The following is a 72,089-nucleotide window of genomic DNA, read 5'->3' as shown; positions in this document are numbered from 1 at the left end:
GTTATCTTGACCGTAAACACATGAAGGAAAGGTGATCAGCCCTCCGGTTCAGGTACCAGTCTAGGGTAATAATTAATAAATATTTCAGTGAAAAAAACACATATATTTTATTTGACCCCCCTGGGAATTGAACCTGGGACCTCCAGAACGGTAGTCGAGCGCGTCGACCTCTTTTCATTTCAGAACCATATAATTACTTCGAAGAAAAACTTACTTTTTCAATTCAAAAACGGTGTTTTAAAAAAGTCAATAATGTAAAATTTTACTTGGATTTAAAATTTAGTTGCGACTTAACGAATACCCTCTACCTCCTTCCCTAAACATATATACAATAGTAACATAAGTATTTTTTTTCAGATTGACAACAAAATGGCGTCACTCACGAGCACACAAAATGGCGTCCCTAACGGAAGTCACAGCCTTCACAACCTACCCCTGAACAGGACTGACATCCAGAAGTTTTATTCGGGGAAAAACGTTTTCATAACTGGAGGAACGGGATTCCTTGGAAAGCGTGAGAATTCATATACATACTCATAAGTATCACACTGAATAAATATCACATGGTATCACGAAAATTCATATCACAAGGTATCACAAAAATAAATATCACAAGGTATCACACAAAATAAATATAACAAGGTATCGCGCAAAATAAATATAACAAAGAATCACACAGAATAAACATCACGTGCTAAAATACAAAATATTACAAAGAATAAATATCAAAATTTATCACGAAAATAAATAACAGGGGATTACTAAATTTATATCACAAGGTTTGGCACAAAATAAATATCGCAATGTATTACAAAAAATAAATATCACAAAGTATCATACAATACATCGCCGCGTATCACTCAGAAAAAATATCGCAATTTATCACATAAAATAACACAGAATATAAATAACAAGGTATTGCACAAAATAAATATCACAAGGTATTGCATAAAATAAAAATCAAAAGGTATCACACAAAATAAATATCACAAGGAATCACAATCAAAGTTACTGCCGAATAAATTAATGAAATGAGTTAACGATTTTAAACACATCAAACAAATCCTAACACATACCTTTTTTATACAAAATAACTTTTAAAGTTGTACAAATAGCTTCCATTATCCATAAAAAAAATATATAAAAAATGATGAATCAATTAACGACATCTATGCTTCACTAGGCTTCTATGCCTCCGTAGTGTAATGGTCAGCACGCTCGGCTACCGTTCTGGAGGTCCCGGGTTCGATTCCCAAGGGGGGTAAAATAAATATAAGTGATTTTTTCACTGTCATATTTATTCAATATTACCCTGGACTGGTACCTGAAGCGGAGGGCTGATCACCTTTCCTTCATGTGTAAACCATCAAGATAACACTGTGTTTATATGACGCAGTGCCCTATGCACCATTGGGGTGCGGATAAGGGTCTTATTATTATTATTATTATGCTTCACTTTCGTACACAAGGTTTGGGTTGGTACCAAGACTCCGTTGTGCACTGCCGACAGCTTGTTATCGTTAAATGGCCCCCTGACTCAAGTCCTGTTTGTTGTCCCGCAGTACTCTTGGAGAAGCTGCTGTGGTCGTGTCCCGATATTGGGGACATATACCTGCTGGTTCGAGACAAAAAGGGTAAAGATCTACACTCCAGAGTAGAAGATCTCATGGACTCTATGGTAATATTTATATATAAACAAAATACCTAACAGATTTTATTAAATACATGTAGGGCCGACTCTCACAATGTGACAGTCGGTAAAGCAGATCGCGCAAATCTACCACCAGACGACGCGCATGCGTCGCATTGAAAAATCAAAAGACTTAAGATAAAAATATATTGTATTCTGTGAACTGTCATAATAACGTGATAATATTCTTCTTTGTAATTAAAATGGGTGTATAATAATAAAATAAACAATGTGTTGCTTTTTAATTAAAGTGACAGTAAAAGTTTATTCTGAATTAATCTTTACAATATTTTTCTATCTATCTGATTCTGACAGTTCACAATATAATATTTTTCTATCTGATGTCTTTTGTTTATTCAGTGCGACGCATGCGACATCTGGTGGTAGATTTGTACTATATGAAGGTACTTAATAAAATATATAGGTAGGTACCTGGGTATTTTATTACATATATATATATATATATATATATATATATATATATATATATATATATATATATATATATATATATATATATATATATATATATATATATATATATATATATATATATATATATATATATATATATATATATATATATATATATATATATATATATATATATATATATATATACTATATGTTTTGTACTGGCATTTCTCGGTGCAGTGCCCTATGCACCATTGGGGTGCGTATAAGGGTTTAAATAATATTTGATGTGCTTTTTTCAGGCCTTTTCCCGAGTGAAGCGGGACGTACCAGGGTATATGAACAAGATAAGACCCATAGGCGGAGATTGCGTCCAGCCATTGCTGGGCATCTCCCAGCAGGACCGGTCCATACTCATCAACGAGGTAATATGAAAGAGTATTTTAATAGAAATAATCCAGTCTGGCCGCTTGGACAGAGAATGAATTACTGAAGAATGATGTGTTATGGCGAGGAATGAAGAGATTCCTTTCTTGGGAAGAACCAAGTGATAGACCATGATCTGAGAGGTATATTATTTAGGTATGATATTTAGGTTGCATATTTAAACAGTCCACCTCCGTAGTGTAATGGTCAGCATGCTCGCCTACCGTTCTGGAGGTCCCGGGTTCGATTCCCAAGGAGGGTTTAATAAATACAAGTGATTTTTTCACTCTAATATTTATTCAATATTACACTGGACTGGTACCTGAAGTGGGGGGCTGATCACCTTTCCTTCATGTGTAAACGATCGAGATAACACTGCGTTTATATGAAGCAGTGCCCTATACACCATTGGGGTGCGGTAAGGGATTTATTATTATTATTGAAACAGTAATGTCATAAAATTATCTATTTCATGACATTACTGTTTATTACTGTCTAAGCCAATATCATGAACATTATTTTAATATGTTTTTTTTTCATTTTAAATATGTATACCTCTAAAAAAATAAATTATACTTAAATCTGTTTGCGATAAATTCAGCTGGTTATATTATTTTTTGACATCTCGCCAAAGATGAAGAAGAACATGGAAGTCTGGGCATTTACGGGGCTGACGACCGTCATGGGCTGGTGTAAGTCATCACTTTACACATGTGTTACATTCACCAATTCTACCCATTATTGACGACCACACTACTCAAATTCTTGGAAGTTCTATATATATATGAACCAATTTAGAAACCTTGTTCTTGAATCACTAGAACTTCACTAGAGACATCTATTGGTGAGATATAAAGAAGCTTTTTATTAATTATAATTATTTTTTGTAAATGCCCAGACTTCCATATTCTTCTTCATCTTTGATGAGATGTCAAAAAATAATATGATAAAAAAATTATAAATATATATATATAAAAAAAAAAAATATATATATATATATATATATATATATATATATATATATATATATATATATATATATATATATATATTTATATATACAATATATATATATATATATATATATATATATATATATATATATATATATATATATATATATATATATATATATATATACCGAGCGAATAAGGGAACTTCCATTGTCTGCATCACACATCATGAAGGGACCTCCCCGACCACTGATGACAATTCTTAGGCAGTTCTCGTCTGAATTTCGGGACACGAACCTTCACCTCTTATTTTTTTTTTTTTAATAATTTATTTCGCAGGTGAATGTCGTCTTCCACGTGGCCGCCTCGGTACGCTTCCACGAGCCGCTACCCTTTGCGTTGGCCGTCAACGTTAGGGCGACCAAAGACGTTCTAGAACTAACCAAGCAGATGAAAAACTTGAAGGTGAAAGAAACTTGAAAGTCATTTATTTAAACTTCATGTACAGAAAATAAGGCTTATCGCTAAAAAGCAATATCTTCCGACCAACCAAAAACAGACTAGCGATATTGATCAAAACGTTTGGTACCATGTATAGCCGTTTGCAATCAGAGGGTAGATAGTACTTGACAGCTTTAAATATAATCGATTATCAAATCGCCGTCTAAAAAAAACTTCTAAAAATTAATATACCACCAATGGTTACATATAGTGAGAGTGAGATGATCTTTAGAAAAAGACTAAAAACACATTTGTTTGCTAAATCATTTCCACCATAATATTTTCCCCAATTCATTCACAGTGAAGCGCCCTTGAGGTATAATTTTACGAAAATGGCGCTATATAAGCTATCCAAATTTATCATTATTATTATACATATTTATAGGTCCGCCTATTTCGTCCGCCTCCGTAGTGTAATGGTCAGCACGCTCGGCTACCGTTCTGGAGGTCCCGGGTTCGATTCCCAAGGGGGGTAAAATAAATATAAGTGATTTTTTCACTGTCATATTTATTCAATATTACCCTGGACTGGTACCTGAAGCGGAGGGCTGATCACCTTTCCTTCATGTGTAAAACGATCAAGATAACACTGCGTTTATATGACGCAGTGCCCTATGCACCATTGGGGTGCGGATAAGGGTTTTATTATTATTATTATTATTTATAGGTTTTAATGTGAAATAAAATATTTTTTCAGGCGTTTGTACACGTGTCGACCGCGTTCTCGCATTGCTATACCAACACGCTGGAAGAGAGGTTCTACGATATGCCCATGGACCCCATGAAGCTCATGAACTTCGTGGATTCGACGGACCCCGACATCGTCGAGGGCATCACCAAGCAGTGAGTGCAGCAGCAATCCATTGTAGCTATCAAAAGATAAATTGAAGTATTTACTTATTTTTGACATACCATCAAAGATGAAGAAGAATATGGAAGTCTGTGCATTTACGGGGCTGACGACCGTCATAGGCTGGTTTAAGTAATCACTCCAATTATAGGAGCTATTAAGTTAGATTCGGACCTCACATACAAATATAAGAATTTTTGCTTAGTATATAAGCTTATTCGTCTCACCAATAGACGACACTAGTGAAAATTCTAGTGATTCTTGTACAATGCTTACAAATTGGACCATATATTTAGAACTTTCAAGAATTTGAGTAGCGTGGTTGCCAATCATGGCCAGAATTGGTGAATGTTACACGTGTGTAAAGTGATCACTAAAACCAGCCTAGTATTACAATACTACTTTGTAATAAGAGACTTTGTATTTATAATTCACCTGTCCGGGGTATGGACGTAAATGAACGTCGAAGTCCATCTGTCAGTTTGTATGATGTAACTTGTATAGCAATGACATCTGTGGATATTTGTGTGTAATTTTGTCATAAATGAAAAATATTTCGAAAATGTGTTTTTGTTTTATATTTTAACGTAATTTCTGTCTTCATAGTACATCGATTTGATGGAAAAAAGAACTCTTTTTCGTGTAAAAAGAACCCTTTTCCCAGGTCGGAAAGTCGGAATTCAATTTTTGTACTGCCAGAAAGGTTAACAATACGTTCATGTGAAATACATGAATACCAATAAAATAGTAATAGAAGAATCCATTTTAATCAACAAGTAAAAATATAAAACTTACGTTATCGTATCGTTACGTAATAAATATGATAATCAAATTCGTGAAAAATCACAGTCCATTTGTATTTGTACATAGTTTCATTTGTAAATTGTCCAATTTGCCAGATTCGTGATGCTGGCGTATTACCTAAGATAATGCATTAGCATAAATGATTATAAAAGCAAAGAAAACATCAATTAAAATCATCGTATCTACAGCCCGAACCTGCTCGTCGCTTACATACAGGATACCCGAAAAGTCGGGTCCATAGTTCATTTATCTGCGTAAATCATATCGCTCACTCCTTTCAACAACGTCATACATAAAAAAAGACTTGATTTTTCAGGAGAACGTTTTTAAATTTAAAAAAATGTTAAAATGTATTAAAAATAAATATCAAGCCTCTTATTGAACTTTTTACTGTGCAACAGGTCTTTTTAGGTAAAACCTGAAGATTTTTTCTCCATTTGAAAAATATTTGAATATTAAAAAAAAAAAATTAAACGATACCTTTTCTTCAAAATGCATAAACAACACTTTCTGCCCTGTAGCGGGTAATTATGAAGTTAAAAATATGCCGGTTTTGCTGGGATATAATGCATTTTTAGGGCATTCCGAAAACACGCGCAACTGAAAATTGGCGATTTTTGATATATGATGTTGTTGAAAGGAGTGAGCGATATGTGTCCTATGGATTTCGCTTTCGCAGGTGTTCAGCCAATTAATACTGTTTATGGCACTTACTTAATTAGTATGAAATTAAGTCGGGATAGAAGAAATAAACGACACATCCGGGAAAACGATTATTCGAGGAACGATAGATAGAGGTTTCACTGTATTGAAAATGTAACTTTTTGGTGGCCTTGCAGTGCCCGAGAGTTGACACACACCGTGTAGCCAGGCCCGCGACCTCTGACCTCTGACCCGGAGCGATTTGGGAACAAATTGTACGCGAATAATGCCAGTGTGTCTGATTGTGTTACATCGGCCAAAAACTGGACATGTTGGCCGAGTAGCTAGCGACCTCACGGGCGATTTCCACATACCCGCTCAGATTAATAATTGTTTTTATTAGAATGAGTTGCTTTCAAAATATATTTTAGGTAATCCTATTAAGAAATCTCGTCATAAAATTATGTAAAGAAATTATACTTACAAAACAAACAAAAAAACAAGTTTATCGTATTATTTTTTGGCATCTCAACTAGATGAAGAAGAATATGAAAGTCTGGGCATTTACAGGGCTTACGTAATATATATATATATATATATATATATATATATATATATATATATATATATATATATATATATATATATATATATATATATATAAATGTAATAAAATACCTAGGTACCTACCTATACATTTTATTAAGTACTTACAAATACTACCTACATAAAACAGTTCTACCACCAGATGTCGCATGCGTCGCGCTGAATAAAACAAAAGACATCAGATAGAAAAAATATAATATTCTGAACTGTCAGAATCAGATAGATAGATAGAAAAATATTATAAAGATAAATTAAGAATAAACTTTAATTACAAATCAACACATTGTTTATTTTATTATTATACACCCACTTTACATAATATTTACACCCAATTTACGAAGGAAAATATTACCACGTTATATATATATATATATATATATATATATATATATATATATATATATATATATATATATATATATATATATATATATATATATATATTAAAGTCATTCAAAATAATTGAAAATATGTAATTAACTGAATTAGTAAAGTATACGCGAAAAAAATCATAATTGTTTTCATGAAAAAATACGACGTTACTTTTGCATCAACCTAATATAAATCAGTTTATTAATTTTACGGACTTTATACTCAAAAACTAATTTCTTTGTCCATTTTCCAATATTACACAATAGATATAATAATTCTAAAATGGTTGAAATAGAGTGGAATAGATCGGCCCGCCCTGGTGTAATGATTTCATCACTCACCAGATTCTCACCTGGCTGACATTTTGACATTTATAAACCCAAATTAGCGCTAAAGTGCGCTAAGTGCCATAAACAGTATTAATTGGCTGAACACCTGCGAAAGCGAAATCCATAGGTCACATATCGCTCACTCCTTTCAACAACGTCATAAATCAAAAATCGTTAATTCTCAGTTGTGCATGTTTTTAGAATGCCCTGAAAATGTACTTAACCCAGCAAAAGCGGCATATTTTTAACTTAATATTTACCCACTACAGGGCAGAAAATGTTGTTTTTGCATTTCGAAGAAAGGTATTGTTTTATTATTTTAATATATACTAAATATTTTTCAAATGGAGAAAAACCTTCAGGTTTTACCTAAAAAGATCTGTTGCACAGTAAAAAGTTCAATAAGTGGCTTGATATTTATTTTTAATACATTTTATTATATTACGTTACATTAACAACAAAAAAATTTTGTTAAAAAAAAAGCCAATTTATCAATTCCACATTTATTGTAGAAATTATTTTTTTGAATACTAAATATTTTTCAAATGGAGAAAAAACCTTCAGGTTTTACCTAAAAATATCTGTTGCGCAGTAAAAAGTTCAATAAGTGGATTGATTTTCATTTTTAATACATTTTATTATATTGTAAAACATTAAAAACGATCTCCTGAAAAATCTTTTTTTTATATATGACGTTGTTGAAAGGAGTGAGCGATATCAAAACTTGATACTTGATTGCCATTCCGTTTGTAATCAGCAGGAGTTTTCGCACTTGCTCTATCGTCGAAATCACCAAACTATTCAGTAATTAAAAGACAGTAATTTTTTATATCTCCAAAACTGTTTAATTCATTCCACAAAGACATTAATTACGTAAATTTGTTTCAATTTAAAATTTTGCTTAAATTATTTATTAAAAAAAATAGAGACCTACCTAATAAGTACCTTCTTCTTTTGAACGTATAACTCATATACAAATATGAGGGGAGGGGGGGTGGTAGGATGGACCATAGACGTCAACAAATAGAGCCGCCAATAATTTAGCAATGTTAATAATAATAATAAAACCCTTATCCGCACCCGAATAGTGCATAGGGCACTGCTTCATATAAACGCAGTGTTATCTCGATCGTTTTACACACGAAGGAAAGGCGATCAGCCCTCCGTTTCAGGTACCAGTCCAGGGTAATATGAATAAATATTACAGTAAAAAAATCATTTATATTTATTTGACCCTCCCTGGGAATCGAACCCGGGACCTCCAGAACGGTAGCTGAGCGTGCTGACCATTACACTACGGAGGCGGACAATGTTACCAATGTTAGAATAACTATCGCTTCTGTGACGTCATTCATTGCCAACTTACAAAAATAACGTTTTTTCGAAGGCGAATTTTACCAAAAGAAAATGATGAATGACAATATTAACTATATCGGCTGCTATAAATACTTCACGAGTCGAATATAATCCTTTATAGGTTGAGTATGTCAATTAGATTTTCCTTCCGTCTGACAAAGATCCATTATCCGTTCAATATAAAGGGTTTCGGTGCTATAATCAATTCAAATGTAGGCAATATTTGTAATAACCCGGTCAACAATCAATAAACCCGCAACGCGGACATACTTAAAATGTTGTGAATGACTTTATTGTTGATATGGAAATGAAAATTATTTTCCAGATTGATCGGCAAATGGCCCAACACGTATACGTTCACAAAAGCGCTAGCAGAGGAATACCTGAGGAATTGTGGAGCAGGCCTACCCATTGGGATCTACAGACCTTCGATCGGTAAATATATCGCTCACTCCTTTCAAGAACGTCATAAATAAAAAAACTTGATTTTTGAAATATAATACAATGTATTAAATAAAAATCAAGCCACTTATTGAACTTTTTACTATGGAACAGATTTTTTAGGTAAAATCTGATCGTTTTTTCTCCGTTGGAAAAATATTTAGTATGTTTAAAAAAAAATATTTAAACAATACCTTTTCTTCAAAATGCAAAAACAACACTTTCTGTCCTGTAGCGGGTAAATATTAATTTAAAAATATGCCTCTTTTGCTGGGATATAGTACATTTTCTGGGTATTCCGAAAACATGCACAACTGAAAATTGACGATTTTTCCAAATGCTTGTTCACAAATCTGGATTATGTATTTTTATATATAAATATATATTTATATATATATATATATATATATATATATATATATATATATATATATATATATATATATATATATATATATATATATATATATATATATATATATATATATATATATATATATATATATATATATATATATATATATATATATATATATATATATATATATATATATATATATATATATATATATATATATATATATATATATATATATATATATATATATATATATATATATAATACTAAATGGAGTGTAACCCAACCGGAAATATTTCGTAGTCATATAGGAGAAAGTGACCAAGTCACTTTCACTTTTGCTGGGATATAGTACATTTTCTGGGTATTCCGAAAACATGCACAACTGAAAATTGACGATTTTTGATTTATGACGTTCTTGAAAGGAGTGAGTAATATAGTAAAAAAAACACCTAAAATTTTATTTTACAATTTATATTTTTCAAAAATTACTAATTGCATATTGAATAAAAAAATATTCTTCATTAACTTGTCAAGAGTTAGTTGTATTTTACTATTTTTTTCTATTCTTCATAGAGAGTTCTGAAAAGAAAGACTTGGCACGATCAGATCAATCAGAACCTAATACAAGAGAAAGTGACCAAGTGCATTGTTTAACAAAAATGTGATCATTGACTATTTGCTATCTTACTAGCTTAATATTACCCTGAAAAAATCCCAAATGATTTTAAACTTGAAAGTATAATATATTGACTTGGTAAAAATGACTAACTGCATTGATGTTTATTTTGTTGCCAAGCAAAAGTGACTTAAATGGCCCTCCTGAACATTTTACGTTTTGGTAGTTGGTCACTTTCTCCTGTACGACTACGATTTATTTGTATTAATGTATATTTTTTTTACAACATTTTGAGTGTGTCCAAATGCTTGTTCACAAATCTGGATTATGTATTTTTTTTTATACAAATATATGTAATAAAATACCTAGGTACCTACTACCTATACATTTTATTAAGTACCTACATATAGTAAAAATCTACCACCAGATGTCGCATGCGTCGCACTGAATAAACAAAAGACATCAGATAGAAAAATATTATATTGTGTACTGTCAGAATCAGATAGATAGAAAAATATTGTAAAGATTAATTAAGAATAAACTTTTATTTTCGTTACTTTAATTACAAAGCAACACATCGTTTATTTTATTATTATACACCCACTTTACATATTGTTTACACCCAATTTACAAAGAAAAATATTACCACGTTTTGTATATTTTTTTAGTTGTGTCATCATTTGAAGAGCCCCTGCCGCGATGGGTGGACACCGTGTATGGAGTGAGCGGATTTATAACTGCCTGCGGCAGTGGACTACTCAGGTTCCAACTCCAAATTATTATCATTTTGCAATGTATACTATGCCTGCATTGCTCCTATTCTTGTATTATTCGAGACGCCCTTACACCCATTAAAAGTCACTGTTTGGTGTGCTTTATGGGCAGGTGGAATCATTGGCCCATATTTTTTTAAAGACGATGTCAGCCAGAATGTTACGGTCAATGGAGAGCGCTACAGAACCACGATACCTGACTTCTTCGTACCTGAATTGAATGGCATCGATGTGACAGAGCTGTGATTTCAACAAAATGGCGCAACATGCCACACGGCGGGTGCCACCATCAATTTACTGCGGGAAATTTGAATTTGTGTACCTCTAAAAAAATACCCTATATAAACTCTGGGTTCCACAAAGAATCAACATAACGGGAGGCTAATCCCTCTCAAAAACAGGCCACAAGGCCTACACGAAGAAGAATATTACTACTTATTTTTTACAAAAATGTTAGTTATATTAATATATAACCACTCGCCGAGATTTTCATGTCTACCCGTCTCTTCGTCAGGACAATCACTACCACAGCATGCAAACAATACTACCATTCACTACCATAACACTATTTACACACTTAAAACTACACAAAACTTAAAACTACACATGCGATTTTTGGTCGACCCGAAGACCAACATGCACTAATGGTTGCAGGACAAACATGCGTTAAGAGCGGAGGTCAAACATGCACTAGGGTTAAAAATTATTATTGAACCAGCTTATATACTCATGGGTTGAAAGTAGTGGGCGGGGTTTGAATTGGATATTGACGAATCTTGCTTAACCGATGTTGAATCAAATAATGGACTATAAGTAAAATTGGACTATAATAAGATTATTGTGATCATGTCGCTCACTCTTTTCAAGAACGTCATAAATCAAAAAATTTGATTTTTCATGAGAACGTTTTTAAAGTTTAAAAATATAATACAATGTATTAAAAATAAATATCAAGCCACTTACTGAATTTTTTTTACTGTGCAACAGATCTTTTTAGGTAAAACCTGAAGGTTTTTTCTCCATTTGAAAAATATTTAGTTTATTTAAAAAAAGTAATTAAAAAACACCTTTTCTTCAAAATGCAAAAACAACACTTTCTGCCCTGTAGCGGGTAAATATTAGGTTAAAAATATGCCGCATTTGCTGAGATATAGTACATTTTCTGGACATTCCGAAAACATCCACAACTGAAAATAGACGATTTTTTATTTATGACGTTCTTGAAAGGAGTTAGCGATGTGTGACATTTTGTATGTTTTCAGGGTTGCCAGAGCTTCGAGGGAAGGCATTGCCAACGTGGTTCCAGTAGACATGTGTGTCAATGGCCTCATAGCGGCGGCATGGGATGTGGCTGACAGATTCAAGGAAGGGTGAGTGTCTAGATGTTTCCTCAAGTGGGTCCCTGAACCGCAATCTTGTTCCATCGAGTCCATAGCTACAGATAGACATGCTACTAAGAAAGTATGCTCTCTAGCTGTATATATTCTTACAGTAAATGCAATTTATTCAACATGAATAAGGTTTACACCGGGGGTTCCCAAAGTGTGCGCCGTATAAAGTAAAAAGGGGCGCCGTGAGTCGACCCTCTGTCACTATCCGAAACCACAAATATTCTCGGGTACCTATAAAGCAACAATTTCTATTTTGAGCGCTTGCATCTTTCTATCCAACTAATATTATTGAAGGTACCTATTTCTTTCGACTATAATATATATATATATATATATATATATATATATATATATATATATATATATATATATATATATATATATATATATATATATATATATATATATATATATATATATATATATATATATATATATATATATATATATATATATATATATATATATATATATATATATATATATATATATATATATATATATATATATATATATATATATATATATATATATATATATATATATATATATATATATATATATATATATATATATATATATATATATATATATATATATATATATATATATATATATATATATATATAGTCCATATATATCCATTCCAAATAGTTGACTCAAGTAGGGCGCCGTGACAAAATACTAAACTTGTAAGTGCGCCGCGGGATGAAAAAGATTGGGAACCCCTGGTTTAAACTGTGATTTTTTTTATTCCATTTGGAACTTGTGACTTGGACTGAGCGGATACCCGGAACGCAGGTGTACGAGGTGATGCACGAAAGGATGAGTGGTAGAGGCGAAGAATGTTTTCTATTCTCCCCTGGTACGAGTATTTTAATCTCCACTGCTACCCGGAGCGCAGGAGTACGACGATGTGCACGAATGTGGAAGACGGTGGTGTGACGTTCTATTCTCTCCGCCTACCTCTACGGTAGAGTGACCTGGACTGAGCGGATACCCGGAGCGCAGGTGTACGAGGAGATGCACGAATGGATATTTAATGTTTTCTAAAATCCCCTGGTACGAGTATTTTATTCTCTACTGCTCGGCTGTCCAAACTCAAAACACAGTTAGGGACATTTTTTTGTAGCACGTTTTTTTGCATATTTGGACTGAGTAGATGCTACTTAGTCCAAAAATGCAAAAAAAAACTACTACAAAAAAATCCCTTACTGTGTTTTAAGTTTGGACAGCCGTGCTACCCGGAGCGCAGTAGCACGAGGAGATGCACGAATGTGGAAGACGGTGGTGTGACGTTCTATTCTCCCAACCTACCCCTGCATTAAAGTACTCTGGACTGGTACCCGAAATGGAGGTGTACGAAGAAACGCATAAATGTGGAAGACAGTGGTGTGACGTTCTATTCTCTCCGCCTACCGCTACGGTAGAGTGACTGAGCGGATACCCGGAGCGCAGGTGTACGAGGAGATGCACGAATGGATGTTTAATGTTTTCTATAGTCTATTCTGGTACGAGTATTTCATTCTCCACTGCTACCCGGAGCGCAGGAGCACGAGGAGGTGCTGACCGTCACCCTCTGCTTGCAGCGAGCCCAGCTTCGCGGGCCTGCCGCCGCCGGACATCCGCATCTACAACTACGTGGTGGGCGACGCGCGCATCACGTGGGGCGAGCTGTACGACCTGACCTGCGAGTACGGGATCGCCAACCCGCCCACGCGCGCGCTCTGGTACCGCGTGCTGCTCATCCAGGAGAACGCTGCCGTGCACCGCCTGGCCAAGTTCTTCCTGCACTACATCCCCGGCCTGCTGGTGGACTCCGCCTACATCTGCACGGGCAAGGCTCCGCAGTAAGGGCTACTACAACTTATTTCATCCCTTTTGTGTCCTCTTCCCTTCTGTCTTATTCCTCGTCACTTTTTTTGTCCGCCTCCGTAGTGTAATGGTCAGCGCGCTCGGCTACCGTTCCGGAGGTCCCGGGTTCAATTCCCAGGGGGGGGTCTAATAAATATAAGTGAATTTTTCACTCTAATATTTATTCAATATTACCCTGGACTGGTACCTGAAGCGGAGGGCTGATCATCTTTCCTTCGTGTTTTAACGATCAAGATAACACTGCGTTTATATGATGCAGTGCCCTATGCACCATTGGGGTGCGGATAAGGGTTCGAATGAATGAGGGTTGTGACCCTTGTGGAAGGTATGACTATTTCTTTAATATTTTCCGCAGATACTTTGTGGTACATTTTATAATATCTTTATAACATTGATTACCTTTGTTTTCACCACTTTTTTTAGTAATACAATTCAACCTACCGGTTTCAACAATACATTGTCATCATCAGGGTTTATTTTAAATCAAAAACATTCAAATACTCTCACCAAAAACTTCCACGCACTCCGTAAAAATCCTAAAAAGGATTTTATGGTACCGGTTCGCTAGAACCGGTACGAACCGGCTGAATCCCACCCAACTGAAAATATTTAAAGAAAGACAGAGATAGCCCGTCAGGAACTTATGTAAAGAAGATTTAGATTTAAATTTTAGGTAGGTACTTGTGTAAAGAAGGTTTAGAGGTAGGTACTTATATAAATCGCGCCATCATTGATGGCAGTATTTAAATATGGTTCCGGCACAAATATTCGCGGGAAGTCTCTCGATCCTATAAAGCGAGTGTTTTTGCCTAGAATTTTCACTCATGAATTACATGAAATTATAGTAACTTTAAACATAAAGAGTAAATCCACTCACGAGTAGGCATAGGCTATGAAACTTATAAAGTCGAAGCCTGAGCAGGGACATGATAAACGGTGTTGCATAAGCCGTAGCTAGATTTTAGAGTCACTTGGACGTTAGGTAATTCAAAAAAAACTCTCGATCCTATCGTATTCATGCGAACAATCTTTTTTTTAACCTTATTAAAAGCAAACGGAGAAATAGTATTGAAGACGACAATCTGGAAACGTGCTAAAAATAACGACATATCGCTCACTCCTTTCAAGAATGTCATAAATCATAAATCGTCAATTTTCAACTGTGTATGTTTTCGGAATGCCCAGAAAATGTACTATATCCCAGCAAAAGCGGCATATTTTAAACTTAATATTTACCCGCTACAGGGCAGAAAGTGTTGTTTTTGCATTTTGAAGAAAATGTATTTTTTAATTATTTTTTTAAATATACTAAATATTTTTCAAATGGAGAAATACCCTTCAAGTTTTACCTTAAAAGATCTGCTACACAGCAAAAAGTTTAATAAGTGGCTTGATATTTATTTTTCATACATTGTATTATATTTTAAAACTTTAAAAACGTTCCCCTGAAAAATCAAGTTTTTTGATTTATGACGTTCTTGAAAGGAGTGAGCGATATAAACCTGACTCGATCAAACATTCAAAGGAGATGCAAGGACATTATTCGCGAGTGGTAGTGTTTTTATGGATCTTACTTTCAAAAGGTTTGAATAAATGAATACATGAATAAATTCCTTATTATGTTTCAAATCTTATTGAGTGTTCCCGTAATTTAATAAACGTCTCAAATTATAATAAAGGTATGCTAGAATTTCATACAAAGTTGGTGACAAAAGTGTATAATGTGTGCAAGGAAAGTGATTTATTGATGAATGTTAGCAAATCCAAAATCATGGTTTTTGAAAGAGATGAATGTAGATCTGAGTGTGAAATATTGGTAAATGGGGAGATTTTGGAACAGGTAGATGATTTCATATATTTGGGTAGTATGTTTTCTAGGGATGGAAAGATTGATAAAGACATAGAAAGGAGAGTGAATGCTGGGAACAGAGTGAATGGTGCACTAAAATCAGTTTCAGCAAATAAAAATCTATCGGCGGAAGCTAAACTGGCAGTACACAATGGAGTTCTGGTTCCAACCCTTATGTATGGAAGCGAAGCATGGAGTTGGCAAAAGAAGGATGAAAGCAGACTGAATGCAGTCGAAATGCGATCCCTCAGACGAATGTGTGGCAAAACGATGTTTGATAGATGTTCGAATGATGAAATAAGGAAAGAATGTAAGGCTGAGATAAGCATTATCGATAAAATTAAGAAAGGTGTGTTGAGATGGTTTGGACATGTGGAGCGTACGAGTGAAGAAAGAACGGTTAAACAAATTTATGAGGCGAATGTAGTTGGAAAAAGAAGCAGAGGACGACCGAGGAAAACTTGGCACAATCCGGTATGTCAAATACTTGAAAGCGGCCGGGTCAGGAGTCGTAATAATCGTCGGGTATGTATGAGGAGATGCATGAACGTAGAAGAGGCAAAGAATGTTTGCAAGGACAGAGTGGTGTGGCGTTCGATTCTCTCTGCCTACCCCTGCGGGGAAGCGGCGTGATGGTTAGTTAGTTAGTTAGTTAGAATTTCATACAGATTTGGCACTCAAGAAAATTTAACGTCGTTGTAATTCTTATTCGAATTTTTAGGTAAAACGTTTGCAGGCCGCTGATATGGCTGATATCGCTGCCGAATTAATATATACTTCATTAAAACCTAGTAGAATTATCTTTTAACCAAGGGATATTGTGATGACTTACCAAATATGCACAATGGTGTCGTCAGCTCCGCCGTTCGCCCAGAAAAACACAACTAAAACATTCACAAAATGTCACATTTTATCACAGAAAAAAAGTAAAGATTAATAAATTAAACATTTGATTGAATCTAGTACGCGTAACGCGTAAATATTAAATGTTTTTAACGGAAATATTAATAGTTTTCTACTGTTTCACAATTTTAAACCGATATTCGACAGAGACCGAAACTGACAATTTTCAATTAGAGACACGCGTTGACTGTCATGCGAAGCTTTTACGTGAATCTGTAAAATCGATAATCTCAATAAACTGTAATATCATAGATACCATAGTGTTTATTCATCATTTCAATAGATGTCTCTATATACTCAGTACTTTAGAAAAGAAATTCTATTTCGTAATAGGAATTATTTGCAAATAGGTAAGTGTATTTTTACATGAGATATTTTATATCTGCCTCCGTAGTGTAATGGTCAGCACGCTCGGCTACCGATCTGGAGGTCCCGGATTCGATTCCCAAGGGGGGTAAAATAAATTTAAGTGATTTTTTCACTGTAATATTTATTTAATATTACCCTAGACTGGTACCTTAAGCGGAGGGCTGATCACCTTTCCTTCATGTGTAAAACGATCAAGATAACACAGCGTTTATATGACGCAGTGCCCTATGCACCATTGGGGTGCGGATAAGGGTTTTATTATTATTATTATTATTATTATTTTATATATCAAAAGTATTATTAACTCTGTGGTATGGCAAATTATATGAAAGAAAATTGCTTATGACATGCAATCAAATACGACATGGCCGAATACTGCGACAGATTTACCCGCTATCATTTTCTATAACTCTAAAAATATATTTCTAAATTATAAAAAACAAATTATATGACCATTTCTTTGAAAAAAGTCATTACTGAATTCTGTTTTTGGATCTGATAATTTTAATCTAATCCCACCAATAAGTCCATGAAAATATTTACGTGTTGCAAATTTCTAGCATTTTATTTATCGCTCACTCCATTCAAGAACGTCATAAATCAAAAAACTTGTTTTTTCAGGAGAACGTTTTTAAAGTTTAAAAATATAATACAATGTGTTAAAAATAAATATCGAGCCACTTATTGAACTTTTTACTGTGCAACAGATCCTTTTAGGTAAAACCTGAAGGTTTTTTTTTCAATTTGAAAAATATTTAGTATATATTTAAAAAAATAATTAAACAATACCTTTTCTTCAAAATGCAAAAACAACACTTTCTGCCCTGTAGCGGGTAAATATTAAGCTAAAAATATGCTGCTTTTGCTGGGATATAGTACATTTTCTGGGCATTCCGAAAACATGCACAACTGAAAATTGACGACTTTTGATTTATGACGTTCTTGAAAGGAGTGAGCGATATATTAAATTATTTTACTTTTGATCCGGTGTTTCTCGCTCGATTTTGGCAGCCAAAGACATCCACATCCTTTTTCATCAATTAAGATGTCATGAGACATTTCTGCTGTCCAAAAACACAGCAAGGGACATTTTTTGTAGTAGGTTTTTTTTTGCATTTATGGACTAAGTAGACTCTACTTGTCAAAAAAATGTCCCGTACTGTGTTTTAAATTTGGACAGCCGATGTGCTGAGATATCAAAAATATAATAATAATAATAATAAAACCCTTATCCGCACCCCAATGGTGCATAGGGCACTGCGTCATATAAACGCAGTGTTATCTTGATCATTAACACATGAAGGAAAGGTGATCAGCCCTCCGCTTCAGGTACCAGTCCAGGGTAATATAGAATAAATATGACAGTGAAAAAATCACTTTTATTTATTTTACCCCCCTTGGGAATCGAACCCGGAACCTCCAGAACGGTAGCCGAGCGTGCTGACCATTACACTACGGAGGCGGACGAAATCAAAAATTGAAAAAGTAATTTGACATGTTAAAATTCTTGCTTGTTCTCAGACTCATGAAGGGGTATAGAAAGATTGACATGCTGGAGGATGTGACAGTGTTCTTCTCCATGCAGAACTGGAACTTCACCTACAAGAACATCCCCAAGCTGCTCAGCAAGATGTCTCCCGATGACCGCAAACTCTTCTTCTGCGATATGAGTCAAATGCCGTGGATGGAATATGTAAAGTATGTACATCAACAATTTTCATTGCAACATTTTGAGTGTGTCCAAATACTTGTTCACAAAATCTGGATTATCTCCAATTACAGGTGTTATTTTCATATTATTTTTTGACATCTCATCAAAGATGAAGAAGAATATGAATGTCTGGGCATTTACGGTTTTGAACAAGGTTTCCAAATTGGTTCATATATATATATATATATATATATATATATATATATATATATATATATATATATATATATATATATATATATATATATATATATATATATATATATATATATATATATATATATATATATATATATATATATATATATATATATATATATATATATATATATACATATATATATATATATACTTATATATATATATATATATATATATATATATATATATATATATATATATATATATATATATATAGAACTTCCATGAATTTGAGTGATGTGGTTGTTGATCATTTTTATTTTTATTATTTAAGCTTATACTTTTTTTGTCTAGAATTCGAGTAGTGTGGTTGTCAATAATGGGTAGAATTGGTGGATTTTACATGTGTGTAAAAAAAAAATAATATGAAAATAACTCCTGTAATTGGAGATAATCCAGATTTTGTGAACAAGTATTTGGACACACGCAAATGTTGTAAATAAATAAATAAATTGTCAAATTATAAGCTTAATAATAAAAATGAAAATGGTATTTTCTGGCGTTTCTCATGTGTGTGATTATAATCCAGGATTCGGATCTCACATACTAATATAGAAGTTTCTGCTTAATAAAAAGCTTCTTTACATCTCACCAATAGATGTCTCTAGTGAAGTTCTAGTGATTCATGAACAAGGTTTCTAAATTGGTTCATATATATAGAACTTCCAAGAATTTGAGTAGTGTGGTTGTCAATAATGGGTAGAATTGGTGAATGTTACACGTGTGTAAAGTGATCACTTAAACCAGCCTATGACGGTCGTCAGCCCCGTAAATGCCCAGACTTCCATATTCTTCTTCATCTTTGATGAGATGTTACAAAATAATAATTTTCATTACCATTGATTCTTCTTCTTTTCCCTTTATTAACAGCCATAGCCGAATTTTTACATAGTATATTACATGTTGTATACTTAATGATTATATAATGTTTTCTCTTTTTAAGTATATTTTTGCTTCAAAAAGTACCTACTTATTTAAATAAGGACGAACATATAAAACAAGAAATTATGCATTAGCCTGTAATGATTATCGCTTTATAGTAAGGAAGGGACTAACTAACTAACTAACTAACCATCACGCCGCTTCCCTGCAGGGGTAGGCGGAGAGAATCGAACGCCACATTCTCTGTCTTTGCAAACATTCTTTGCCTCTTCTACATTCATGCATCTCCTCATACATACCCGACGATTATTACGACTCCTGACCCGGCCGCTTTCAAGTATTTGACATACCTGATTGCGCCAAGTTTTCCTCGGTCGTCCTCAGCTTCTTTTACCAACTACATTTGCCCCATAAATTTGTTTAACCGTTCTTTCTTCACTCATACGCTCCACATGTCCAAACCATCTCAACACACCTTTCTTAATTTTATCGATAATGTTTATCTCAGCCTTACATTCTTTCCTTATTTCATCATTCGAACATCTATCAAACATCGTTTTGCCACACATTCGTCTGAGGGATCGCATTTCGACTGCATTCAGTCTGCTTTCATCCTTCTTTTGCCAACTCCATGCTTCGCTTCCATACATAAGGGTTGGAACCAGAACTCCATACATAAGGGTTGGAACAGAAATATTGAAATGATTATCGCTTTATAGTTAGGAAGGGACGACATCGATATATAGGTTTCACATATCGATATGGTCCGCAAAATCATTGCCGAGGTTTTGCATTCGGTGTATAGGAGTATATCATCCAGACACTGTCTTAATCTTTTTCTTCTTCAATGTGGAGCATGTGAAATCCGTAAACTGTCTCCAGGCTTTTCTGTCGGCTGCCAGCTCCCTCGCATCCTCCCAAGTCAGATCCGCGTCCCGAAGTTCAAAACGAGAACTGCCGACAAATTGTCAGCAGTGGTCGGGGACCACTGCTGACAATTTGTCGGCAAGAGGCAAGCTTGATGGCGGCTCTCAGGAGGCTTAAGGAGTACATGGCCAAGCCAACAGAATCGCCTTTTCTTGACAACAGTTGTATCCAAGATATGCTGCGTCCTACGCCTCATCTTTTAGTACATACTACATACTCTAGGGAAGCACCTGTAGCTTCTGAAACTAGTCGTTAGAAATAAATATAATACTCAAGTGGTAAAAACAAATGTTCTCATTTACGATTTGACAATATTTTTTATTTCCTAATGCTTGGGAAGCAATGAAAATATTTCAAATAAGCAATAATTATATGGAATATATAGAATCAAGATAGAATCAGAAATGTCAGGATCAAAGAAATATGCGAGATGGAAGATGTCGTTAGGTGAGGAAGCCAACGAAGGAGACAATGGTATGCGCATGTGAGGAGAATGGAACCATCCAGACTCCCCCACATCGCACTGTACGGCCAACCCCATGGTAGATGACTACCGGGCAGACCACCAAAGAGATGGGCCGATAGCTGGGAATCGACATCGCAGGAGGCTAATCCCTCTTAAAAACAGGCCGCAAGGCCTATAATAAGAATTAGAAGAAGATGAATAATTATATTAAATTAATAACAAAGCAATTGTTATCATTGCAAATGTTAAGTGACAATGTCAAGCAGCATGCTGTGCGTATGTATGTCACCTAGTATGTACCTTACACTAATATTCTCTTTTGTATTTGATTCCTTGAATTCATTTTGATACTGTAAATTATTTTCAGAACTTATTTTCTTGGTGTGAGGAGGTATCTACTTAAAGAAGACGATTCCACCATTCCAGCTGCAAAGAAGAAATACTTCAAGTGAGTATATACATCGCTCACTCCTTTCAACAACGTCATATCGCTCACTCCTTTCAAGAACGTCATAAATCAAAAATTGTCAATTTTCAGTTGTGCATATTTTCGGAATGTCCAGAAAATGTACTATATTCCAGCAAAAGCAGCATAATTTTAACTTAATATTTACCCGCTACAGGGCAGAAAGTGTAGTTTTTGCATTTTAAAGAAAAGGTATTGTTTAATAATTCTTTTAAATAAACTGAATATTTTTCAAATGGAGAAGAAACCTTCAGGTTTTACTTTAAAAGATCTGTTGCACAGTAAAAAGTTCAGAAAGTTGCTTGATATTTATTTTGAATACATTGTATTATATTTTTAAACTTAAAAAACGTTCTCCTGAAAAATCAAGTTTTTTGATTTATGACGTTCTTGAAAGGAGTGAGCGATATATCAAAAATCGTAAATTTTCAGTTGTGCATGTTTTCGGAATGCCCAGAAAATGTACGTTATCCCAGCGAATTATAAAATGATACTTTTTGCCAAAACATGGATCAATTAATACAATTTTGCGGCTTTTCGGATAATGAATATCTCGGTAAAGGCTTTCCTGGATAGAGCAAAATTTGTGATCGTATATGATATGTCCCCCTCCGTAGTGTAATGGTCAGCATGCTCGGCTACCGTTCTGGAGGTCCCGGGTTCGATTCCCAGGGGGGTTTAATAAATATCAGTGATTTTTTCACTCTAATATTTATTCAACATTACCCTGGACTGGTACCTGAAGCGGAGGGCTGATCACCTTTCCTTCATGTGTAAACGATCGAGATAACACTGCATTTATATGAAGCAGTGCCCTATGCACCATCGGGGTGCGGTAAGGGTTTTATTTATTTTATTTTTATATGATATAGGCCAGTTATAAGAATGCTTTGCGCCGTGTTACGCCAAACAGCCGCAACTTGAGTTACGGCTAGTTGCCTTTACACATTAGTATAAACATCCACTATCATTTTTAAGATATTTAAACTGAATATGCTTTAAATCATTGTACATAATAGGCAAAGATAATTTTCTAAGGCAGAAATAATAAAACAAAATGAACTCCCCCTTCCCGGTATTTTGTACCTAGTACACATTGCTGCTAATAACCATTTTATCTCTATAAATATAGTAAATGCAAGCCTACGATTTTAGGTATTCCTCCATAGCATATTTACGCATGGATTAAAAAAATAATATTGATAATAATAATCAGAATTTATCGGGTACATCCGAGGTATTTTGTGAATACCAGAAACAAATTCGCGTACAAACAGCGCGTGAAGAATGTACGGGAACCGCGACACTATATTCGCATCTCACTCTTGCAAACTTGCACTGTGCAAGCGTGAGGAGCTCAAAGCTCAATGTTCTCTGGCTAGCTAGCGGGTTGGGTTAGGTTAGGTTAGATTGGTAGCTCTTGAGCTTTCGACAAGAGTATACCTATGCTTATTCCGTGAGCGTTGCCAGATGGTTTTATGATGCTTTCAGCACATAAATCTAAATTTTTATAATTTTTACTTCATTTGTAATAATTTGAGGGGATTAGCTATGAATGTCCATATTTTTACGATTTAAAATTGCTAATTTTTTATTGTTGTTTTTTTCCGCCTCCGTAGTGTAATGGTCAGCATGCTCGCCTACCGTTCTGGAGGTCCCGGGTTCGATTCCCAGGGGGATTTAATAAATACAAGTGATTTTTTCACTCTAATATTTATTCAATATTACACTGGACTGGTACCTGACATGGAGGGCTGATCACCTTTCCTTCATGTGTAATCGATCGAGATAACACTGCGTTTATATGAAGCAGTGCCCTATGCACCATTGGGGTGCGGTAAGGGATTTATATATATATAATTTTTTATTGTGTAGTGACTACCCAACACCGGGACGCGCGGTTTATTTTAGCACCGGAAGGGAAAGGTTAATTAATACCAGAATATTGTACATGCTCTACCAGAATCTAATAAAATGTAATTTTGCAGGTTATATTTGCTTCATCGGGTATTCCAGTTGGTGATGTTCCTGCTAACTCTAAATGGAATCCACAAATCGGTGAAACTTTATAAAAGACTACGGGCTAACTAGAATATATTATTTTTATTTTAAATGTCTTTTTAATGTATTTTTGTTAATATTATTTTTTGACATCTCAATAAAGATACAGAAGAATATGGAAGTCTGGGCATTTACGGGGCTTACGACCATCATAGGCTGGTTTAAGTGATCACTTTACACACGTGTAACATTCACCAATTCCTCCCATGATTGACAACCACACTACTCAAATTCTTGGAACTTCTATTATATATATTGTTCAAATTCAAAACAAAGTGCTTAATTTCAAGCCCCGTAAATGCCCAGACTTCCATATTCTTATTCATCTATGTTGAGATGTCAAAAAATAACTCCAAATTTGAGATAATCCAGATTTGTGAACAAGTATTTTTACACACTCAAAATGTTGTATTTTTTCATTATACATATCGCTCACTCCTTTCAAGAACGTCATAAATAAAAAATTGACATTTTTCAGTTGTACTGAAAAATGTGAATTTTTTCGGACTGCCTAGAAAATGTACTATATCCCAGCAAAAGCGGCATTTTTTAAACTTAATATTTACCCGCTACAGGGCAGAAAGTGTGGTTTTTTGCATTTTGAAGAAGAGATTTGTTTGATTTTTTTTTAAATATACTAAATATGTTTCAAATGGAGAAAAACATTCAGGTTTTACCTGAAAGGATCTGTTGCACAGTAAAAAGTTCAATTAGTGGCTTGATATTTATTTTTAATACATTTTTTTAAATTTAAAAACTATCTCCTGAAATTCAAGTTTTTTTTTATATATGACGTTGTTGAAAGGAGTAAGTAATGTGTAAAGTGAAGTTTTTTTATAGATTTACAATATTTTCCACCTCCGTAGTGTAATGGTCAGCACCCTTGGCTACCATTCTGGAGGTCCCGGGTTCGATTCCCAAGGGGGGTAAAATAAATATAAGTGATTTTTTCACTGTCATATTTATTCAATATTACCCTGGACTGGTACCTGAAACGGAGGGCTGATCACCTTTCCTTCATGTGTAAACAATCAAGATAACACTGCGTTTATATGACGTAGTGCCCTATGCACCATTGGGGTGCGGATAAGGGTTTTATTATTTTTATTTTACTAACCAAATTTTTGTTCACAATTTCTGTTTTTGTTTCAGTTAGGAATTAGTATATGAAGATTTTTTTATTCAAATCTCAAACAAAGAAGAATATAGAAGTCTGGTTTGGGTTTTTGTATTTAAATGTTATATTTTTACAATAATTGATTCGGCATTCACTTTGTGGTAACATCAAATCATTTTTAATATAAGTTTAACTTGGTAAATACCACTATTTCTTAAAATCCATTCAGACACGTGTTTCGTTCCATCATTTTCGTTGCATTCCGCATCATTTTCAAACACCGTATGATGCGGAATGCATTAAAACACGTGTCACCATAGATTTTAAGAAATAGTAAAATTTAAGTTAAAAATTATATTTTTTGTTTGTTATTGACTGTTGTTTTCTTCAAATAAATAAATATTGAAATAGATATTCAACATATCGCTGGTTTGATGCCAAAGGGACACAATGCAAAAAAAATTAAACTCTTTATTTCAAAAATGGTATCTAAAAATAATTATGTCGTGGCGGGGACGACAACGAAGGCGATACTGGAATGAACATATAAACAGAATGTCAGAAGACACACTTCCACGTATCGCCCTCCAAGGCAACCCTGAAGCATGCAGACCCCCAGGCAGACCTCCGAAAAGATGGAAAGACAGCTGGGAGTCCACATCCCAAGAGCACAAACAGATCCCTAGCATCTATAAAAAGAAGAAGTATCTGATTTTAAAAAAAACATTCATGATTCAAGCGTTAATAATAATAATAAAACCCTTATCCGCACCCCAATGGTGCATAGGGCACTGCGTCATATAAACGCAGTGTTATCTTGATCGTTTAGACATGAAGGAAAGGTGATCAGCCCTCCACTTCAGGTACCAGTCCAATGTAATATTGAATAAATATTAGAGTGAATAAATCACTTATATTTATTTTACCCCCCTTGGGAATCGAACCCGGGACCTCCAGAACGGTAGGTGAGCGTGCTGACCATTACACTACGGAGGCGGACAAAAAGCGTTCAAGCGTTAGAAATGGATATTTCCAAAGCTAGAATCATGGATGTCTTTCAAATATGCAACATACCGTTTTTGGTATGAAGTTTGATTTTTATTTGCGTTGTGCCCCGATATGTATATCGTAGTCATACAGGAGAAAGTGGCCAAGTGATCATTGACTATTTAATATCTTACTAGCTTAATATTGCCCTGAAAAAACCCCAAGGGATTTTAAACTTGGAAGTATAATATATTGACTTTTTAAAAATGACTAACTGTATTGATTTTCATTTTCTTGCCAAGCAAAAGTGACTTAAGTGGCCCTCCTGAACATTTTACATTTTGTTAGTTGGTCACTTTCTCCTGTACTACTACGATATGTGGATGTATATATACAAATCAGCGAGTATATAATATTAGGGCATATCCAAGAATTACACTGCAAGGAGTATTTTCCTATTGGAATTACTCAATGATGTGTAAGAGGTCATATAAGTAAGATATATTTATAGAATAAGTACATATAAACTTACCTCTCAGTTGCAAGGATGACCGTACGTAGTTGCAAGTATAACCTCTGGACTTAGTAGACTAAGAAAACCATTTGCCATAGTCCATATTTAGTTTTAAATAATACATAAGTAATAAAATGAAATTAAAAAATTTATTTTGTTTTATTTTCCGCATGTTTATCAAATTTATTGAACCTTTATTTCGGGCAAATATGTCGCCTTTCCCTGATCATCCGAAAATCCAAACCGAGGTACCAAAATATTACCAGTTCATATTTGTGTGGAAATCTTAGTACACAGCTCGTAACTCGCCGCTAGCACAGAGTCGCCGGAGTCACAGATTCCACGTCCTTTCCAGCTCGCCGCCGAGCGCCGAGTGATAAGCGAGAGACTGGAAATTGGATCAAACAAAAGCGGAGTAATCTAGTTGTCTCATTCTCTCCTGATAATACCACATTTATTAGAGTGGAAGAAATAACATGTTATTTTATTGTTTTTTCTTCATTCATTCCATTCACATGCCTAAACCATTTCAACACACCTTTCTTAATGTCTGCCTCCCTAGGTCAGCACGCTCGGCTACCGATCTGGAGGTCCGGGGTTGGATTCCCCAAGGGTCAAATATATATATATATATATATATATATATACATATATATATATATATATATATATATATATATATATATATATATATATATATATATATATATATATATATATATATATATATATATGTATATATATATGTATATATATATATATATATATGTGATATTTTCACTCTAATATTTATTCAATATTACCTGGACTGGTACCTAAGGCGGAGGGCTGATCACCTTTCATTCGTGTGTTAACGATCAAGATAACACACTGTGTTTATATAATGCAGTGCCCTATGCACCATTGGGGTGCGGATAAGGGTTTGAATTGAAAATGAATTCTTAATTTTATCGATAATGCTCATCTCAGCCATGCACCCTTTCCTTATATCACCATTGGAACATCTACCATACATGGTTTTGCCGCACTGAGAGATTGCATTTTGACTGCATTTTTTTAAAAATATATATTTTTTTTATTTACATAAATTGTTTACATTAATTTATAAACTAGAAATTATACAAAATAAAGCGATGAGAATAGTTCTTAAGAAAAATAAATATAGCAATGTAAAAAAAATGAGAGATGAACTAAAATGGTTATCTGTAAGAAGAAGACTTAAATTTAATATGTTGATATTTATACATAAATTTTTTCACGATAAATTACCAAAATATTTTAAGGATAAAGTTGTCTTAAACAAAAATTGTCACGAATATGCTACTAGACAAAAGGATAAAATAAGACTACCATTATTGAAAAGAGCTGAGTCGCAAAATTGCTTGATGTATAAGGGTTTAAAAATGTATGATGAGATGCCTGAATGTATGAAGAATGACAAGTGTCTGAAAGAATTTAAAAATAAATGTCTAAGTTACTGTAAGGAAATGTAAATATATAAAGATGATGTAAATGTATATAATAGTTTATATTAGTTTTAATATAAGCTAACTTAAGAAATAAATAAAAATAAAAAATAAATTATTTAAAAGAACAATTATAAACATATTTAAAATATTTTTTGCAGAGACCCACCAAGCCACCTTGTGTGTCTTGTCGGTGGAGTTCTTTTTACATACATTTTTTTTAGTTTTTATCAATTTTAACCTAATATACACAAAAAAGAGAAGATTTTTTTTAAAATATAAATTATTTTACAATTTTTATAGAATAAACTCTTGACCATTCACCCATTCCTTTATTTGCCTTTGTTCCATATTTTATTTAGACTTCTAACATCCGTCGGCAACTAATTAAAAATGTTAGGAACGATATATTGAAGTGTTTGACTCCCATATTTATTGTTCATTCCTGAGAATTCAGTTTACTCATCCTTCTTTTCCCAACTCCATACTTAGGATTATTATAACTTCCATACATTATTATAACTTCCATATAAATTATTATAACTTCCATACATCAGGATTACCGAGGACCGACACTAATGTATGGAAGCGAAACATGGAACTGGCAAAGGATGAAAGCAGAGTGAACGCTGTTGAAATGCGCTCCCTCAGACGAATGTGTGGAAAATCATTGTACGACAGAATTAAAAACGACGATATAAGAAAGGAATGTAAGGCTGAACGAGGAATAATTGAAAAGATTAGGAAGAGTTCTTTGCGGTGGTATGGACATGTGGAGCGAATGGATAGCGAGAGAATGACTAAGAAAATATATGTGGCGAATGTGAGAGGGAAAACGGAACGTGGACGACCGAAAAAGACTTGGCACGATCAGATTAATCAGAACCTAAAATCTGGCGGTGTCAAATGTCTGCGTGATCGGAGGGCATGTATGACTAGATGTATGGATGTAAAGGAGGCGAGGAGTGTATGTCAGGACAGAAGAGTGTGGCGTTCTATCCTCTCTGCCTACCCCTGCGGAGAAACGGCGTGATGGTAGTAGTAGTAGTACATCAGGATTATAATACTCATATTACTGAATAAATCAAATAAAACAGCATCAAACTTGAATTCATTTATTTTGGTAAAAAATACAAAATCAAAAATGGACGGATTGAACAAGTCATCCTTAAATAATACACAATATATTTTTCTTAACAAATAATTTTCATATATAGAAATATAATCATATAAGCAAATTAATTTTTAACACACTGCATCACATGCGGAATGATCAAATATAGTTTTTATTTTTTTATTTTTAAATATACAATTTGTAAAATAAGCCACACATTTCAGTCAGTTTTTTTAAAATTTATTATTACAATGATGCCTTCTTCTATAAACTACTTACTTTGTTCCAGGAGTTATGAGAAAATTTCATTAGCCTTTCCCATGCAGTGATATGCATTTAATAAAACCCTTATCCGCACCCCAATGGTGCATAGGGCACTGCGTCATATAAACGCAGTGTCATCTTGATCGTTTACACATGAAGGAAAGGTGATCAGCCCTCCGCTTCAGGTACCAGTCCAGGGTAATATTGAATAAATATGACAGTGAAAAAATCACTTATATTTATTTTACCCCCCTTGGGAATCAAACCCGGGACCTCCAAAACGGTAGCCGAGCGTGCTGACCATTACACTACGGAGGCGGAGGATATGCATTTACTATACTCAAATTGAAAATGAGAATATCAATATAAAATATAATAGATATGGAATTATCTAGAATTATTGCATTCCACCGTAAAATAGTTACGTATTAAATACCTCCGCTTCCGTAGTGTAATGGTCAGCACGCTCGGCTACCGTTCTGGAGATCCCGGGTTCGATTCCCAGGGGGGTCAAATAAACAGAAGTGATTTTTTCACTCTAATATTTATTCCATATTACCCTGGACTGGTACCTGAAGCGGAGGGCCGATCACCTTTCCTACGTGTGTTAAAAATCAAGATCACACTGCGTTTGTATGATGTAGTGCCCTATGCACCATTGGGATGCGGATAGGGGTTTGAATGAATGAATGTATTACATAACAGTATTATAACATAAAGTTATTCATTTGCAGCGACGGAAATAAATAAATTGTATAAAAAAGCAGAGATAGAATCACCGATACGTTTCTCAGTGTACATGCGTGCCCTGCTTTGCGTACACGCGCTTCATACTGTTTCCGCCGATCTCCTTTTAGTAGCGCGCAAGTTGTCCTTCGGGTGGTCGTGCCGCTACGCCAGCTATAGCGGCTACTTGCAAGTTATTTTTATTCTCATTTTTAGATACTTACCAGAGCTAACATTACAAAAATGATATATTTTAACTTCAACTGTGGTCAATGAAAGCAAAATTTAGGAATATTCACATTTTTCACGTTTTTAAATCACATTTTCATATGGTGCACAAAATACATATCGCTCACTTCTTTCCACAACGTCACAAATCAAAAAACTTGATTTTGTATTAAAAATAAATATCAAGCCACATATTGAACTTTTTACTGGGCAACAGATCTTTTTAGGTAAAACCTGAAGGTTTTTCTCCATTTGAAAAATATTTAGTATATTTTAAATTAATAAAACAATACCTTTCTTCATAATGCAAAAACAACACTTTCTGCCCTGTAAATATTATGTTAAAAATATGCCGCTTTTGCTGGGATAGAGTACATTTTCTGGGCATTCCGAAAACATGCACAACTGAAAATTGACGATTTTTGATATGTGACGTTGTTGAAAGGAGTGAGCGATATCACCGTTGCACATGGAAGTTTTTGCACCGTAAGGAAAGGTTAATATAAAATCTTATTATCAGTAAAATTTATCAGTCAAAGGGTTAATATGAGATACATTCAATTTGATTCACAAACATACTTCATTAAACTATTACATCAAAATGTGCTGTGCCAATTTAAATTAATTATGGCAATATATGTACGAAAAACAACTAACTATTAATATACAGTAGAACGGGGCTTTTGTCCGCCTCCGTAGTGTAATGGTCAGCATGCTCGCCTACCGTTCTGGAGGTCCCGGGTTCGATTCCCAGGGGGGTTTAATAAATATAAGTGATTTTTTCACTCTAATATTTATTCAATATTACCCTGGACTGGTACCTGAAGTGGAGGGCTGATCACCTTTCCTTCATGTGTAATCGATCGAGATAACACTGCGTTTATATGAAGCAGTGCCCCATGCACCATTAGGTGCGGATAAGAGGTTAGAAGAAGAACGGGGCTACGTGAACTTTGATGTGTTACTTGTGCCCAGTACAAAAGAAAAAATAAATCTGTATTTGGTCTACAATAATGAACGTATGGACATGATTCATTGTTTCCCTGACAGGTGACACTTATTGTCACCATACTTCAATCGATACCACAATCTAAATATTTATTTTGTATTATTTTTTGACATCTCATCAAGATGAAGAAGAATATGGAAGTCTGGGCATTTACGGGGCTGACGACCGTCATAGGCTGGTTTAAGTGATCACTTAACGAACGTGTAACATTTACCAATTTTACCCATTATTGACAACCACACTACTCAAATTCTTGGAAGTTCTATATATATGAACCAATTTAGAAACCTTGTTCTTGAATCACTGGAACTTCACTAGAGGCATCTATTGGTGAGATGTAAAGAAGCTTTTTACTAAGCAGAAACTCTTATATTAGTATGTGAAGTCCGAATACTGGATTATAATCACACACATGAGAAACGCCAGAAAATACCATTTTCATTTTTATTATTTAAGCTTATAATTTGACCAGATAATTTATTAAAATATGTTATGTTTGTCCGCCTCCGTAGTGTAATGGTCAACAAGCTCGGCTACCATTCTGGAGGTCTCGGGTTCGATTCCCAGGGGTGGTCAAATAAATATAAGCGATTTTTTCACAATAATATTTATTCAATATTACCCTGGACTGGTACCTGAAGCGGAGGGCTGATCACCTTTCCTTCATGTGTAAACGATCAAGATAACACTGCGTTTATATGAAGCAGTGCCCTATGCACCATTGGGGTGCGGGTAAGGGTTTTTATATTTTATTATATGTTATGAAAATAACTCCTGTGATTGGAGATAATCCAGATTTTATGAACAAGTATTTGGACACACTCAAAATGCTGTAAATTTATTTTGTACTGGGCTCAAGTAACACATCAAAGTTCAAGTAGCCCCGTTCTACGGTATATATATATATATATATATATATATATATATATATATATATATATATATATATATATATATATATATATATATATATATATATATATATAATTCATTAAAATACATATAAAATACTTAAAATTAAAATTATAAAATACAATATTGCAGTAGAGTTAAGATATGTAACCATTTTATGGACGGAAGATAGATTAAACACGTGTCACAAGATCCTTATAGAGATATGGCTAAGAAATAAAAATTGAAACCTCATTAACCGGATCCACGCGGCTCGCATAACCGTATTTGTTTTAACAGGACATGCCCCATACGCGGCTGACATAAGCGTTTGTGTTTTTACATTGCTCCAAGTTTCCAACCTCAGTTCAACTTGGAGGGATTTTTTCATGGTGTGGAACTTTGGATAAAATAATACGTCAATCCTTGGCCTTATGACATCTGTTGAAATATCTGACTAATAATTTGTAACATCACAAGGATAAATAAAAGAACAGATCCCTGATTTTTCTTGCGGTCGGTAATTAGTCCGCGCCATAATCATGCCCTATATCTGTCTCACTCTCGACGCTACGCATCGCCAGTGGGTAAGAGTGACATGCGATGCGTGCTTTGATTTATTTATGTTACGAACTTATTTGTTTATATTACGATATATTTCAAGAATAATGTGACACAAGTGTATTATAGAGTGCCAAAAAGGCACAATGAATCCCATTGAACGTTCTTGTTTAGGAAAATAAATCGTTTCTTAACTAAATACATGATAAAAGTAATCATTTTAAAAACGGCAAAATACCACCGCGTACGGGCGTCTCTTAGGAACAAAGTTGACGCGGTTAAAAGGTTAAAAACGTTGTTTTCCTAAATTTGATGTCGTAGAATAGTTTCTGGATTAGTATTCACACTACTACTATTACAGCTCTATAAAATAGATACATAAAGTGATGCGAGTGTTTTTGCCTAGAATTTTCACTCATGAATCACATGAAATTATAGTAACTTTAAACATAAAGGAAGGATGAAAGCAGAGTGAATGCTGTTGAAATGCGCTCCCTCAGACGAATGTGTGGAAAATCATTGTATGACAGAATTAAAAACGACGATATAAGAAAGGAATGTAAGGCTGAACGAGGAATAATTGAAAAGATTAGAAAGAGCTCTTTGCGGTGGTATGGACATGTGGAGCGAATGGATAGCGAGAGAATGACTAAGAAAATATATGTGGCGAATGTGAGAGGGAAAACAGAACGTGGACGACCGAAAAAGACTTGGCACGATCAGATCAATCAGAACCTAAAATCTGGCGGTGTCAAAAGTCTGCGTAATCGGAGGGCATGTATGACTAGATGGATGTGAAGGAGGCTAGGAGTGTATGTCAGGACAGAAGAGTGTGGCGTTCCATCCTCTCTGCCTACCCCTGCGGAGAAACGGCGTGATGGTAGTAGTAGTAGTAGTAGTTAAACAAAGAGTAAATCCACTCACGAGTAGGCATAGGCTATGAAACATAAAAAGTTGAAGCCTGAGTAGGGTCATGATAAGCGGTGTTGCATAAGCTGTAGCTAGATTTCAGAGACACTTGGGCGTTGGGTAATTTAAAAAAAAAATAATACATAAAGGGATACTCTCCATAACACACCCGATGATGTAAAATTTGATGACGTATAGTGGTGTCCGTTTTTCTTTTATTAAAATATCTAAAACAATGATTAAAGAAAACACTTGTTTTTTACCACTTGAGTTTTCTTATAGACTACATGTTTCAGAAGTTAAACTTCCATCCTTCAGGTCTGTATAATAACTAAAATATAAAATATAAAATTGTTCTATAAATAAGGAGAGGGGAAAGTAAAGGAAAAGGGGTTAGTCAAGGGGCGGAGTTTGAAAACAAAGGAAAAATGGAAAGCAATGGCGAGGAATTTTGAAACAATATATTATTTAATAAATTATTATTAGAATTCAGGTTTTTTTGTATTTCTAAATTTTAAAGGCCAAATTATGAATTATCTTGAAAATTTAGAAATACAAAAAAACCTGAATTCTAATAATAATTTATTAAATAATATATTGTTTCAAAATTCTTCACCTTCAATTCTTTGCTTCTTTGCTTTCAATTTTTCCTTTGTGTTCAAACTCCGTTCCTTGACTAACCCCTTCCCCTTACTTTCCCCTCTCCTTATCTATAGAAAAATTTTATATTTTATATTTTAGTTATTATACAGACCTGAATGATGGAAGTTTAACTTCTGAAACATGTAGTCTATAATAAAACTCAAGTGGTAAAAAACAAGTGTTTTCTTTAATTCTTGTGATTTTTCATATTAATTTATTAGCCAATAATAACACATTATGAGAATGATTCATCGGCTTTTCCATTGTAGCTTGGAATATTAGTTGCAACGTCGGGGTGAATAGAGTCAAATAATTGTAATTTTCATGGAAAATGGAGTTTTCATATCTCATATATGGATTTGCCTTGTTGACACGTGTGTACAAAAAATGCACATTAAAATAACTTATCTAATAAGTGAAAATACGCTTTTAAAAGATCTATTTTGTAAAGTTGTGTTTGGAGATTCACCAAAAACCTGAAAAGGGAAAAAAACACAATATTTAAAATGTCTACAATTAAAAATATATATACATTTATAAATCCCTTACCGCACCCCAATGGTGCATAGGGCGCTGCTTCATATAAACGCAGTGTTATCTCGATTGATTACACATGAAGGAAAGGTGATCAGCCCTCCACTTCGGGTACCAGTCCAATGTAATATTGAATAAATATTAGAGTGAAAAAATCACTTATATTTATTAAACCCCCCTGGGAATCGAACCCGGGACCTCCAGAACGGTAGCCGAGTATGCTGACCATTACACTACGGAGGCGGACAGATTTCAGATTTAAAGAATAAAAATAAAAATAATAGTCCGCTTCCGTGGTGTAATTGTCAGCACGCTCTGCTACCGTTGTTCTAGAGGTCCCGGGTTCGATTCCCAGGGAGAGGGTCAAATAAATATAAGTGATTTTAATTTTTTTTTTAATTGTTATAATATTAGTATATAACCACTCACCGGTGAGTGATTTTATACTAATATTACTAACATTTTAGTAAAAAAATATAAAAGTTAAAATGACTAACCACAAAGTTAATGCTTTAAATATTGAGATTATAAACATAAGTGATTTTCTCACCCCAATATTTATTCAATATAACCCTGGAATGGTGCCTGAAGCGGAGGGCTTCCTTTGTGTGTTAATTATCAAGATAACACTGCTTCTATACGCTGCAGTGGCCTTTGCACCAGTGAAGTGCGGATAACGGTTTGAAGAAGAAGAAACTAACTAAAAAACTAACTAACCATCACGCCGCTTCACCGCAGGGGTAGGCAGAGAGAATCGAACGCCACACCACTCTGTCCTTGCAAACATTCTTTGCCTCTTCTACATTCATGCATCTCCTCATACATACCCGACGATTATTACGACTCCTGACCCGGCCGCTTTCAAGTATTTGACATACCTGATTGTGCCAAGTTTTCCTCGGTCGTCCTCTGCTTCTTTTTCCAACTACATTCGCTCCATAAATTTGTTAAACCGTTCTTTCTTCACTCATACGCTCCACATGTCCAAACCATCTCAACACACCTTTCTTAATTTTATCGATAATGCTTATCTCAGCCTTACATTTTTTCCTTATTTCATCATTCGAACATCTATCAAACATCGTTTTGCCACACATTCGTCTGAGGGATCGCATTTCGACTGCATTCAGTCTGCTTTCATCCTTCTTTTGCCAACTCCATGCTTCGCTTCCATACATAAGGGTTGGAACCAGAACTCCATTGTGTACTGCCAGTTTAGCTTCCGCTGATAGATTTTTATTTGCTAAAACTGATTTTAGTGCACCATTCACTCTGTTCCCAGAAGAAGAAGAATAATAATAATAATCTTAAAGTGTGTAAAATATGGTACTTTTTTTGTTGTTGATAGAGTTGATTGTAATGGATCATCGTCATACGGGAGGAATATCTAATTGAACATACTCAACCTATAAAGGATTGTATTAGACTCGTGAAGTGTTTATAACAGCCAATATAATTAATATTTTCATTCATCGTTTTCTTTTGAAAAATTCGCCTTTGACAAAACGTTATTTTTGTAAGTTGGCAATGAATGACGTCACAGAAACGATGGAGTTATTTTAATGTTGGTGTCATTGCTAAATTATTGGCGGTTCTATTTGTTAATGTCTATGGTCAACCCATTTTGTACAGATGTCCGATGAGGTAAGGTCGTAACGTCATAACGTAACATGCTCGCCGCGAGCATGTTACGTTATGACGTTACGGCATTGCTGGCTGATCGCGATCAGTGCTCGCTAGTGACCTTGTGCTCAGTGTTGCCATATGTCACACCAAAAAATCTGAAAATCTGAATCAATAACCCAAAATCTGTGTAAATCTTTGCAACATTGCATTCGTGCTGTAGTCAAAATGTCGGGCAACGAAGACGTGATTCTCGGTTCTGTGATTTTAATAAATTACTGCTTACTCCAAATGAAGAAAACAATAAATTTAGAGCCGATTCCCACAAATTCCCCGCAGTTTGGGGAATTTCCCACAGATTGACAACCCTGTACTAACCTAAAATTGAATCCGACTTCGGATGGAGCATTCGGAACTAGCGGCGAGCAGCTCGGCTCGGTGTACTGACTGCCTGAATGGTCGCATCGTATCATGTTACGTTACGACGAAATGTGGAGGTCAGTCTCCGCCCTAACACGTTACGATGTGAGCATTCAGGCAGTCAGTACAGCGAGTACAGATGCTCGCCGCGAGCGATGTTACGACGTTTTGTTACGTCGAAATGTTCCGGTCAGTCTCCCCCTTTAGAAGAACATCAGGTTAGGTCAATAGTTGCTTTACCATTTTGTACGGATGTCAGTTGAGGTAGGGTCGGGTCGGCATCAGCCCACGGGCATGGTGGACACCGTGCTGTGCGGGGTGGTCGGCCTGGAGCCAGCCAGAGAGTGCGTCGTTGAAGCGTTGAGAGACGCCATGGTTCCCATCTGTAATAAACAATTAAACAACCTATAGTTACAGCTACACTCGCCTCATAAATTTGTTTTACAATTCTTTCTTCACTCATTTGTTACGCATGTCCAAACCATCCCAAAACACCCTGCCTAACCAATAAGCATATCTTTTTTTATTAAAATTGTACACAAGTATACTAATTGAATGTATCCCATAAAGTAAAAAAGTTGCCCCGCCCGGAGGGGAGGTGATATCACTCACTCCTTTCAAGAACGTCATAAATCAAAATATGTACTTGTTATTTAAGGAGAACGTTTTTAAAGTTTAAAATATATTAAAATGTATTAAAAATAAATATCAAGCCACATATTGAACTTTTTACCATGCAACAGATATTTTTAGGTAAAACTTGAAGGTTTTTTCTCCATTTGAAAAATATTAAGTACATTAAAAAAATTATTAAACAATACCATTTCTTCGAAATGCAAAAACAACACTTTCTGCCCTGTAGCGGGTAGATATTACGTAAAAAATATGCCGCTTTTGCTGGGATATAGTACATTTTCTGGGCATTCTGAAAATATGCACAACTGAAAATTTAATTTATGACGTTCTTGAAAGGAGTGAGCGATATGGTTTGTCAAACGATGAGTCGCTGATATGTATTTTGCAACTGATAAAACGAGAACAAATATAGAAATAATCTTTAAATACAGAAAAAGGTAGTACGCACTAAAGAGATTGATTTTTGTAGTATGAATCAGTCCTAGAAATAAAAGTCATATTGCTCATGGTGACTCATACTATTGAAGCGTCAAAATTACATAGAGTTATGTCAAAGTTACCGAGGATACAAGTCTAGAGTACTTTCATCTCCTTGCACATGGCTATCACCGGATACAAGTCTAGAGTACTTTCATCTCCCTGCACATGGCTATCACCGGATACAAGTCTAGAGTACTTTCATCTCCTTGCACATGGCTATCACCGGATACAAGTCTAGAGTACTTTCATCTCCTTGCACATGGCTATCACCGGATACAAGTCTAGAGTACTTTCATCTCCCTGCACATGGCTATCACCGGATACAAGTCTAGAGTACTTTCATCTCCTTGCACATGGCTATCACCGGATACAAGTCTAGAGTACTTTCATCTCCTTGCACACGGCTATCACCAGATACAAGTCTGTATGTTCCCGATAGTTACCTAAGACAGTGTCGGCATAGATTGTTTAACATTCCTGTACACAGGACCAACCTGCCGATGGTTATACCTGTAGGAAGAGCTACCGCTGTGTTGAACAATATCACATTGGATATTGATCTGTTCCATGTGTCCGAAGGAGTTTTCCAAAACAAGATTCTTCTACATATTTAACAAGAGTCTTCTTGCTTACTTTTTAATTTGTTTTTTTAATGTATACGCCTTAAATGTTAGTTTGTAATGTAAATATTAATTATTGAATAAATTGAATAGAGTACTTTCATCTCCTTGCACACGGCATACCCGTGACAGGTCTACAGACAAGTACAAGCTCACTCACCCTCAAGTGCGCGAGGTCCTCCAGCTTGGTGAGGTCGGACAGCTCGATGTAGAGGCTGTAGACGAGCAGCCAGCCGTAGCAGCCGACCACGATGAACACGATCCACACCAGCAGCATGATGACGTTGTAGGCAAAGATCAGATCGTTCACAATGCAGGAGAAGATGAACGCAAACAGCCGGAACAGGATGAACACCGCAAAGCAGTAGATCCACGGGACAATCTTCTTTTCGTGTTCCTAGAATTATTTTATTTTATTAGAAATTTATGACAGAGTTAGAAACTCAGATATAAGAAAACATCTGCGATGTTGAAGATGTTGTGCGATGGGGAAGAAAAGAAGACGTTTCTGGAGAGATCATGTGAGAAGAGCGAGTTGGGATCGAGTGGTGAGGGTGGCAGCGGACAGCAGCATAGGCGGGATCAGACCCCCAGAAAGACCGACTAAACGATGGAAGGATAGCTAGTCTTCCACCTAACAGGAGCGATCCGAGAATGACAGGACCTAGTCCTAAAAGAAGAAGAAGAAATTCATCTCGACTTCGAACCTCCGAAATGAAGACTCTCCGATCCATAACTGGAAACACATTGCGAGACCGAGTAATAAATACCGACATTCGAAACATGTGTAAGACGGAGGATATCGTGAGGTGGGGACGACAACGAAGGCGATACTGGAAGGAACATATAAACAGAATGTCAGAAGACACACTTCCACGTATCGCCCTCCGAGGCAACCCTGAAGGACGCAGACCCCCAGGCAGACCTCCGAAAAGATGGAAAGACAGCTGGGAGTCGACATCCCAAGAGCGACATGCAGAGGCGCCAACAGATCCCTAGGATCTACATAAAGAAGAAGAAGAAATTTATGAGGCGAATGTAAGTGGAAAAAGGAGCAGAGGAAGACCGAGATGACATGGCACAATCAGGTATGCCAAATACTTGAAAGTGGTCAGGTTAGGAGTCGTAACAATCGGCAGGTATGTATGAGGAGATGCATGAACGTGGAAGAGGCGAAGAATGTTAACCTAATACAGAGTGAATATAATATAAAGAGTGAATATACTAATAAAGAATACAGAGTGGTGTGGCGTTCTATTCTCTCTGCCAACCCCTGCGGTGAATTGTACAGATGGGAATTGGGTGTTGCGGCTACTTGTGATTAGTATACTGAGGGTCGGGCGGCAGACTGCCAGAGTATAATTAGGGTCCTTTTCCATACTGTCGGTAGAGAGCGGGAGACGCTTGCGAGCGCACTATTTGCTTACTTTAGGTAGAGCGCGAGAGACGCCTGCAAACATTGTACAGATGGGAATTGGGTGTTGCGGCTACTTGTGATTAGTATACTGAGGGTCGGGCGGCAGACTGCCAGAGTATAATTAGGGTACCAGTTGATGAACAGAACCGCCCGATAACTATGTGTAGACACTTTAGACGTTCATAAATACATCATTCTTCATCACACATCATTCTTCTCCTTCTGTGCGTGCCATGTCAGGTCCCCTGACATCATAACACATATACATGTCCCGACAACAATGTGGTAACAATAACAGTGCCATGCATAATGCAGTGCTGGAAATTGATACAGACAATAAAAATAAAAATGAAAAAAAAAGTGACAAAAAGCGAAATGATGGAGCGCTGGAAAAATACCTTGAACTTTCTTCTCCCTGTTGCGGTGGAGCACTGTGCAATGTAAAAATAGGCATGAAATGTAATGAATGAATAGCGGGCCGATTCTCAAAACCTGTTCAATGATTCATTTTTATTATAACCTAATACATGCTGGACTGAGGCGTCTGCCTCTGTAGTGTAATGGTCAGCACGCTCGGCTACCGTTCTGGAGGTCCCGGGTTCGATTCCCAGGGGGGATATCAAAAAATATAGGTGATTTTTATTTTATTTTTTTAGTTCATTCATTTTAGATCCCTGACTGGATTCTATTTTATACATCGCTCACTCCTTTCAAGAACGTCATAAATCAAAAATTGTCAATTTTGAGTTGTGCATGATTTCGGAATGCCCAGAAAATGTACTATATCCTAGCAAAAGAGGCATATTTTTAAGTTAATATTTTACAGGGCAGAAAGTGTTGTTTTTGCATTTTGAAGAAAAGGTTTTGTTTAATTATTATTTTTAATATATTAAATATTAATCAAATGGAGAAAAAACCTTCAGGTTTTACCTAAAAAGATCTGTTGCACAGTAAAAAGTTCAGTAAGTGGCTTGATATTTATTTTTAATACATTGTATCATATTTTTAAACTTTAAAAACGTTCTCCTGAAAAATCAAGTTTTTTGATTCATGACGTTCTTGAAAGGAGTGAACGACATGTCAGGCAGCTGGTTAATTTGGGTATAGGCAATATATTGCAAGGTTAACGCAATATCCTGTGTAAAAATTGAAAGACACAATGGCATACCAGGTATACGTTTTAGACTGTTTTATTGTCATTTAAAATAAAATCATTAAACACTTTTTGTAGAATAAAGGCGATACATAAAGAATTGTGAGTAACTTGAGTTGTGGCCTGAAATCCAGTGCACATGTGTGTAAAAATGCCAGGCGGGGTTGGGTTAGTTGTACCTTAAGCGAGCCATGAAGATGAACGAAACATGAAGCTGTGTATACAAGTTTATCATATTATTTTGAGAAATAAAAAGGCTTTGCTTTATGATCCACTCACATTTTTATTAAAAACCGAATAGTTTCGGCAGCAACTGTTGCCCTCTTCAGGGTTTATTTTATGACTCATATCGCTAACTCCTTTCAAGAGCGTCATAAATCAAAAAACCTGATTTTTCAGGAGAATGTTTTTAAAGTTTAAAAATACAATGAAATGTATAAAAATAAATATCAAGCCACTTATTAAACTTTTTACTTTGCAACAGAACTTTTTAGGTAAAACCTGAAGGTTTTTTATCCATTTGAAAAATATTTAGTATATTTAAAGAAAATAATTAAACAATACCTTCGCTTCAAAATGCAAAAACAACACTTTCCGCCCTGTAGCGGGTAAATATTAAGTTAAAAATATGCCTCTTTTGCTGGGATATAGTACATTTTTTGGGCATTCCGAAAACATGCACGACTCAAAATGGACGATTTTTTGTTTATGACGTTCTTGAAAGGAGTGAGCGATATGAGTCATAAAATCTACCTTTGTTTCTATTTCCAACCTCTTATATTCGCCTCTTAAATTTGCATAATTAAAAAGAATGTTTAATGTAATTTTTGGGTGGATTTTATTATAAGTAATACGACATACCTTTCGTAGCGCGTTGATGAGCATGATGCTGGTTACAAAGACGCAGCAAGCGCCGACCAGCGAAAATAACGCAAATACAATTAGCGTATTTCGCACTGAAAAAAAGGATATAAATTAAGAAAAAAAACACACACACACACATATATATATATATTTATGTTTTTTTTAATATGTACATGCAGTAAACACCCTTTAAGTAAGGTAAAAAAAAGAATAAAAGTTGCCCCGCCCAGAGGGGGGCGATATGGTTTGTCAAACAATGAGGCGCTATATATATCCTTCTGAGGAGCAATAAGTGGAGGTTTGGGAGCGCACCATAATCCGCGCAATTCATTCACCCCCACAATAATTTTAAATGGAGAAATCTCTTTTGATATCTACTAAATTGTATTTTATTTAAGTCTAAATTGTAAGCTCTAATGCAGTGATTCCCAAAGTGGTCTATATCGACCCCTAGGGGTCTATGACAACCTGCAAGGGGACTACATCAGCAAAAAAAAATTTGGGGGTCCATGAAATGAAGATGGGGGTCCACGATAGTGGATCTCAACACACACACTGATAATACCTATTTACTTACATCATACTATCTTATAATATCAAGACATACATTATTTATAAAAGTACCTATGAAGTAAAAAATTTATTATATATGTTTATAAAATTGTGTAAGTTGTAGGATGTTGGTATTCGCTTTGTGGTCAATGAAATTTTTATTTTGAGTAGTTTTAATTAAATTTAGTATAAATTAACATGTGTTTTTACTTTAAGTTTTTAACACTAAACTTCACTACAGTTAGAAATTGACAGGAAATCAATATCAGGTAAGTAGGGGGTCTACCCAACACGGAAAAACATGGCAAGGGGTCTACGACACAAAAAAGTTTGGGGAACTCTGCTCTAATGGGATAAATTTATTTATTGAACGGCTAATGCCTTTAACATAAACATAATACATATATACAGTATCTAATCCCACCTCCGTAGTGCAGTGGTCAGCGCGTTTGGCTACCGTGCTGGAGGTCCCGGGTTCGATTCCCAGGGGGGTCAAAATAAATATGCCCGTTTTCACTCTCATATTTATTTGATATCACGCTGGACTGGTACAAGAAGCGCAGGGCTGATCGCCTTGCCTTCATGCAATTAACGATTAAGATAAAACTGCGTCACTACGATGCAGTGCCCTATGCACCATTGGGTCCACACCCATAAGGATTAGAAGAAGAAGTATCTAATATAAAAATACAGTAATAGACAAACAAAAAGTCTTCAACATAAAATAATAATAAAATAACAAATAGTAAGCGCTGGTAAACACACGTCTCCTTCACACACTATCAGCGAGCAGCGAGAGAGAGTGAAACACAACGTTTACCATTATAACATGGAGAAGAAATGCTGAGAAAGTACAGACTTCAAGGTGGATAACAATATATTAAATAAATCTATACTTTCAAAAGCATTGGCTAACATGCGAAACCGTGGAATGGGAGAGAACATGGCATAGTTTGCATTATGTACAAATATGTACTGGGAATACAGATTTTTGCCTAGTACCTCTTGGACGCACGCTAAGCTTTATTTGATTTAGGAGATCAGGGCTGTTAAGAATTTTATATAAAAGGACCAAATCGGTAATTACCCTTCTATGACGAAGATTTATTAATTTTAGCCGCTTCACTATGCAATTATAATCTAACTCAACAATGGGTATATTTAGTTAAAAATTTGAACAGTATGTGCAATAATTACCATGCGTATTTCCGACGTAAACAAATTCGAAAGAGATAATATAGTAGCCGTAGTGCGTGGAGCCGGGAGCCGCCATGCCCAGGCAATAGATGTCAAATACAGACTCCGCTATCGTGAACAGCGACATGAACTGAAATGGAAACAACATTTAAAGAACTTTACAATTATCATTCAATGACTTACAAAATATCGCTCACTCCTTTCAAGAAAGTCATAAATCAAAAATTGTAAATTTTTAGTTGTGCATGTTTTTCGGAATGCCTAGAAAATGTACTATATCCCAACTAAAGAGGCATATTTTTGACTTAATATTTACCCGCTACAGGGCAGAAAGTGTTGTTTTTGCATTTTGAAGAAAAGGTATTATTTAATAATTTTTTTAAATATACTAAATATTTTTTGAATGTACAAAAAACCTTCAGGTTTTACCTAAAAAGATCTGTTGCATATGAAAAAGTTTAATAAGTGGCTTGATATTAATTTTTAACACATTGTATTCTATTTTTAAACTTTAAAAACGTTCTCCTGAAAAATCAAGTTTTTTGATTTATGACGTTCTTGAAAGGAGTGGGCGGCGATATATACAGTTAGTGTTTCAAATAATGATTTAAGTATCAATTTACCTAATGATTTATAAATACGTTCAAATGATGATTCAATTCAATTTATTTATTTACTATTAACATATCCATTACAAACTTAAAATTTAAATCGTATACATTAAAATCGAAAATATGCAAGAATACTATTGCTAAAAGTGTAGAAGAGTCCCGCTTCTGAAAACTCTTTCAGACACATGGAACCGAACAATATCCAATGAGATATTGTTCAACAAGTGGTAGCTCTTTCTACAGACATAGCCATCGGCAGGTTGGTCCTGCGTATAGGAATGTGAAACAATCTATGCCGACGCTGTCTTAGCTAACTATCGGGAACATACAGACCAATGCTCCGGATAATTTCAGGATTATCCATCATACCGCACAACAATGGATAAAAATGTGTAATCAAATACACATTCCTTCTAGTCTCTAAACTATTGTAACCAAGCATACCCTGGAGAAACTGGGTCGGGTAGAGCCAAGGATAATAGCCGTACTCTCTCATGTAGAGATACCTCAGAAACTTTTTTTAGACTTTCTCTACCATAAGAGAGTCCTTAACTCTATCCACGCGGCTCGCATAACCGTATGTGTTTTTGCAAAACATTCCCCACACGCGGCTGACATAAGCGTTTGTGTTTTCACTTAGGTCCAAGTTTCGAACCTCAGTTCAACTTGGAGGGATTTTTTCATGGTGTGGAACTTTGGATAAAATAATACGTCAATCCTTGGCCTTATGACATCTGTTGAAATATCTGACTAATAATTTGTAACATCACAAGGATAAATAAAAGAACAGATCCCTGATTTTTCTTGCGGTCGGTAATTAGTCTGCGCCATAATCATGCCCTATATCTGTCTCACTCTCGACGCTACGCATCGCCAGTGGGTAAGAGTGACACACGATGCGTGCTTTGATTTATTTATGTTACGATCTAATTTGTTTATATTACGATATATTTCAAGAATAATGTGACACGAGTGTATTATAGAGTACCAAAAAGGCACAATGAATCCCATTGAACGTTTTTGTTTAGGAAAATAAATCGTTTCTTAACTAAATACATGATAAAAGTAATCATTTTAAAAACAGCAAAATACCGCCGCGTACGGGCGTCTCTCAGGAACAAAGTTGACGCGGTTAAAAGGTTAATGATATATAAATATTTGTTACATGATATTCAAATACAGTGGAACCTCTCGTAAAGAGCATGATTCCTTCCGGAATCTTCATTAAGTGAAACACAACATTTTGAGTGTTTCCAAATACTTGTTCACAAGATCAGGATTATCTTCTTTTTTTATTTTTTTTTTATTGGACACTGTCTATCCTCACTAGGTATTTGAAGATACCTGTTCTGAGGTAGGCAGGGTATGCTTATTCTTTTTATAATACAGCTTTATAAATTTTTAATGATAATATAAAAGTGGTAAGACTGAAATAATATGAAATAATAATTATAAAATGAAAGCAAGTAGAGAGTTTAACTAAAAGAAAAGTAAAATCTAAAGGAGTAATATTATAAAATTAGAAAATAGGATTATATAATTATAAAACACTGACACATAGATTAATCACACACAAACTTTTATTTGCTGCTCCAGCTGGGATCTTCCAATTTTTAGGAGCCATTCTTTTGTGTGCATTTTGAATTTATTTCCAACTGAACATAATATTTCTTGTGGGAGCATATTATAAATTCAAGGGCCTATAATCTCCGATTACAGGAGTTATTTTGATATTATTTTTTGACATCTCATCAAAGATGAAGAAGAATATGGAAGTCTGGGCATTTACGGGGCTGACGACCGTCATAGGCTGGTTTAAGTGATCACTTTACAAACGTGTAACATTCACCAATTCTACCCATTATTGACAACCACACTACTCAAATTCTTGGAAGCTCTATATATATGAACCAATTTAGAAACATTGTTCTTGAATCACTTGAACTTCACTAGAGACATCTGTTGGTGAGATGTAAAGAAGCTTTTTATCAAGCAGAAACTCTTATATCAATATGTGAAGTCCGAATCCTGGATTACAATCACACACATGAGAAACGCCAGAAAATACCATTTTTATTTTTATTATTTAAGCTTATAATTTGACCAGATAATTTATTTACAACATTTTGAGTGTGTCCAAATACTTGTTCACAAAATCTGGAATATCTCCAATAATAATGGAGATAATCCAGATTTTGTGAACAGGTATTTGGACACACTCAAAATGTTGTAGATGTTTTATAAAAAGTAGAGAACACTCACCAGTGTAAAGAATCCAGTCAGAAGGGAGCCTCTCTGTATGTCCAACACGAAGGCATCGTGCAGGATGGGGCGCTGGTACCACGGGATACGAATGGATCTCATGGACTTACTGGACTTCAAGTTAGTTGATGATCTGAAAGTCAAAATCGCTTATTTAAATTTGTTCATTTGTAATTAACATATACATTACAAATTAAAATTTAAAGGGTACACGTTAACAAAAATTCAAAAGTAAGCCAGAATATTCTTGTTAAGGTGGAGACTGACCGGAGAATTTTGTCATCTTACATTTTTGTCACTCGTATCTATTACAACAGTATGTGGAGCAGAGGACAAAATATTTTTTTCCAATTGGAATGTAACTGTCTACCTAGATTTTTTTAATTTCGGGGGACCGGAAAGGGTTAATGAGATGACCATATTATGGGAGAATGTGGTCACAACGGAGAATGCATATTTCTAGTGCGTAGGGCGATCCATAATAGTACGTCACATCACAGAACACTATATGAAAAATAGAAAAAAAAATAGTAAAATATAACAAACTCTTGACAAGTTTATTAACCCTTTCCACTCTGACCATTTTTTCTTATACCTGATCAGCTACTCTGATCAAAAAAATGCTACGTTTTTCTACCATTCAAATAAATATTTTGGTTCCCTAATTTTGGGACACTCTTGTCTGGCAATTCGTACGACCATGTTAAGATTAACTGTATTTATCTGAAATATTTGTTGGTAGAATATACTTGGGTGATGAGAAATCAGTGATTAAAGTTATACCTGCGCCGGGCCAGACATTGTGGCCCACGGAGCTGCCTACTAGAATCATCCGGGCCAGAATGTCTGGCTTACATAAGAGTTAAAGATGCTGGATCAGGATTATATGTGGAAGTTATATTTCAATACCATTTCATCTAGTACTTGATTGGTAATTTTTTACTTTTCCAAGTACTTAATCATAACTGATGATGCACTATTTGTTTTTTAAACTGGCAACCCTCTTTTTGCAGTCCAACCGCAGCAAACTTCATGTTATCATAACAAGGTTATAAGAGGCTGTCTTTTCTTCTTGTAATGTTGTAGTTGATGTGAGGAGCTGCCTACTAGAATTATACCCTTTACTATAACTAAATTATATTGTATATCCACACACAGGCCATGCCTCTGTGGGATCTTTTTTTATATTCATTTTTATATATTTTTTTGTATTTGAATTTATGTTTATGTAATGCGAAAGAATTTAAAATAAAGACAAAAAAATACGAGCCAGATTGTCTGGCCTACAGAGTGGTAAGAGTTAAGAAAATATATTTTTTATTCAATATGTACTTAGTAATTTTTAATAAATATAAATATTTAAGTACAATTTTTGTTTTTTTTTTATTATACGGGCGTTTGTCCACTACACGGGATTTCACCGTTCAGCAGTCTGGTTTTGAAAATGAAAACGACAAGAGTTTAGCGTGATCAAATTTACGCGCAATGTGTTCACGCACCGATCTGAAGAAATATGGACAAAAGCACAAGCCAATCCAAGCCAATCGTCGTTTTAAGCCGCTAACTGAGGTGACGGACGGAAAAATTACACGGAATTCTGGGTAGTGGACAAGCGCCCTATGTATTTTTTTTACACCCCTCTACTTTGGAACATTTAACTTTTGCACACATTATCAGGTACCAATCATGTGCCAAAGTTGAGGTCCGGCTGTACTAGTTACACATCCATCACAAGAAAGGCTGGCTGGGTTAAGGATAGCATCCAATCAACCTTCGTAACCAACCATAAAATTATATGTCAGATGCTTATTTGTGCAACCTTTTATCAAAAACTTTGTAATAAAAACACGTTCAACTTACTTTCCAGTATAGTGGGAATAAACAGAAGGTGTCGACCTGTAGGTCGACGGAGTTTTTCGGCCGTAATTCATGATTATAATCTGTAAAAACAAATAAAACACAAAACGGTTACACCCACTTGGCGTTAGTCATAATTTTAAAACACGTGCAAAAGGCGAGAAATTATAAGGTAAATGTAAATTAGAACTTTAATAAACAAAACAAAACTTAGGACTAATAGTTTATAAACTCACTTGGTAATATTGTTATAATATAATAAAGTTATTTAGAAAAATGACAGATCTCGCTAGGCGTGGTAGTGTTATGTTCACAAACAGAAATTGCATAGTTATGTTGTGGTAAGTGCAAGTGCTGCCAGTCTGAAAAAATATTCTATAAGTACCTATTTTAATGAAATTATGTATATTTTATTGCTTTTCTAAAATATTACTACAGTCTGTTCACAGTTATTTTACATCCAGTTTTTTCTACATTCTTTTATTTATACTGCCTTATAAATAATTTTAAAAAAAACTGGAGGTAAAATAGCTGTGAACAGACTGTAGTACTACACCATCACGCCGTTGCACACTTTTCTTTCCTGACACACTCCTAGCTTCTTTCACGTCCATACAGATGTCTAGTCATACATGCCCTACAATTACGTACGCTTTTGACACTTTTGATTTTAGGTTTCGGTTGATTTGGTCATGCCAAGTCTTTTTTGGACGTTCTCGTTTAGTTTCTTCGTCATTCTCTCGCTATCCATTCGTGTTACATGTCCAAACTACTTTAAAAAAGCCTTCAATTATCTCTAGTTGAGGCTTATATTATTTTCTCATCGTTTTTTATTCTGCCCTACAATGATTATACTTACATAAAAAAATATACATAGATCTCAATTTATGCACCTATGCTAATTTCAAATGAATTTTTGCAAAAATCTTTTATGTTTTTTTTTAGTTTTTTTTTTTTTTTACTATATTTATGCAGAGGAAGACCGAGAAAAACTTGGCACGATCAAGTATGCCAAATACTTGAAAATGGTCATGTTAGGAGTTGAAACAATCGGCGGGTATGTTTGAGAAGATGCATGAACATGGAATATGTGAAGAATGTTTGCAAGGACAGAGTGATGTGGCATTTTATTCTCTTTGCCTACCCCTCCGGAGAAGCGGCGTGATGGCTAATTAGTTAGTTAGTTAGTTTTTATTTAATTATTTTGATTTTAATGAAAATAAACTACCTACCCCGTTTCGTGTGGATGATTTATTATATTATCTAGAAAATCTTTGATCTGGCCGTTTTCGTGGTTTGACAGATAGGTTTTCCACTGTTGCCCGCGAGATTTTCCATTAAAAACCATGTATAATTCGCATTTCTTTTGACTTGTCACAATGGAAAAAAAGTAGCCCGTATTTAAAAAATCTTCATTCGTGAAGTCTATAATGTAATCGCGCATCTCTGCCCTTACGTTTCCTCATTATTTGTCATGGTATATGTGACCCTCCGCCGTGTTATTGAATGATGGATGCTGATAACATTGACATAAATGTCTTGCCCTCGGGTGAAATTAAAGAAGAACGCATCGAAAGTGAAGAGAATTTGTCTGATGGGACGGAACCCAAGTTGCAAACGCGTCCTCTTATCAAACGTCTTTACGAATATTCTAATGAAAAGAAAAATACTCATTCGAATAGGAGTGTCGAAGAGACGGAGAACACGGCTAGACCAAATATCGCAGTTTGTAAACCTGGAGCCGTTCAAAATGAAGGAGGGGCTAGTTTTATTTCGGCAAGGGAGTTAGTAGAACGTATAAATGTAGAGGGAAGAGATATCAAAGGCGAATTAATGGAGGTATTGAATGAAATGGAAATCAAACGTGAACCGGACGATCCATTTGTTTCCGAAGATAACTTTCAGGTATTTTTCGTCTCATATCCGTTTCCTGTAAATAAAATACGGCTAGATCTAATGACACTAGATGATCACCAAGCTGTCAATTTTATTGTGTTTTTATCTCCAAATTCGGCGACCAAAAAACACGAAAAAAATCATTCTATATAGTGCTACAATGGAACCACTTTCAAGTAATTAAATCACAAAAGTATTAGCAATTATTCTTGCCCCTATTTACAATTAATGGTCCATAGGGCACTGCATAACATTGATACAATGTTAAGTCAATCGTTTATCATATGAAGGCAAGGTGATCAATCTCATGCTTCAGGTACAGATTGGCTGTCCAAACTTAAAACACAGTAAGGGACATTTTTTCGTAGTACGTTTGCAATAGAATCTTAGTCCAAAAATGCAAAAAAAAAGTACTACAAAAAAAATGTCCCTTACTGTGTTTTGAGTTTGGACAGCCGAGATCAGTCCAAGATATTTTTAATCTTATACTAAGTGAAAATTTTATTTTTATTTTTAGGATTTCAAACACGACAACTTGGACTATTCTTTGGAAGTGTTGCCAGCGAGTCAGAAGGGATCGGACAAGAAAAAGAAGGGAAGACCGAAAAGCAACAAGTCCTCGGACAAGGAATGGGACGTGGAACTTGAAATTCCACAAGAGATCCGGATCGGAGGTCCAGACCGGAGAAGAACGGTGAAACTCATCACGGAAGAAGAAGCATCCAGGTAAATACATATTTAACTGTATTTACCTGGCCTTTCCACTCTGACCATTTTTTCTCATAACTGATCAGCTACTCTGATCGAAAAAATGCGACGTTTTTCTACCATTAAAATAAATATTTTGGTTCCCTAATTTTGGGACACCCTGTCTGGCAATTCGTATGACCATGTTGATTGAGATCAACCGTATTTATCTGAAATATTTGTTGGTAGAATATACTTGGGTGATAGAGAAATCAGTGATTAAAGTTATACCTGCGCCGGGCCATTGTGGCCCACGGAGCTGCCTACTAGAAGCATGCGGGCCAGAATGTCTGGCCTGCAGAGTGGTAAGAGTTAAAAGACAATATTAACACTTCAGCTGTCCAAACTCAAAACACAGTAAGGGACATTTTTTTTTTGTAGTACGTTTTTTTTGCATTTTTGGACTAAGTAGAATCTACTTAGTAAAAAAAAAACGTACTACAAAAAAATGTCCCTTACTGTGTTTTGAGTTTGGACAGCCGACTTCTCCTCAGGGTTAGGCACAGAGAAAAAAAGCCACACCAATCTGTCTTTGCAAACAATCTTCGCCTCTTCCACATTCATGCATCTTCTCAATACATACACACCAATTATTGTAACTCCAACCACTGAGGTGCCTGCTGCTGCCTTAATTTGATCGGTCCATCGTGTGGGGATCTTCCTCTCCCTCTCTTTCCCTCCAGGCTACCGATCACAACTAGTCGTTCCAGGCTATCCTCGTTGCCACGCGCAACGTGTCCAAAGAACTGGAGAATCCGTCGGGTACAGATATTGGCTAGAGTCAAGCCATCCAAGCGTAGTTCCTGGCGAATGGACTCACTATCAGATTTAGTGGTGTCTTATTAAGAAAATTGCATAATGAAGCGTATAAATTGATAAATCTTAGTGATAGAAGGGTAATTACTGATTTGGTCCTGTTATATAAAATACTTAACAGCCCTGATCTCCTAAATCAAATAAAGCTTAGCGTGCGTCCAAGAGGTACTAGGCAAAAATTTGTAATCCCAGTATTTGTACATAATGCAGACTAAGCCATGTTCTCTCCCATTCCGCAGCTTCACATGTTAGCCAATGCTTTTGAAAGTATAGATTTATTTAATATATTGTTATCCACTTTGAAGCGTGTACTTTCTCAGCATTTCTTCTCCGTGTTATAATGGATAAATGTAAATGTTGTGTTTCACTCTCTCTTGCTGCTCGCTGATAGTGTGTGAAGGAGACGTGTATTGACCAGTGCTTACTATTTGTTATTTTATTATTATTTTATGTTTAAGACTTTCTGTTTCTCTATTAGTGTATTCATTAATAATAATAATGATAAACCCTTATCCGCACCCCAATGGTGCATAGGGCACTGCTTCATATAAACGCAGTGTTATCTCAATCGTTTACACATGAAGGAAAGGTGATCAGCCCTCCGCTTCAGGTACCAGTCCAGGGTAATATTGAATAAATATTACAGTGTAAAAATCACTTATATTTATTTGACCCCCCCTGGGAATCGAACCCGGGACCTCCAGAACGGTAGCCAAGCGTGCTGACCATTACACTACGGAGGCGAACATGTAGTATGTGAGTGTATTCATTAGTGTATTTTTATATTTTATACTGTATATATGTTCAATAAATAAATAAACAAATAAAATATGACAGGACAAATAAGAAAAATGAATGAGCTACTTGACAAATCTTGATTGATATAAGATATTGAATCCATTGTGACTATTGTATTGTTGTATCTTTTGTATTGTGTTTAGGGATCAACCTTATTCATTTATTATAAACTACACACATCCACTATCATTTTTAACCTTTTAACCGCGTTCACTTTGTTCCTGAGACCGCCCGTGCGTGGCGGTATTTCGCCGTTTTTTAAATGATTACTTTTATCATGTATTTAGTTAAGAAATGATTTATTTTCCTAAGCAAAAACGTTCAATGGGATTCATAGTGCCTTTTTGGTACTCTATAATACACTCTTATTCTTGAAATATATCGTAATATGATCAAATAAGATCGTAACATAAATAAATCAAAGCACGCATCGTGTGTCACTCTTACCCACTGGCGATGCGTAGCGTCGAGAGTGAGACAGATATAGGGCATGATTATGGCGCGGACTAATTACCGACCGCAAGAAAAATGAGGGATCTGTTCTTTTATTTATCCTTGTGATGTTACAAATTATTAGTCAGATATTTCAACAGATGTTATAAGGCCAAGGATTGAAGTATTATTTTATCCAAAGTTCCACACCATGAAAAAATCCCTCCAAGTTGAACTGAGGTTCGAAACTTGGAGTAAAGTAAAAACACAAACGGTTATGTCAGCCGTGTACAGGAAATGTTTTGTGAAAACACATACGGTTATGCGAGCCGCGTGGATCCAGTTAAGATATATAAATTAAATATGCTACAAGTCCTTGTACAAAATAGGCAAGGAGAATTATCTAAAGCAACTAATAAATATAAATTTATTGATTCGGCATTAACTTTGTGGAGTGACATGATTATTTTGTTAAAATTAAACACTTGAATACATAATCCACTTTATCGAGTTTTATTTTTATATACGACTAGTTTCGAAAACGACAATTGTTTTCATCTTCTGGTGCAAATTAAAACTTTTAATTTTTACCAGAAGATGAAAACAATTGTCGTTTTCGAAACTAGTCGTAAATAAAAATAAAACTCGATAAAGTGGATTATTCAAGAGTTTAATTTTAATAAAATAAATATAAAATAATAAAAATCTGTTGCGCTGTTTTCCGCTTTATTTTTAAATTACGTTTGATTTTTTTTTAATGTTATATTTTGTAGTTTTGTTGTTGGTTTTCGTCTTTTGTGATATTGTTTTCAAGGTTTTTTTTTTATTTTTATTTGCGTCTTAGTTCGTTTGTGGATAAGGACCTACCATCGCCACCGGGGCTCGCCTCATCCAGCCGTGACGTTGGTAACTCGAAGCTCGCATCTTTGGAAAACGATGCGGATGAAGATTTTTGCGAGGAGTCACCGACTCTGATCACAGCCGTTCCGTCGATGAAGGGACTGAAACTTTGGAAGAACGGATGAAAAAACTGTAGTGGAGTGGAAAAGTGTTGCAATGTCATTGAAAAGTATTATTTTCCATAAAAAACGAGATTGAATAAGGCATTATTCTACTGCGTGTGTGCCCGGCACACTGGTGTACTGTTGTGATTAGTTGGTTTGCCGCGGAAAAAAACGTCTAGTTTTGTAAAAATAACACAATTGCTCCAAATTTAGATTGCCTGTGCCCAGTTAAGTAGGCTTACATTTTGCATTAAACATACTATGTTACATATCGCTCACTCCTTTCAACGTCATATTTCAAAAAACTTGATTTTGCAGAAGATCGTTTTTAAAGTTTAAAAATATAATAAAATGTATTAAAAATAAATATCAAGCCACTTATTGAACTTTTTACTGTGCAACAGATCTTTTTAGTTAAAACCTGAAGGTTTTTTCTCCATTTGAAAAATATTTAGTATATTTAAAAAATAATTAAACAATACCTTTTCTTCAAAATGCAAAAACTGCACTTGCACTTGCCCTGTAGCGGGTAAATATTAAGTTAAGTATATGCCGCTTTTGCTGGGATATTGTACATTTTCTGCGCATTCCGAAAACACGCACAACTGATAATTGACGATTTTTGATATATGACGTTGTTGAAAGCAGTGAGCGATATGGTGAATATGTTACCATAATATGGTAAATATGCACCTCTGAAATTTCTCAATTTGTTAGGTGTACCTTGAATAGAAAAAAAAACGCGAAACACTGCTGTAAGGAACTCCAGGATAAGAGAAATATGGGAGATGGAAGATGTCGTTAGGTGGGGAAGACAACGAAGAAGACAATGTTATGCGCGTGTGAGGAGAATGGAACCATCCAGACTCCCTCACATTGCACTGCACAGCCAACTCCCGGGCAGACCACCAAAGAGATGGATTGACAGCTGGGAATCCACATCTTATAAATAAAAAAATTATGTAATAACACTGGCCAACAATGACTTTGTAACTGAAATTTTGATGACTGATTTAGACTAAGTTAATCGTTCTTATTCAAAGTCTATATGGTGACAAGCTTGTATCACGTCAAGTTTTGCTGTTACAGTCATAATATTGTTTGTATGGACCACATACGTTGAAACCGTAATAGTGGTTGGTATCTAGACATGCTTTAGTCTAAGGTCTGAGGGATTCAAAAAAAGTATTGATAATTATGGAGTAACAGTGGAAATATATTAACTTATTAATATTGAATACGATAGCATTATATGTTTATATATTTATACATAAACATATAATGTTTTTGTCCGCCTCCGTAGTGTAATGGTCAGCACGCTCGGCTACCGTTCTGTAGGTCCTGGGTTCGATTCCCAGGGGGGTAAAATAAATATAAGTGATTTTTTCACTGTAATATTTATTTAATATTACCCTGGACTGGTACCTGAAGCGGAGGGCTGATCACCTTTCCTTCATGTGTATACAATCAAGATAACATTGCGTTTATATGAAGCAGTGCCCTATGCACCATGGGGGTGCGGATAAGGGTTTTTATTATTTTATTTTATTTATATTTATACATAAATAATAAGATAAACTTTAGTCAATATCAGAATTAAAAATAACCATAACTAAAAAATCTGACGTGCTACATTTTTTTGCTTTGGTTTTTGAATTCAGTTATACAAAGTGTATAAAGATCAGGTATTTTTATGCCAGTTACAAAATAAAAGTTGTAAATTGTTGGCCAGTGTAATTGATGTGCTCTTCAGTCTTTTTGTGTTTTTGAAAAATGTTTTCCTACATATCGCTCACTCCTTTCAAGAACGTCATAAATCAAAAAACTTCATTTTTCAGGAAAACGTTTTTAAAGTTTAAAAATATAATACAATGTATTAAAAATAAATATCAAGCCACTTATTGAACTTTTAACAGTGCAACAGATCTTTTAAGGTAAAACCTGAACGTTTTTTCTCATTTGAAAAATATTTAGTTTATTTAAAAAAATAACTTACATTACATACATTTTCTTAAAAATGTAAAAACAACACTTTCTGCCCTGTAGTGGGTAAATATTAAGTTAAAAATATGCCGCTTTTGCTGGAATATATTAGATTTTCTGGGCATTCCGAAAACGTGCACAACTGAAAAGTGTCGATTTTTGATTTATGACGTTCTTGAAAGGAGTGAGCGATATGTTTTTCTTCAAAATCTTGTTCGATTCCCCGAGATTTCAGATTTCTGCACCTCCACTGTAATTCATTTCAAGAAATTGTGATAATATAGTAATTTAATTGGACTTAATACTTGTATATAAATAAAATAAATGATTTTTTTTAAAATGTTTTTTTGTATTTATTTTTATGACTATTAATTTTTATACCCAATTCTAAACTAACTAACTAACTAACCATCACGCCGCTTCCCCGCAGGGGTAGGCAGAGAGAATCTAACGCCACACCACTCTGTCTTTGCAAACATTCTTTGCCTCTTCTACATTCATGCATCTCCTCATACATACCCGACGATTATTACGACTCCTGACCCGGCCGCTTTCAAGTATTTGACATACCTGATTGTGCCAAGTTCTTCTCAATTCCCAATTATTACTCTTCAAAGTGCATAGGTCACCTAAAACAGAATAATGGAGAAAAACCAAAATTATGATGATGTTACATCAGTTTTGAGAAGGACTTGATAACTTCAATGTTTTTTATTAAAATTAAACTCTTGAATATACCACTTTATCGAGTTTTATTTTTATTTACGACTAGTTTCGAAAACGACAGATGTTTTCATCTTCTGGTATAAATTAAATTATTAGTAGTTTTAATTTGTACCAGTAGATGAAAACTCCGTCGTTTACGAATCTAGTCGTACATAAAAATAAAACTTGATAAAGTGGTATATTCAAGAGTTTAATTTTTATAAAATAATCATGTCATTCCACAAAGTTAATTACGAATCAATAAATAATATAACTTTTATGTTAATTATAGATATATACCTCCTAGAATTATAGATATATATCGTCCGCCTCTGTGGTGTAATGGTCAGCGTGTTTAGCTACCGTGCTGGAGGTCTCGGGTTCGATTCCCAGGGGGGGGGTGAAAATAAATATTTGTGATTTTACACTATAATATTTATTTTATATTACCCTGGACTGGTTCATGAAGCGCAAGAGTGATCACCTTGCCTTCATGTAAGTAATGATCAATATAACACTGTGTCAATTCGATGCAGTGCCCTATGCACCATTGGGTGCGGATAGGGGTTATAAAATAGATATATACTACTACAACTACATCACTTCTATCACTACTACCAAGACTTTGAACAAGAACGATTATCTTCATTTTTAATTTTTAAAAAATACTTAGTAAATACTGCTATTTTTTAAAATCTACTGTGACAAGTGTTTTGATGCTTTCCGCATAATTTTCAAACACCGTATGCGGAATGCATCGAAACACGTGTCACAGTAGACTTTAAGAAATAGTACTATTTACTAAGTAAATTTTTAATTGAAAATGCATAGGTTTTACCACAAAGTGACTGCCGAATCAATTAATGAAATAAAAATTTCAGCTACAAAATCATTATTGGCCAGTGTAATTAACACATTGGTAACGGTGGAGTTTGTCAACCGGTTAACTGCCGGCAGGTGCATGTATGGCGGTACCCAGCACGCCGCGAATTTTACCACAAAAATAAAACCTTAACCTATCGTTATTGAAAGTGTAATAAAGTTTATTTATAAAACTTACCAAATAAATGAGAGCGCGCCAGTCGTTCAGTCATTTATCCATAATCATAAAATAAATTGTTCATGGTGCAAAATTTGTCATAGAAAATATGAAAACTAAATTATATGTCAAAAGTAATTGTTTATGTTAGTTTAATATTAAAAGTATACACACACACACACATATGATTTAAAAAAAAAAAATCAAATTAAAAATCATCAGAATCGACACTAAAATCACTGTCATCAGATTCGGCAGTGACGGCAACTCGGGGATTATTGGACAACCCTGAGCGCCATTAGTAATTCTGACAAAGCTCTCTTTAATTTACGTTTAAAGTGGTAAAAACTAATTTTGTTTCAATTCTAAGTATGCAAAGATATTCTCAATAGATGTCACTATGTGTTCAATATATTTGTACATTTTAAACAATTGATTTTCTTTACTAAAAGGCCATTTAAAACGGCGCGTCTTAAAACGTAATTTTTGTATGAGCGGCGCTCCGTTCACAGAAAATTATGCGTCTTAAGACGCTCTTGGCAGTTAACCGGTTAAAGAAATGTAATTTGATGTGGGCATATCAGATCGCATCAAAAGAACAATGACAGAAAAGAATCAATAATATTTTTGTACATAGCAACACCTGTCCGCTGCACAGCAAAGCAAACATTACAATAAAATAATTAAAATGTTACGGCGCAATATTTGTAGCAACATGAACTATGACCCCAAACACCCGCTAGGGGCAGGGCGGAGTGTATGCGGGGAATGTTTACATTATATCCCTTATGAGATGAATGCAGGGGATGCTGCAAACACTTGTCATTGTACTGTCATGGCGACCTGTTGAATAAACCGATTGCATCCTAATTACGAGTTATTATTACCTATACCCAAGCCCCGTAATAAAGATATAGTATTTTTTGACATTCGTCCGCCTCCGTAGTGTAATGGTCAGCATGATCGGCTACCGTTCTGGAGGTCCCGGGTTCGATCCCAGGGGGGGGTCAAATAAATATAAGTGATTTTTTCACTGTAATATTTATTCAATATTACCCTGGACTGGTACCTGAAGCGGAGGGCTGATCACCTTTCCTTCATGTGTAAACGATCAAGATAACACTGCGTTTATATGAAGCAGTGCCCTATGCACCATTGGGGTGCAGATAAGGGTTTTATTATTTTTTTTATTTTTTTTTGACATCTCATCAAAGATGAAGAGGAATATGGAAGTCTGGGCATTTACGGGGCTGACGGCCCGTGTTACCCATGACTAATTGTGTGACTCACAATTCACATTGTACATTGTGGTTCGACCCCCTTTATAACAGTGTTATTTATTATTATACTGACAATTTTGTTTCATTTTTTTGCAGGATCCCTATAGTCGTTCCCGTGCCGCGAAAATTGAAAACTGACCCAGGGTCCGTAAAGAGAAAAAGAAACAAGAAATTTTTCCCCTGCAAAGATTGCTCCGAGGTGTTCACCGTGCATGCGGATTTGAGGGCGCATTCAATCACACACCAAATAGAAACACGGTAATACAAGTACTGCAAAGTAGGAAGTTTACTATTATATAACTTACAACATTTTGAGTGTCCAAATACTTGTTCACAAAATCTGGATTATCTCCAATTACAGGAGCTATTTTCATATAATTTTTTGACATCTCATCAAAGATGAAGAAAAATATGGAAGTCTGGGCATTTACGGGGCTGACGACCGTCATAGGCTGGTTTAAGTGATCACTTTACACACATGTAACATTCACCAATTCTACCCATTATTGACAACCACACTACTCAAATTCTTGGAAGTTCTATATATATGAACCAATTTAAAAACCTTGTTCTTGAATCACTAGAACTTCACTAGAGACATCTATTGGTGAGATGTAAAGAAGCTTTTTACTAAACAGAAACAGAAGAAGCGCAGGGCGCCCTGATGCAGGCGCGCGTGCTTGGCCAGCTCCCCCTGGTCAATGTACGCCTCCCCGCACAGCTGGCACGCAAACGGACGCTCGTTTGTGTGGAGTTTAAGTGATCTAATACGAATTTAAGTGATCACTTTACACACATGTAACATTCACCAATTCTACCCATTATTGACAACCACACTACTCAAATTCTCGGAAGTTCTGTATATATGAACCAATTTAGAAACCTTGTTCTTGAATCACTAGAACTTCACTAGAGACATCTATTGGTAAGCTTAAATAATAAAAATGAAAATGGTATTTTCTGGCGTTTCTCATTTGTGTGATTATAATCCAGGATTCGGACTTCACATACTAATTTAAGAGTTTCTGCTTAGTAAGAATCTTCTTAATAGATGTCTCTAGTGAAGTTCTAGTGATTCAAGAACAAGGTTTCTAAATTGGTTCATATATATCTTCCAAGAATTTGAGTAGTGTGGTTGTCAATAATGCGTAGAATTGGTGAATGTTACACGTGTGTAAAGTGATCACTTAAACCAGCCTATGACGGTCGTCAGCCCCGTAAATGCCCAGACTTCCATATTCTTCTTCATCTTTGATGAGATGTCAAAAAATAAAAAAGAACTCCACCGACAAGACACACAAGGTGGCCTGGCAAAAAAAAGTTCTAAATACATATGCATAAATTGTGATTGAAATATGTAAATGTATACAAATAAAAAATAAATAAATAAATAAAACTTATATTATTTAATATCCGCCTCCGTAGTGTAATGGTCAGCATGCTCGGCTACCGTTCTGGAGGTCCCGGGTTCGATTCCCAAGGGGGGTAAAATAAATATTGGTGATTTTTTCACTGTCATATTTATTCAATATTACCCTGGACTGGTACCTGAAGCGGAGGGCTGATCACCTTTCCTTCATGTGTAAACGATCAAGATAACACTGCGTTTATATGACGCAGTGCCCTGTGCACCATTGAGGTGCGGATAAGGGTTTTATTATTATTATTATTATTTTTTAAAATAATTTTGTAATTGGAGATAATCCAGATTTTGTGAACAAGTATTTGGACACACTCAAAATGTTGTAAATAAATAAAACAGTTTGAATGGTGATATAAGGAAAGAATGCAAGGCTGAGATAAGTATTATCAATAAAATTAAGAAAGATGTGTTGAGATGGTTTGGGCATGTCAATTAAAGGAGTGAAGATATAGAATGATAAAACAAATTTATGAGGCGAATTTGATTGGTAATAAAAACAGAGAAACTGCTTGTACATAGATGAATAAGCACCTAAGTCAAATTTAAATAATTTCATATTATTTTTTGACATCTCATCAAAGATGAAGAAGAATATGGAAGTCTGGGCATTTACGGGGCTTACGACCGTCATAGGCTGGTTTAAGTGATCACTTTACACACGTGTAACATTCACCAATTCTACCCATTATTGACAACCACACTACTCAAATTCTTGGAAGTTCTATAAATATGAACCAATTTAGAAACCTTGTTCATGAATCACTAAAACTTCACTAGAGACATCTATTGGTGAGATGTAAAGAAGCTTTTTATCAAGCAGAAACTCTTATATTAGTATGTGAGATCCGAAACCCGGATTATAATCACACACATGAGAAACGCCAGAAAATACCATTTTCATTTTTATTATTAAGCTTATAATTTGACCAGATAATTTATTTACTTATAATTTATTTAGTAAATAAATTAAATTATTTCTTTCATTCAAATTACAGTCACAAGTGTGCGCTGTGCAGTAAGTGTTTCACCCGCGCCCACGACTTGAAGCTACACAGACGCGTACATTCCGGAGAGAAGCCGTATGCGTGCACGCACTGCGATAAAAAATTCACACAAAAGATAAATATGGTAAGTCTCTTGTTTCCATACTTCATAGAATATATACTACTACTACTACTACTACTACCATCACGCCGTTTCCCCGCAGGGGTAGGCAGAGAGGATGGAACGCCACACTCTTCTGTCCTGACATACACTCCTAGCCTCCTTCACATCCATACATCTAGTCATACATGCCCTCCGATTACGCAGACTTTTGACACCGCCAGATTTTAGGTTCTGATTGATCTGATCGTGCCAAGTCTTTTTCGGTCGTCCACGTTCTGTTTTCCCTCTCACATTCGCCACATATATTTTCTTAGTCATTCTCTCGCTATCCATTCGCTCCACATGTCCATACCACCGCAAAGAGCTCTTTCTAATCTTTTCAATTATTCCTCGTTCAGCCTTACATTCTTTTCTTATATCGTCGTTTTTAATTCTGTCATACAATGATTTTCCACACATTCGTCTGAGGGAGCGCATTTCAACAGCATTCACTCTGCTTTCATCCTTCCTTTGCCAGTTCCATGTTTCATGTTTCATGTTCCATGTTAGAATATATATATATTTTTTATTTGTATACATTTATCTAAATCACAATTTTTACCTATTTGAATATTTTTTTATGTTTTGCAGAGACCCACCAAGCCACATTGTGTGTCTTATGGATGGTGTTCTTTTTTAATACATTTTTTATTGTTTTTTACGATTTTAACCTAATATACACACAAAAAAGAGAGAAATCATTGTAGATATCGCTCACTCCTTTTAAGAACGTCCTAAATCAAAAATCGTCATATTTCAGTTGTGCATGTTTTCGGAGTGCCCAGAAAATGTACTTTATCCCAGCAAAAGCGGCATATTTCTAACTTAATATTTACCCGCTACAGGGCAGAAAGTGTTGTTTTTGCATTTTGAAGAAAAGGTATTGTTTAATTATTTTTTTTAAATATGCTAAATATTTTTCAAATGGAGAAAAAACCTTCAGTTTTTACCTAAAAAGATCTGTTGCACAGTAAAAAGTTCAATAAGTGGCTTGATATTTATTTTTAATACATTGTATGATATTTTTACACTTTAAAAACCGTCTCCTGAAAAATCATGTCTTTTGATTTATGACGTTCTTGAAAGGAGTGAGCGATATGACACAGATCCTGTATCCCGGATGGCATTCCCTGCCGGTATATTTTACAGGTTTGTATATTTGTTTCCAGCTGCGGCACATTCGGATCCACACAAACGAGCGTCCGTTTGCGTGCCAGCTGTGCGGGGAGGCGTACATCGACCAGGGGGAGCTGGCCAAGCACGCGCGCCTGCATCAGGGCACCCTGCGCTTCTTCTGCAACGTCTGCAAACAGAGGTTGGTAAATTCTCAATCGCGGCTTCCATATTCTTCTTCATCTTTGATGAGATGTCAAAAAATAATATGAAAATAACTCCTATAATTGGAGATAATCCAGATTTTGTATTTGGACACACTCAAAATGTTGTAAACATCTTTCTTAATTTTATTAATACTTATCTCAGCCTCGCATTCTTTCCTTGTATCACCATTTAAACTGTTTTGCCGTACACCTAATGGCCTAGAATTTTCACTCTTGAATAACATAAAGTTATAGTAAACTTCCTACTTTGCGGTATTTGTACCAGCCTATGACGGTCGTCAGCCCCGTAAATGCCCAGACCTCCATATTCTTCTTTATATTTGATGAGATGTCAAAAAAAAAATATTGTGAAAAATAACTCCTATAATTGGAAATAATCCAGATTTTGCAAACAAGTATTTGAACACACTCAAAATGTTGTGCACACGTTTGTTTACTTTTGCAGATTTCCATCGCAGCAGGAGGTGACGCAGCACAGTCTCGGCGAGCACGGGACCACGCGGGGGCTGTACGTGTGCGCCGTGTGCGGAGCCGCCTTCCCCGACAGGGTCAGCAAGAGGGAACACCTGCTGGCCTCGCACTCCCAGGCCAGACCGTTCCAGTGTGACGAGTGCGGGAAGAGGTATGTGCACCCGCCCAACACTTGAGAAGGACATTGCTACCATGAATCAAGCTAGGACACAAAATGCCCAACCCTCTTCTAGTGGAACGGGAGGTCTGCTGATGACAGTAAGCAGTCCGCCTTCTCCTGAGGAGTGCAACGTGGTTTCCTTCCAGCAATGGGCAAATGCTGACAAGTACCCGATTGGCCCGCACTAGATTAGCCCTTTTATTCCCAACACAGATTCAAATACAAACATATTTATTTAGTTACAAGAAACAAAAATCCACTTAATGATATACAGTGAAACCTCTATCTATCGTTCCTCGAATAATCGTTTTCCCGGATGTGTCGTTTATTTCTTCTATCCCGACTTAATTTCATACTAAACTAGACCGCATTGATCGTTTCTCCATCACCATTTACCGCATTTATCGTTCGAATTAAGCTGCATATTTGATACATTTTGTCTGTTTTTTTACATTATTTCCAATTTTCTTACATTCAACGGCAACGTATGGGATAGAAACTATCGAAAGCTTGTGTAACCGATAGCAGGAGAGGTCGATATTGATGAAAAAAAAGTTCTTAAGATGTATAAATTGTGATTTAAATAAATGTATACAAATAAAAAATTAAAAAATTAAAATTAAAAAAAAGAATATTTTTTTTTTAAAAATGTCATAAAGAATCACTTCTTGCTAGAGTTTCATATTAACTAATCTTTTAATCTTTAATCTTCTTATGTAAAAAAAAAACCTTACCACTCTCATTAATTCCTATCCTTTCCTTTTTCTTCCTGCAAAATCTATAACTACATAGCTGGTTGGTTGCAGCTTCAATCTGAATTAAAGACATAGGGTCTCATCTCCTCAGGGTCGATTGATAAAGTGTTCGGTTGGTTGCAGCTTCAAGCTGAAGGCGCACCTGATCAGCCACATGTCGGTGCACTCGGGGCTCCGCGCGCACGCGTGCGAGGTGTGCGGCAAGGGCTTCAGCGGGCAGGGCGGGCGCCGCCTGCACATGCTGCGCCACGCCGGCCTGCGCCCCTTCCGCTGCGACCGCTGCGCGCGCGCTTTCCACAGCCGCGCGCTGCTGCGCCGCCACGAACGCGCGCACGAGCCCGCGCGACCGCACGCCTGCGGGCTCTGCGCCCGCGCCTTCAAGTCCGCCGACTCGCGCCGGCGCCACGTCAAGGTGAGCCCCGCCCCCGATATGAACAATGCCGATCTATCCTTCTATCCTTCCATTGTTTGTTTCTTAACCCATACATCGTATTATCTTAGATACGAATGACCTAGGCCACGATCATCATATGCATAGTATTTTTATTTAAATATTCAATTCAATTCAATTTAATTCAATTTATTTCTTTATAATTAATATACACATTAAAAAACTAAAATTTATAGCTTATACATTAATCAAGGAGTCGTAACAATCGGCGAGTATGTATGAGGAGATGCATGAACGTGGAAGAGGCGAAGAATGTTTGCAAAGGCAGAGTGGTGTGGCGTTCTATTCTCTCTGCCCACCCCTGCGGCGTGATGGTTAGTTAGTTAGTTTATTTTTTACATTAAATAAAAATTTAACAAAAGCAAAAGATATAGAGGAATCCCGCTTCGGAATACCATTTCAGACACATGGAACAGATCAATATCCTGCGTGATATTGACCAGCATAGCGGTAGCTCTTCGGACAGGCATAACCTTGGCAGGTTGCCCCATGTATATAGGAATGGGAAACAATCTATGCCGACGCTGTCCTTGGCTAACAATCGGGAACATACAGACCGATGCTCCGGATAATTTCACGATTTTATAAAATGAAATAACTTAGTTTTAACCAATTTTTTAATAATACAATTGAACCTACAGGTTTCGACAAGAACCTTGTCATCACCGGGGTTTATTTTAATTCTAAAATATTAAAATACTCTCACCAAAAACTTCCGCACACTCTGTAAAAATCAGGGCAGAAAGTGTCGTTTTTGCATGTTGAAGAAAAGGTATTGTTTAATTATTTTTTAAATATGTATACTAAATATTTCTCAAATGGAGAAAAACCATTCAGGTTTTACCTAAAAAGATCTGTTGTACAGTAAAAAGTTCAATAAGTGGCTTGACATTTATTTTTAATGCATTTCATTTTATTTTAAAACTTTAAACACAATCTCCTGAAATATCAAGTTTTTTAATATATTTTACAAGTACATAATACAAGTATTGTGAAATTTCAAATGTATTTATTCAACGTTTTTTAAAGCGGTATGGTTCTATGCACAGATAGTCCACGAGCGGGCCCTGCACGAGTTCAAGTGCGAGTTCACCGGCTGCAGCTCCACGTACTCGGTGAAGAGCAACATGCACCGCCACATGCGCAGCTTCCACTACGGCCTGAAGCCCTTCCGCTGCGAGCAGTGCGGCGCGCGCTTCACCTCCGCCTGCTCGCTGGCCGGCCACGCCCGCGCGCGCCACTCGGGTGTGCGCGACCACGCCTGCGCGCTCTGCCCGCACCGCGCCATCGACCCCAAGTCCCTGCGGAGGCACCTCAAGCTGAAGCACAGTGCCGACACCTGCAGCTAGGGGAGAACACCGTCCTTCAGTCATCTCCATACCAAAACTACACCTTTAAGAAACATTTGAAACACTGTCCTTACCATCCATTGTTCACTTTGTGTAATACAGAAAATGTTATCAATTGTCACACAAACATTCTGCTTAGGAAACCATTCAAGAAAGGATTCTTGAATGGTTTCTGCAGACACTTTGTGCCACAATTTATAAACTTTATAAAATGAAATAACTTTGTTATAACCACTTTTTTATTAATAAAATTTAACCTACCGGTTTCAACGAGAACCTTGTCATCATCGGGGTTTATATTAATTCAAAAACATTAAAAACATAATAATAATAATAATAATAAAACCCTTATTCGCACCCCAATGGTGCATAGGGCGCTGTGTCTTATAAACGCAGTGTTATCATGATCGTTTTACACATGAAGGAAAGGTGATCAGCCCTCCGCTTCAGGTACCATTCCATGGTAATATTGAATAAATATTACAGTGAAAAAATCACTTATATTTATTTTTACCCCCCTTGGGAATCGAACCCGGGACCTCCAGAACGGTAGCCGAGCGTGCTGACCATTACACTACGGAGGCGGAGGTGGGTTTATATTAATTCAAAAACATTAAAAACATTATAATACTCACCATAAAACTTACATACGCTGCGTAAAAATCCTAAATGTTATTTTTTTAAATGACATTTAGGATTTTTATCCAGATTTGTGAACAAGTATTTGGACACACTCAAAATGTTGTAAATTTTACTTAGTGAATATTACCAATTTCTTATTGTGACACGTGTTTCGATACATTCCGCGTCATTTGCGGTGCAGATACAGTGTTTGAAAATGTTGAGCAATGCATCGAAACACGTGCCGCAATAGACTTTAAGAAATCGTAGTATTTACTAAGTAAAATTATAAATAAAAATTGTAATTTTTTTAAAATTATTTACACATGACATTGAATTGTTTTATTCTCAATATTATTAACCTTTTAACCGCGTTAACTTTGTTCCTGAGAGACGCCCGTGCGCAGCGGTATTTCGCCGTTTTTTAAATTATTACTTTTATCATGTATTTAGTTAAGTAACGATTTATTTTCCTAAACAAAAACGTTCAATGGGATTCATTGTGCCTTTTTGGTACTCTATAATACACTCGTGTCACATTATTCTTGAAATATATCGTAATAAAAACAAATAAGATCGTAACATAAATAAATCAAAGCACGCATCGTGTGTCACTCTTACCCACTGGCGATGCGTAGCGGCGAGAGTGAGACAGATATAGGGCATGATTATGGCGCGGACTAATTACCGACGGCAAGAAAAATCAGGGATCTGTTCTTTTATTTATCCTTGTGATTTTACAAATTATTTGTCAGATATTTCAACAGATGTCATGAGGCCAAGGATTGACGTATTATTTTATCCAAAGTTCCACACCATGAAAAAATCCCTCCAAGTTGAACTGAGGTTGGAAACTTGGAGTAAAGTAAAAACACAAACGGTTATGTCAGCCGCGTACAGGGAATGTTTTATGAAAACACATATGGTTATGCGAGCCGCGTGGATCCGGTTAATATTTAAAGCATTTACTTTGTGGTTAGTCATTTTTACTTTTTTTTTTTTGTGTAGTTTTGAGTGTGTAAATGGTGCTATGGTGGTGGAGGCTAGTATTGTTTGCATGCTGTGTTAGTGATTGTCCTGACGAAGAGACGGGTACGTCTCGAAACCGGTAGACGTAAAAATCTCGGTGAGTGGTTATATACTAATTTTATTAACATTTTTCTAAAAAAATAAATAAGTTGAATTGTTTTATATTATGTTGTTAAATTTTTATCGAAAAAGTTACCAAATTATTTTTAACACGTTGTCGGCGGGACACGGCATTTGCCGTTTTTCGTGGACTGTCGGTCAGCTGCAGGACACGGCAAATGCCGTTTTTGTCGACTGTCGGTTATCGGCGGGAAACGGAAATACATATACGGGTTTGTTATCAGCGTGAAATAAAACGCCTTGAAGGGTAATCTGCTACCTGGGTGCTAGGCGACAGTCTGTTGACGTTATTTGAGATGCCTTGTCCGGATTGGCTAGTGTGTCGCTTGTAAAGGCATCCCCAGAAATCTATAGTTTTTATGCGATCTCAATCTCCAGTTTAGTTTGAGCCATTTCACATATCGGACTATTTTTCATACCGCTCGCACTGTTTTGTTTAGTGTTTGGTATGTTATTATTTGAATATATTAGCATTGTATAGGGAATGATACCTCGGAGGGGAAGACTATTTTTTAGAGTTTACAATGCTTCTAAAATTGTGAAATACGGAATACTTAATTAAAAATTATGATTATAATTTATTTTTGATGATCAAATGTCATATATGATTTCTTTGAAAGTTTCAATCGAAAATATTATTTGGTTTAGAAATTGTGTCAATTTTAAGAAAGCGATATATTTTTGCGCTAATCGCGAAATCGCTAATCGCTATAGGCTAGAGTCTATTGTTCGAAGCGCCCGACTACAATGTGTTAAGAGCATAGTCAAATTATAATTTAGATATGAATTATTTATATTATAATTTTATATATATTTTGCCTTTCTAGTGATGCGCTGTTGAAAGATATTATGTTTTTTGTTGTTTTTATTATAGAATTTAAAAAATATATTTACATAATTATAATTGTTATAACTTATATTATCTTTTTATTTACACATTTATTCTGCTATTTGGAGATGATTCGAGTGTTGTTCACGATTTAGAAACTGAGGTCAGCCAAAAATAACATGGCGTGAACAAGCAAATTCTCCTCCCGAACCTTATCTGCACCCAATGGTGCATAGGGCACTGCATTGAATAGACAAAATGATCTGTACACATCCTCGGTGACTACTTTGTGGGTATAATATAAGCAGATCAAATATGAAGTGACGAAAGGCATAAAAAAAATAAGGTATGTCCCATATTTAAAGGAAACAATGGAGAATATATAATTTACAACATTTTGAGTGTGTCCAAATACTTGTTCACAAAATCTGAATTATCTCCAATTACAGGAGTTATTTTTATATTATTTTTTGACATCTCATCAAAGATGAAGTAGAATATGGAAGTCTGGGCATTTACGTAAATGCCCAGACTTCCATTTTCTTCTTCATCTTTGATGATATGTCATAAAATAATATAAAAATAACTCCTGTAATTGGAGATAATCCAGATTTTGTGAACAAGTATTTGGACACACTCAAAATGTTGTAAAACAATTATCTGGTCAAATTACAAGCTTAATAATAAAAATGAAAATGGTATTTTCTGGCGTTTCTCATGTGTGTGATTATAATTCAGGATTCGGATCTAACATACTAATATAAGAGTTTCTGCTTAGTAAAAAGCTTCTTTACATTTTACCAATAGATGTCTCTAGTGAAGTTCTAGTGATTCAAGAACAAGGTTTCTAAATTGGTTCATATACTTGATAATTGGTTCATATAATGAATAATGTACATACGGTTTTCATATAGGCACCATGCTTCCAGTGAAATTGTTGTTTACGATGGTGTCCATATGGGCAAATTGAGGAAGGGAAAATTAAGGAAAATCTATCAGTTATATAATTATTTTTTTATACATTTTTGTTTGATATAATTCACTTTTTTTTTCGTATAACCCATATTTATTATTAAATTATCATGTATAAAAATATTTTCCATTATATTGTATGTACAAAGAAGGTAAATTAAATTAACACTAAGGGATCGGAGGTCAAACAGCGTAAGTCACATTTTTAAGTATATTGAATTAAGCTTCGTAATATAATAAAACAAGTTGGCTTAGCCATGTATCCTGCCCAATAAAAAGCTTCTTTTTATCTCACCAATAGATGTCTCTAGTAAAGTTCTAGTGATTCAAGAACTGTTTAGAAATTGGTTCATATATATATATATATATATATATATATATATATATATATATATATATATATATATATATATATATATATATATATATATATATATATATATATATATATATATATATATATATATATATATATATAGAACTTCCAAGAATTTGAGTAGTGTGGTTGTCAATAATGGGTAGAATTGGTGAATGTTACACGTGTGTAAAGTGATCACTTGAACCAGCCTATGACGGTCGTCAGCCCTGTAAATGCCCAGACTTCCATATTCTTCTTTATCTTTGATGAGATGTCAAAAAATAATATGAAAAATAACTCCTGTAATTGGAGATAATCCAGATTTGTGAACAAGTATTTGGACACACTCAAAATGTAAAAAAAAATAATTATGTAAAATGTTACTTGGGTTTTTAAGGATAAAGAAAATTATATTACAAATTAACGAATACTGGGCCTTGAAACGCAACGGAAAATATAGAATTGTACTCGCTATACTAAAAACTATACTCTTTTATTAATTTGAATTAAACCCTTAACCCCACCCCAATGGTGCATAGGACACTGCATCATACAAATGCAGTATTATCTTGATCGTTAACACATGAAGGAAAGGTGGTCAGCCCTCCGCTTCAGGTACCAGTCCAGGGTAATATGGAATAAATATTAGAGTAAAAAAAAATGTTTTTAATTTTTTTATGTTCAAATCGTCTTTCTACAAAGCGAATACCAAATCCATAAGTTGTACAATTTTCTGCGTTTTGTGGACATCCGAGTGACGGGTACCGAATAATAATAAACAGTGTTTACTGGACCCACTACCGACATGGCTTTTGAAAGAATGTGTTAACGAGATTGCTCCATTTATAAGAGATCTTATAAACATGTCTCTGGAGAAAAGCATTGTTCCAAGGGCCATGAAAAAGGCAAACGTTACACCACTAATAAAAAATTCTCAGATGGACTCCGAGGACCTTTCAAGCTACCGCCCAATTTCCAACCTTCCTGTCATATCAAAAATAATAGAGAAAATTGTTGCCCATAGACTGACAACGTATGTTGAAAATAGCAAGTTGTTTTCAGAGAGGCAATCGGCATACAGGCGATACCACTCTACAGAGACAGGCGTAGTGAGAGTACTGTCTGATATAATAACTGCTGTGGATGCTGGTGACCTTGTTTTGGTTTCCTTTTTGGATATGAGTGCTGCTTTCGACACGGTTGATCACAATATTCTGCTGGAACGCTTGAGGAAGACATACGGCATCTGTGATAAAGCACTTGCATGGTTTTGCTCATACCTTCGAGAACGTGAATATTCAGTCATTTTTCAAAAAGTTAAATCCCCTTATCATTCCATCTCTACTGGTGTACCCCAGGGATCAGTCCTAGGTCCTCTTCTATACCTTCTTTATACGAAAGACATAGAAAATATTATAAAGTCACACGGATTGTGGTCTCACTGCTATGCGGATGACACTCAAATTTATTTTTATT

At 35.3% G+C, this 72,089-nt stretch overlaps 3 protein-coding genes across 3 annotated transcripts; 2 read left to right on the top strand and 1 right to left on the bottom strand.

Moving 5' to 3' along the window:
- Nucleotides 1-338: 338 nt before the first annotated feature.
- LOC148308962 (fatty acyl-CoA reductase wat-like) lies at nt 339-24,646 on the top strand. Its single transcript, XM_088260833.1, has 12 exons — nt 339-514; nt 1,563-1,678; nt 2,407-2,529; nt 3,823-3,948; nt 4,682-4,827; nt 9,269-9,378; nt 11,030-11,123; nt 12,397-12,504; nt 14,115-14,375; nt 19,043-19,219; nt 22,076-22,156; nt 24,163-24,646. The coding sequence occupies exons 1-12, from the start codon at nt 370-372 to the stop codon at nt 24,263-24,265; spliced, it is 1,590 nt and encodes a 529-aa protein (XP_088116959.1). The 5' UTR covers nt 339-369; the 3' UTR covers nt 24,266-24,646.
- Nucleotides 24,647-34,990: 10,344 nt separating this feature from the next.
- pasi2 (Protein) lies at nt 34,991-49,241 on the bottom strand. The gene is made up of 8 exons (XM_088260828.1): nt 49,126-49,241; nt 48,893-48,972; nt 47,033-47,165; nt 44,160-44,289; nt 42,408-42,502; nt 39,137-39,373; nt 37,481-37,623; nt 34,991-35,139 (listed from the first exon to the last, which is right to left on the bottom strand). Exons 2-7 carry the CDS (start codon nt 48,961-48,963, stop codon nt 37,522-37,524), a joined length of 768 nt encoding a protein of 255 aa, XP_088116954.1. The 5' UTR covers nt 48,964-48,972; nt 49,126-49,241; the 3' UTR covers nt 34,991-35,139; nt 37,481-37,521.
- A 932-nt stretch (nt 49,242-50,173) lies between these two features.
- LOC148308960 (uncharacterized) lies at nt 50,174-67,029 on the top strand. The gene is made up of 8 exons (XM_088260832.1): nt 50,174-50,794; nt 51,303-51,511; nt 59,686-59,847; nt 62,008-62,140; nt 63,328-63,473; nt 63,944-64,120; nt 65,008-65,296; nt 66,385-67,029. The coding sequence occupies exons 1-8, from the start codon at nt 50,396-50,398 to the stop codon at nt 66,682-66,684; spliced, it is 1,815 nt and encodes a 604-aa protein (XP_088116958.1). The 5' UTR covers nt 50,174-50,395; the 3' UTR covers nt 66,685-67,029.
- The last annotated feature ends 5,060 nt before the right edge of the window (nt 67,030-72,089 follow it).

This window comes from Brachycentrus maculatus, unplaced genomic scaffold (genome assembly GCF_059751285.1).
Source record: "Brachycentrus maculatus isolate JH-2025_06_01 unplaced genomic scaffold, ASM5975128v1 h1tg000143l, whole genome shotgun sequence".
NCBI classification, from domain to species: Eukaryota; Metazoa; Arthropoda; class Insecta; order Trichoptera; family Brachycentridae; genus Brachycentrus; species Brachycentrus maculatus.
Note: the sequence above shows the minus strand (reverse complement) of the source record. Positions and strands in the feature narration are given on the sequence as shown.

Excerpts from the sequence above, each read along its gene's own strand:
- LOC148308962 (XM_088260833.1), top strand. The coding sequence starts at position 370 with ATGGCGTCACTCACGAGCACACAAAATGGCGTCCCTAACGGAAGTCAC. Across the intron at positions 12,505-14,114 it reads GCTGACAGATTCAAGGAAGG|CGAGCCCAGCTTCGCGGGCC; the intron begins GTGAGTGTCTAG and ends CTCTGCTTGCAG. Across the intron at positions 19,220-22,075 it reads CCGTGGATGGAATATGTAAA|AACTTATTTTCTTGGTGTGA; the intron begins GTATGTACATCA and ends AATTATTTTCAG.
- LOC148308960 (XM_088260832.1), top strand. The coding sequence starts at position 50,396 with ATGATGGATGCTGATAACATTGACATAAATGTCTTGCCCTCGGGTGAA. Across the intron at positions 50,795-51,302 it reads TTTCCGAAGATAACTTTCAG|GATTTCAAACACGACAACTT; the intron begins GTATTTTTCGTC and ends TTTTATTTTTAG. Across the intron at positions 65,297-66,384 it reads CGCGCCGGCGCCACGTCAAG|ATAGTCCACGAGCGGGCCCT; the intron begins GTGAGCCCCGCC and ends TTCTATGCACAG.
- pasi2 (XM_088260828.1), bottom strand. The coding sequence starts at position 48,963 with ATGAATTACGGCCGAAAAACTCCGTCGACCTACAGGTCGACACCTTCT. Across the intron at positions 39,374-42,407 it reads TCATCAACGCGCTACGAAAG|GAACACGAAAAGAAGATTGT; the intron begins GTATGTCGTATT and ends AAATAATTCTAG. Across the intron at positions 37,624-39,136 it reads AGGACCTCGCGCACTTGAGG|ATGGGAACCATGGCGTCTCT; the intron begins GTGAGTGAGCTT and ends TGTTTATTACAG.